At 40.4% G+C, this 60,948-nt stretch overlaps 2 long non-coding RNA genes across 6 annotated transcripts; one reads left to right on the top strand and one right to left on the bottom strand.

The window, feature by feature from the left end:
- Positions 1-5,150: 5,150 nt before the first annotated feature.
- LOC130681852 (uncharacterized) lies at positions 5,151-34,094 on the top strand. 4 transcript variants are annotated; one of them, XR_008995051.1, is made up of 3 exons: positions 5,151-5,232; positions 6,853-6,980; positions 25,540-25,910. It is a non-coding gene; the product is annotated as an uncharacterized LOC130681852 (long non-coding RNA). The 4 variants fall into 4 exon arrangements; XR_008995052.1 differs by lacking the exons at positions 5,151-5,232; positions 25,540-25,910 and adding exons at positions 5,358-5,691; positions 33,498-34,094; XR_008995050.1 differs by lacking the exons at positions 5,151-5,232; positions 25,540-25,910 and adding exons at positions 5,358-5,691; positions 29,981-30,292.
- Positions 34,095-50,208: 16,114 nt separating this feature from the next.
- On the bottom strand, positions 50,209-59,790 carry LOC118935975 (uncharacterized). Of its 2 annotated transcripts, none has more exons than XR_005034069.2 (3): positions 59,360-59,790; positions 57,455-57,519; positions 50,209-50,705 (listed from the first exon to the last, which is right to left on the bottom strand). It is a non-coding gene; the product is annotated as an uncharacterized LOC118935975 (long non-coding RNA). The 2 variants fall into 2 exon arrangements; XR_005034070.2 differs by having other exon boundaries at positions 59,684-59,790.
- Positions 59,791-60,948: the final 1,158 nt, after the last annotated feature.

Below are 60,948 nucleotides of genomic sequence, written 5' to 3'. Positions count from 1 at the left end.
ACATATGCACACACACAATTTGTAGCTTTGCAAGATAGAAAAGTTGTGCTTACAACTGGGTGAATCTAGGGAAATATTAATCACAGAGAAGAAAGCAATGCCACTGTCAGGAATCCAGTAACAACAAAAATTTTGAGGAATAGCTGATTATGAAAGTAAAAAAATGGGCAGAAACCCCTGTAGGTTAGATCAAAATCAAACTGTTTCATGTCCTTGTTGCAGAATACAGTCATGTTCGACGACGTGTACATCTCTGCTTCAACATCCTAGTGACTTAAATTTTGTTCTGTATATTTGAATAGTTTTGTGAATTATTTCACTTAAAAAAAAGCTGTAGAAGCTAAAAAGGTTTAACAGTTGACATGACGCTCTATAAAATGTGTTATTGTGTTTATTCCCATACAACCAACCTTCCCCTTGATTTGTTTGTTTCTGTTTTCATGCTATAAAATTTCTACAAGATGAAATGCCGAACATTTGAATGTGCTTGGTCTGTGAGGACTTGAAACCCCTGTTTAGGTGGTACATGTGGGCAGGCACAGTACTACATCCTGTCTCTGCCCCACGTCCACCTTGTTTATTTTTAACCAGCAAGTTAAATTTGTTTTCAGTTATTTGAAACTTGAAAAACAAGCAGAAACAAAAAATCAGATGCAGTGTATGAACTGTCAACTTAGGAGAGAATTCGGAATGTTTAGTTATATTATCTGTGTGATACTATAGCCACAAAGCATGCCAGGAAAAGCTAAAACCACCTGGCAGGGATGTTCTTCTTTCACTTTTATTGAGATGTAAGTGACACGTAGCACTGTATATAACACTAAGGTGTACACCGTGGTGACTTGACACACAGGTATTGCCGTGTAATTATCACAGTAAGTTTAGTTAACATCCATCATCTCACGGAGCTACAAGGAGAAAAACTTCCCTGTTGTGAGAACATTGAGGATTCAGTCTTATCAACTTTCAAATATACCATAGAGCACTATCGACTATACTCCTCATGCTGTGTACCACAACCCCAGGACTTCTATTATAACTAGAAGTTTGTATCTTTGGACCACGTTCCTCCAATCCTCTATCACCTACCCCTCATCTTTGGGAACCAGAAATCTTATTTTCCTATGCGTTTGTTTTAGATGTCACTTGTGAGACCCTACAGTATTTTTCTTTCTCTGACTTATGTCACTGAGCACAGTGCCTTTGTGGTTTATCCATGTTGGCAAAAGGGGCAGAATTTCCCTCTTTTTATGGCTGAATAATAGTCCATTGTGTGGACGGATCATGTTTTCTGCAAGAAACACGTGGGTGCATATGTCTCTTTGACATAGAGATGTTGCTTCCTTTGGATTTATACCCACGAGTAGAATTGCTGGATCATAGAGCAGTTCTGATTTTTAATTTTGGGGGGAAACTGCATACTGTTTTCCAACAAGAAATTACACCCTGGGTAATGGAGGTGTGAACAGTATAAAAGATCAGCATGCAAAAGAATTAGGACATTATGAGAAGGACATCTCTGGGTCAGAAAATGAGGCGAGTAAGTGCATCCTCAAGGGTTCCTGAAAATGTCAGGAAAACTAAATGCAAAACCTTTGGTGGAAGCAGTCGTTTCTGCTTTTAGGTTGCTTTGAAAATGACCTAAATGTCTCTATTTGGTGACCCAAGATGTTTAATTGTGTGTGTATTCTTCCCCCAGCCCAGGAAAAAAAAGTCATTGTGACACCCCTCATCTGTCCATAAATGTAACAAAATTAAAGCACACGTACTAGATAAACTTGGCAGAACTTGTAGCTGGAAAATGTCTTGCTTTGTTTTGTTAAAATTTTCACTGTCTCCAAAATTATTTTAGCTGCTGAGAAAAAGAATGTATAACTAATTAAAAACCAATTTCCAAAGGGTCTTTGAGCAACCGGTGTTGACAGCTGAGGAATCCAGTGATTTGTGTCTTCTAATCACATTTCTCACAAATCAGAATACAGTAGTTTCAGAGTGTAACAAATGACAAGTCTGTTATTACAGTTCACCTCGGCCATGGCTTTCTTTTCACTAGAATCAGCTGTTCACGTACTAATATCCTCACGAATGGAAACCAGGAGAGTTCATACTTTGAGAGATTAGGGAACCAGACATCTTTTTGGTGTGTGGGGCATCAATTAAAGCAGAGTAGCATCTAGGGTTGTAGTTCAAAAAAAGAAATAGAGGCAGTTTATGAACTTTAAAGGGGTTATGGAAGATTCAAAAGCAAATTTGTTACTCTAAGTGTCTAAATACAGTGAAGAACTCTGGAAAATCATCAGTCGAGCCTAAGAGAAAATAGTGTGGCATTAACTAAATCCACCTATTCCAACCAATCACATGTGCTTCAGATCTCTCCATGTTAAGGCAATATTAGAATTCCGTATTTCATATAATTCTCTATACCCATCATTTTCTTACTCTTCTACGTATTGATTTTTCTTTATTTTCCACTAGCACCTTTTATAATATAAACATGGTGACATATCTGCAATCAACATATAAATATCATTTCACTATGTTACATAATAACAACACATGAAGAGATAATACATGTAGAGAGCTGATACATAAAGTATAGGGACAATATTATTGTAAATATACATATAATCTAAATTCTGAGTTTTCCCAGCCTGTAAAACTTTATCTGAGCACCTATAATTTCTACTTTTTGTTTCTTTCTTCTTTTTATTTTACATGTCATTACCTTCTCAAATATCAAGACTTGGCATCTTCCAGGCCCCTATCCAAATGAACAGAGACTAGAATCTTTGAAGACGGGACTTTGTCCTAGTGTTTTCGGGCATCCTGTTAATCCATAAATTAGGAGGTGCTCAAAAAGGACTGTAAAGCATTCTCACATTTGTCAAGGCCAACGGACTCTGCAAAATAAGTCTCATTTGACTCCCCATTCCCTCCATGGTATTTACTGAGCACCACCTGAGGGTGTTAAATTAACGCATAATGCTGCAGGGAGCAGCAAAACAAATACTTTCCCTTTTCTGATGGGATTAGGTGGGGAACATTTTTTTTCTAGCTGAGCATGTGCATTCTTTCCAAGTACCAGCCATTACTTTCTATTGACACTTCATCTTTGGGTTCCATAATGTTAGACTTTATCTCTTTACACCTACACTATTGTCTGTCTCCTCAAACCTCTGTGCATCCATCCAGGTGCTGACCTCCAAGACCGCAGCACCCCAAAGTGACTTACATTTGCATTGTCTGAATGCAGAGTTCCATGAATATCAGCTCTTTTTAAGTCCAATGCCATATTACCCTTTACCTACTGGACCTTTTCCCTTGCCTTCTGGACTGGCATCTCAAAATCAACATATACAAAACTTCAGCATTAGCTTCCCCCCAAAATAAGATTCTGTTCTTTAACCCATTTCTTCTCTACCCAATGAGAAGCCATTGTAGACATTGTTTTCTCTTTGCTTAATGATGTTTGCTCAGTAATCGGGCAAATCTGCCAAGCCTCCCTTAAGAGTATCTAACACGCCTTACCTCTCCTTATGCTCACCCCACATAGTTCAAAGCTTCACTATACAAAAACTCAGTCAGCTAACACATTTCTGACTCTGTGGAACAATTTGTCTGAATCTTCTATAGGCTGCCACACACGTGCTCAGTCCTTTGCTGAACATGGACCATGTTTCTCAGTTCATCAAGGAATCCTTTGCCATAGTTAGCATAGGGTATTCTTCCTCATCTCACCTGAGACTCACCTATAGCACATGACCCTCTTCTCGCATGGCAGGCTCACCTGGAAAAAAAAGCAGTGCCTCGTGATGCCCGCCCCACACCCTCTAGCCAAGCTGTGCTTTGTTAATAGATGTTCACAGCACCTGGAATGTTCTTCCTGCATTTTCCTCTGATGGAATCACCCCCATCATTTAGAATCGTGCCATTCTTCATCACCTGTCCTGGCAAACATTCCCTCAAATGCCCAAGCAAGTGCTAAGGTCCTCCTTTCCCTGTCCTGTGATGAGATGTCCACTTTTGTTTTATACTCATGGCCACATGGTACTGCTTAGTCACTCTTCATCTCCTCTAATCCAATGTGCCGTGGCTGATCTGTGAGGGCACCGAGTTACTCCTGTGCACCTTCGGGGCCCAGCCTCTGCGGGATGTCTAGTCCTTAGGCCCCAGCCTGGGGCAGGATGTCTAGTCCTTGAAGCCCCAGCCTCTGCAGGATGTCTAATTCGTAGACCCCAGCCTGGGGCAGGATGTGCAGACCTTTGGGCCCCAGTCCCTGGCAGGATGTCTAGTCCAAGGAATACAGAACAACAGCATCAGTGAACCCCACCAGGGGCTTGGCATCTACATCTGTGATGGCCTTCAGCTTCCTGATTGCTGGGAATACCAGGGAATCGAGCGCAACCAGAGCTTTTGAAAAGCATTTGTATTATTTCTATGCAGGGGATTTCATAATAAGCACAATAATGCAGCAATAATCAGATATGCAAGAATTATGACCAGGCCCGACTACTCGGAAGCACCAGGCCCCTTTGCGTCTAGCGCCGCGCGCTCGGCACACGGAGGGACCCGCGTGCACATCCCGCTTTGGGGGGCCTCGGGAGGAGGGTCCCTGCGCAGGGCTCCTGGGCGCCTCTCCCTTCCCGGGTAGAGGGTTCCTGAGAGTGGTGAGCAAGGACAGTTTGCAGACGGAGGAAGCCCTGCATGCGCCCCTTTAAGGGCACGCTTCAAACTGGGGTAATATCCGCGTACACCCGCGACGGGCGCCCGGATGGGTCGCAGATCCGCGCGGTCAGCGCTCACGCGCGCTTCCCACCGACAGCGCCCATCGCGGGACCTCGCGCCCCGAGTGGCGTCTCGCGGGACCTCTGGCGACCTGGAGTCATCTCGCGGGATCTGGCGGGGGTCTCGCGGCGTCTGGGAGGCGGCGCCTGCGCAGTCGCTCGCTCGTCGCCGGCTCCTAGGGCGTGTCGGGCGAGCGGCCCCGTCGGAGTCGCCGAGGCGCGGCCTGGAGGCGCGAGCCTGGCCCGGGAGCCCCCTCTTCCCCTCCCCCGCCCGGGACCGAGGCCGCGTTCGCCCGCGCCTGCCTGCAGGGCCGCAGCTCCACCTGCCGCGCGCGCCGTTTCCCGCCCGCAGCCCCAGCCTCGGGGCTCCTGCTGGCTGGCTGAGCGCCCCGCAGACCCGCCCCTGGTCACAGCCCGCGAAGCCGCCCACACCCGTGCCCTTGGGATGGTATTGCACGTGCGCCGCCTGCCCTAGGGACAGTATTGCACACGCATCGTCTGCACTTGGGATAGTATTGCACGCTCATCCATGCCCTTGGGACTGTAGCACGCTCACCCCCTGCACTTGGGACAGTATTGCACACGCCCTACCTGCACCTAGGACAGTATTGCACATGCATCCCGTGCCTTTGGGACAGTATTGCATGCTCACCGCCTGCACTTGGGACGGTATTGCATACGCATCCTGTGCTCTTCAGGTAGAATTGCACACGCACCGCCTGCCCTTGGGACAGTATTGTACGTGCACCGCCTGCCCTTGGGATAGAAATGCACACGCATCGCCTGCCCTTGGGATAGAATTGCATGCGCACCGCCTGCCCTTGGAATAGTATTGCACATGGACGGCTTCAGACATGCTGTTATGATCTTACTGCAGTGATTCCTCTAAGCTCTGCCATCACAGAAGGTAAAGGGGAGCCAGGGACCCTAAACGAAAGCTCAGGCGAATGGTGTGGGGTGCAGGCAAGGAATTTCAAGGTCGGTCATGTTTTAGTTCCAGCTGAATTGGGAGCTTTATAAGGTTGCCACTGCCAAGGCCGTTTTAATCGCAGAGCAGTAAAGTCAGAGTTGGTAATGTTGCCCAGTAAAACCATTGATACGACAAAGGAGGGAATGTTCCTGTCGAGGCCAGCAGCATGACATTTCTGCTCGCAGCAAGGGCGGACGGCAGGAGAGGTACAGAGGACCTTTAGGATTTAACTCAGAAAGGCCTTCCTTATTCTCACCTACGCAGTTAAGGAAGCATAGAGTGAAAATAATGCGCAATCCAAAAAGGTGGTACATTTCCTCGTAAGGTTGGAACATTTAGGTATTGAAAACATAAAGCCTTACAGATAAATAGGGAGAAACACACATTTGCCTTACAGTCCTTTCTGACATCCAGACCAATAAACGTCCGAAAGGAAGAGGATTCTACCCCAAAGAGATGAGGGATGGATTGTGAGTCCAAACACAGGTCGTGAAATAATTTGTAAGGTAGGCAGACTTTGACAAAAATTGAAGCAGCAATGGCCCAACTCTGCCATTTCCTACATGGCTGAGAAATTAACACTGTCTGAGGAAATCAGGGAAGCCATTACCATCGGGTCCTTCTCCTAGAAGGCTGCAGGTGCCGGCTGGAGCAGGCTAAGGGAGAAGCAGGTATAGGCCTAAAGGAATTCAGTCGTGGCCTCCTCGGCTTTCGCCCGTGTCCCTTAATTTCTTTTAATTCTCTTTCAAAGGAGTGACTTAACTCTGGGTAAGGCTTTTCATTACCAAACTCAAATCAGTGCACAGTAGACATCATACCAGGCTTGGGATTTCCATCCCATGATGCCCAGTGACTCACCCACATAAAATCAAAGCACGGCGGGCCATGCCATGTCCAGGCCTTTGCTCATTTTTGGTGGTTCTGCAATCCACGTACCCCCTGAATCACACTCTGCTTATCCTGACGTCCCCCCGTCCCCCCGCAGTCATCTCTATCTTGTACCACACCCCTAATCCTTCACTCTGTCCTATCAACCCTTTCTGGGAACCAGCTGTGTGGATTTTCCTTCACTCAGCTGTGTCTCTTGTGTCCCATCAGGTGGCACCTGGGCCAGTGGACATTTGACCCTCGACCTCGGGCAGCTGGTCAAGGCTGACATTATCATGGGCACAGTCATCAGATTATTACGGTAGCTGGGTACACGTGGCACCGACAGATCACCCAGGGTAAGTGGACAGAAGGCTTACAGTGTGGTGCAAGGCACGCGGATGAAACATGCATACTGGTGCGTGGAGATTCGCTCCATAGGGCATCACGGAAATGAGCTACCAGCTCTGGGAATCTTGGGGCCGAGCTGTGGTTTTCAAAGTTATTTTAGCAGTATAGCCTGTCTGTGGGTAAGTGGGTGTGATTTGGGAGGGTGGCAGAAATTGGTGATGTCAGGGAGATGGACAGAGAGACTGGAGGGTGTGTGTGTACAGATGACAGATGGATCGTGTCTGCTTAAGGCTCACCAGCCGGATAGATAAACGCTCTGCTGTTCTTTGCCCAGATGTGACTTATTGACTGTGCTGGTCACCTTCTTAAGGCGCCTCTTTCATTTATGAAATGCGCCTAAGTGTTGGCTGTGAGTTGTGAATCTGAATTCAGACCAAGTGTATCTCTAGTTGTGATTCCAACTGGTGCACAGCTGTCTACAGTGCTTGCAGTGGTAGAAAATTGCCTCATGTTGCCATGTTTTGTCAGTAACGTGAAGTGGCTATTTAAGGTAGGTGACACGGAATGGGGCTCGTCTGCATGTGGGTTTCTGCGTCTGCCTGGAGGACTCTGGTATTTCCTGGCATTTGGGAATGAATGCAGTTGAGAAGGGGATACTCTGTCGCGGTGAACACAGTCCTGGGTTTGGATATGCGTGTGCTCGCAGGCACCCACTCCGTTAGGGGATGTGAGGTCCCCTGATCCACGGCTGCAGAGTGGGCCTCCTATGCCAAGGATGGTCTTGACACGCCTTGCATGTGGAGCAAGTTACCAGCTGCAGTAACCCTACCCCCACGGGGGGCCTTCCATAGGAAGGAAACGACATTCCACGTCCTGGAAGTGATCTTCGGGAAGCATAGGGAGTGATCTGAACAATTCTGTGACCATAATGACGATCCTGCCGGAACTTTTGAAATTAGACCAAAGAAATGACAGGGAAGAAACACATGCCTTTAGAAATTACATCAATCATTTAAAAAGAGGGGCTCAGACAGCCAATTAAACCAGTATTTAATAACTCCTCAGACCCCAAGCCAATGAAGCCCTTTATCAAAACTCATGGGAAAGATGCCACTATTGTAATGGCTGTGGACACGAGGTCACAGTGACCTGTTGGCTTCAGAAAGTGATCACAGGGGGACCTTTAATGGCGCTAAATTATCTGTATTCCTTTCTTTAATTGATTAGCATTTCCAATGGACAGCAGTACATCCCTTTGCAATATGTCCCTCTGCTTCCTTAAAACGAGTTTGCTGCCTTTGCATGAATGTGGCAAAAAGATTTCCACTGTATTTAGTCTGAAATATTTTTGAGAAAAAGAATGCTACATTGTTAGTAATTTTGAAGATAATTAATATATTAGAATTTAGGCTTTCTTTGAATTCAGTTGAGTACTTATTCTGGTTGGCTTATAGAAATTAATAAGGGCTTTTAGAGATCTTTAAAAATTCTGATTTCTAGAGAAGATATTTTATTCCTTATACTTTAAATGTTTTGGTTCCTTAAAAAATGTGTGTGTCTGTATAGTGATAGAAGATTCAAAACACAAACCTCCTGTGTATATGGTATGTTTCATTGTTTTCTGAGTGAACATGCGAGTCACAAAGAAAAGTTCTTTAAAGATGAGTTGAATTAATGGTCTTGGTTGATAGTTTATAGAAAACAACAAAAAATTATGCATCATTCTGCTCTTTTAAATTTTTAACAATATTTGATATATATTTCACAGAAAAAAATTAATTTCATGTAGTATGTTTAGCAAGATGCTTCTTGGAAAATTAGATATATTTAACAGTTGTTTTATAAATTGTTTTTGGCCTCCTCCCATCATAATGTCACATAACACTGCTGTGCCATTCTCATTCGTGCAAATTGCCAGTTTATTGTTTCCTGAAAACCAAAATCATTCAAAGTCCTATTTCCTATATTGGTTTGTCCTGATAATACACCAACAGCACAGACAATAGTCATTACGAATACAAAATAATAATAAATATAATTGTTCACAAAACCTAAGTTATGGCAGGCCCTGCCTAAATGGTAAGGGATTTGTTCTATCACCAAAGAAAAACTATGTAAAAACAAGCAAAGTCATGTGAAAATTTTTAAATGACAGTTTCAAATAGTAAATGAGTTAATCTCTTTATTCATTATAATTAGTCAAGAGATGCTTTTATTTTTCATTCCAATATCTTGAGATGTACAAATTTAAAAATCCATAGCTCAACAGTATGACTACTAAGCAAGTTAAAACAGACTCAATCTGTTGCTTCCACAAAGCAAATGAAATTAAAAGGGAAAAAAGGAGAAAAATGAAATAAAGAGCATAAGAATATGAATATGAATATGAATAAAGATTATCTCAAAGAGAAAGGAGTAGAAGGAAGAGATTAAAGACACAACTCAAAAGAAAAAAATACTGAACAGAAAAACAAACCCTTTAAAGGAAAAAAAAAGTGTGGCAAAACCAAACATTTCCCTTATTAAAATAAACATCTATGTGGTAGAAATAATCATTTATGGAGAAACTGTAAGACCAGCTTGTGCTCTCTGTGCAACGTTCAGACCTATTAAATAATCGAGATGTAGATTTAAGGAGAGAGTTATGTGTGTGGTGTGTAGCTTGTAGGATTTCTAGAGAGGAAAGCCAGCCATCTGTTTTGAGATGGGATTTGAAAAGCTGGAATTGAACTGTCCAGTGAGGCTGGTTTGCATAAGACTCTGGTAATACCAGCATCTATGAACAAACAAGTTTAAACTTTATGAGAATACTCGGATCTTCAGATTATCCCATCATCTGAAAAAGTAACTTTTTCTGGGAGCCAGGCTCCCTGTTAAATTCTGGTGAGTCATCTGCAGAACAGTCAATCCTGGTACATATCCTAGATTCCCAAGGTGGTCATGACATAATTTTTGCACTAACCAGATTACATTTCTGGGGAATATGTAGTGTCAGGAAAGAATGTCAGCATTACCTACTGGAATGTGTTCCCTTTGCTTTTTCTCGTAACTGATTAATTTCTTCTGAATTGGCTTTCCGAGTCTATGCTCAGAAGGCATTATTTTCGCAGCGATTCTTAACTTCTTAACTTCTTTACTTAATGAGCTCCTATTTGTTTGAAATTCTGGTTTGAAGCAAGGTTAGATGCCCATCTTCTTGCTCCATGAAGATGAAGATGTGATGTGCCTCACGAATATTTTGCAAGCTAATGAGGAACATCAAACAAATGGACAGATGTTTTGGGAAGGACTCAATTGCTCTAGAAACAAAATTTATCAATGTTTAAAATAGAGATCTTCGCCAATTATGTTCAAAATACACAGTTCAGAAGAATTTAATTCATACATTAAAAAAAAAAAGAAAATGCAACTTTACTTTTGTGGTGTGGGGTTTTGCTCATGGTGAGTTATTAGAAAAGCTGTTTGCATAAACCAGTGAGATAAGTTGCATGACATAAAATCAGCATTGCTGACATCTGCACAGAGAAACAGAATGAGAAAGAGAGACTGAGAGCATCTCTTGAATATTTATGAAGCTTGAAAGAGAAAGATCTGATTATTCTTTTCACTGACAAACAGACAGAAATATTAATATAGATAAAAGGTGACAGCCTGCAGATCTGCTCTCTTTTATACACTGGATAATTCTGTGAGGAAATTAACTCATATTTGTTGGGAAATTGAGTTAGATTATCTAATCAAGCTTTGATTCTTAAGACATAATATGACTTTAATACAATTTTCAAATGATGAATTAACTGGAAAATTGTAAAGTTACTTTTTTATTATTCAAACTTTGGCAGTACAACAGGTCACATATTCAGAGACTCTGCTAAATAAAATTCGTGATTCTTAAAATAACAATATCACACATTTGTTCATAAAAACGGAAGGTTTTGGGGTGACTGTAGATTTTTTATTGTTTGGTCCCATGGAGACTTAAATCTAGAGAGAAAGGGTTCTAGACATACCGATACTCTGGGTTGGCGATAGTTATATTGCTCTTTATTTACACAAAAGTATCTATTGTCCCTGGGAAATTGTGAATGGGCAGGTCATTGGTATAGAGTGGTAGTTGCCCTGGTGATAGGGGAAGCTTTCTGAGTGAGAAAGGGTCTCGGCACCAAGGGGCAAATGACCATCACACAGATGCACATGCACATACATGCACATGCCAGTTACATGCTTTAAATATTCAGCCTTTAAAGAGGGAAATCCCACCTTTGACAACAACATGGATGAACCCAGCCAACATTATCTTGAGTGAAATAAGCTGGTAACAGAAATAGAAATCCTCAGTAATCTGACCCACGTGCGGAATCTGTGATAGTCCAGCTCATATTTCAGTATTGTGTAATACTGTGTCTTATTTTTCTTAAAGTGTGTTATTCACTTGTTAGCTGTGTTATATACACACACACATGCATATATGCATATACACACATATATGCACATACATGCTACCCAAGAACATATACATACATGTTATATCTATATGGAATGCATATTGATTCATACATAGATATCATATATGCTTAGCTACACATTTGATTCTAATGCAAATTATCTTCTGAAAAATTAATGTAAATTTCTTATTTTTTTCTTTTATTGAAGTGTCTCTGATATACAATCTTACATCGATTTCAAATACACAGCACAGTGGTTCAACACTTACCCATATTATTAAATCCTCACCCCAACTAGTGCAGGTGCTCTCTTGGCCAAATAGGAGGATTTGGCTACAGAAGCACTGGCTATATTCTCTATGCTACATTACCATACCCGTGACCAATTTACAGTATGATTGAGGATTTTGTGCCCCTTTATCCCCCTCACACACCCCAACTCCTCCCCTGTGGTGACTGCCAGCCCCTTCTCAGTGTCTGTGAGTCTCCTGTTGTTTGTTTTCGTTCATTCTGTTTTTCTTTGTTTTTAGATTCCACACATAAGTGAAATCCCATGGTATTTGTGTTTCTCTGCCTGGCTTATTTCACTCAGAATGATACCCTCTCAGTCCATCCATGTTGTTGCAAATGGCAGGATTTCTTTCTTTTTATGGCTGAATAATATGCCATTGTGTACATGTACCACCTCTTCTTCATCCATTTATCTATTGATGGACACTGAGGTTGCTTCCACATCTTGGCTATTGTAAATAATGTGTTGATAAACATAGGGGTGCATGTATCTTTTCAAACCAGGGATTTTTAAACTGTTTCTTTTTAAAATGACACACATTTAAAATACTTGTTGCTGGTATAGAAATCCTTTACTTTGTAAGGCTGAACTCTTCTTACTAAATAAATACTCTGTTCCTAGGCTAATAAAAATATACCTCCAATGGTAAAATCCCTGGAAAATTGCTGAGAAATCAGGGGCAGAGAAGGTGGCAATAAGATCATAAGAAAACATTTTCCCCTTATGTGGGCAATGAATACAAGTTAAAATGTTTTGTCGCGGTATTGTAGGGAAATTAACAGATTGTGGTCATTTAACGACAAAAGAACAAGTTACTGGAGATGGAAGTTGGTTTTGTAAAGTCCGCAGAGTTCTAATAAAAAGCATGAAGGGTGGATCTGGAAGCCACTCACATGTGTTTTGTTTTCCCCATGAACACGTATCCACATTCTGAATTAATCTTTAGCTGGGTTACACATGATTGAATACAGAGCCACCAAGAACTAAGGTAACTTTTTATTCCTACTTAACTGTAACGTAGATGAGCGTAAAGATCACTTAATGATTCCTCCTTACGAGTACAAAACTGTCAGAAAGGGAGTAACTCATTGCTAAAGGGCAGTGGGGAGAGTGAATCCCTTTGGGAATGGAAGTAAATACATAAGCAGTTCAATTCCATGGACACCAGTCCTGTCATGCATATATTCATTTACAGCATTTAGAAGCCACATTCTGAGCACCTCCTTTTGGAAGCCACTTATGTAGATTTCTAGTTCACATAAAAAGACAAACAAACAAGGGATTGTTGTTTCTTTCTGTTTGTGTGACATGTGACTGAGAGTCTATACAGTCCCGAGGGAGAAGTGTTGTGTTTTATTTCTGCCTTTCCTGAATCATCTGTAGGATTTTTACCTTTAATGCAATAGCTAGGTGCCTAACTCTTGTCTGGTGAATATTACGTGTTTTTAAAAACATCCAATTATATTCACATTTCCAAATAATTTCACATCACTATATTAATATCCTGATGCTGAGCCCTTCATGTCTTCAACTGGACTTGAGGCATTTGTAAAGTTGTGGCATTTTGAATCATTTACACTGGAACTTTCTCTCAGTATGAAAATTATATTTTCCTTTCTGTCCTTCTTAAATAAGGCATTATAAAGATATAGCCAGAAAATATATCCTAATGTATTTGACAACTTGAACTTCAGTGCAAACCATTTTGCACTGAGACTGTATTTCAGTACTAAATAACAAAATTCATTTTTTCTGTCGTGTTTTTACTTGATAGTTTTCACATACTGCTTAACACAATGTCATTTACCAATTTATTAATTGTGTTTTTAAATGTTGTGAGTATAGTCTCCTGTTCTCATCTGAGTTCTTTCACACTACAGTCTCTGAGAAGGATTTTCCCCCAGAAACGACTGAACATTTTCCAAAAGGAAAGGCAGAAACCCTGCACTGATAAGTCATGTTCCCTATGTTTTGTCTTGTGTTCCCTTCAAAACCTTACCCACAAGCTTTTCAGGAAAGTGTCCAGCCATGCTAGCACCTAGAGACGTAGAAGGGAGGGATGCCTAATGTTCTGGAAGCTCATTATCATGCCTCTGCATGCCTGAATTCCAGCCCTCTGCCACGGTGTGTGACCTTTCCACAAAGAGGCTGTTCTCACTGGCGCTGATTTAATTGCACAGATGAACTTTAACTGCCGAAGGGTATTGTTCCAGACATTTGACGTGGGCATAGTTGCATCTCGTATCCTTTATTATAAAATATCTGATTAAACTTCAAAGCTGAGAGAATCTATTTGAGTTTTATGGTTTCCTCTGATACGATGCCAGAAGTTTCACCATCTTCTGCTTGCCCTGCTTTGCATTAGGATTTATACTATGGCAGCTAGTATCCTTTGATTTAGGAAGGTGTGCTTGCCACTTTAGACATATCCCTTTAGGTTTTGCTGAGCTATTGAAATCTAGTTGAAAAGATGGGAAAACTCCGTAAGAAGTGGGCTGTGACAGCCTGCAGTATGAAATAAGACACTTCAATGTTTTTCCTCGTTTTGAGGATCATTGGTGTATTGTCTTGGAGCCGATTGATGTTTGTATGTAGTTTAATTTTTTTTTCCTCTGGCAAAGGGAGAAACATCTAGAAAAAGAGGGCAGACAAGGGCTATCCTGAGAGATAAGTAAGAAATAGATTTCCATACATCTGTTCTTAGTACTGTTTATCATTACTGGTGACGCTTGGAGATTCCGAATACAGTTGTGTGACTGTAAGATGAGTGGAGCCATTTAAGTGCATACGCATTGGAGTCTGACATCATGAACCCGTCTTCTGAACACGCCCCCATAGCTGTCAGTGACATGCCGTAATGTAAAATTAAAGTCCATAGACTTTAAAGAGCTGCAGCTGTTATTGTGCGTGATGCCGTGGAGTGAGTAGAGGGTCTCCACCCTGAGCCCTGAAGATGCATGCCTTAGAATATGGCAGTTCAACAAAAAGGAAACATTGTCCCCACTGTGGAAGAAGGAGATAAGAAACCTTCAACTTTCTCTTCTCTTGATTTTGGAAGTGTGTTTCATTGTATATCCACAGCAGATGCGATCCTGAGATAGGATTTTGATTTCATGTTCTTGGAAGTTTCTCTTCTCCCATCTGCTTTGCAGAATGATTATACTTCTTTAGTCCATTTGGGGGATTGTTCATGTGTGTGTGTGTGTGTGCATGTGTGTGTGTGAGAGAGAGAGAGAGAGAGAGAGAGAGAGAGAAGGTATACCATGTTACAATCTGTTGAATCTATTGCCAAGATAAGGCAAAGCCATGTATATTTTCATGTTCACTAGAACCTTTCCTGCCAATACTTAAGAGACATCCTACATGTGTGAAGAATTTGGGGCAATACAGTCAGTAGGCTCACGTTTTACTGTTGAATGTAAAGTGGTGGGTGGCCTGTTTGTCAGAGAGATTTTCAAAAAGATGTTTCCACAGATGGAGAGTGATGGATAAACAAGCCCTGTAGAGTTGGAAATGGGAAGGAACCCAGAGATACTCATGTCCAGTTTTCAAGCAGAAAGCTGAAAGTGTAGACGTGATTTGCCCCCTTCTGGGTGCTGAGGCTGTTGCCTTACAAAGTGTGAGATTAAATTATAAATAATGGAGAAATGGTAACCTAACTGGCACGTGGGCGTCTAGGATGCAATGACCCTGTGTAGGTCAGAGAAAGGAGGCACAGAAATGGACCGAAGGCACAGAGGTACAGATTCTAGAAAGCCTCAGTGGACCTGAGTTTCAGCATAAGGCGCCTGCTGTTTCCTTTATCTGTTAGCTGTTAATGAGTTTTGCCTGGAAAATATAAAATACTTGAGATAAAGACAAGTTGATTAACTCATAGTGAGGAAGAATAGGTTAATAACATAATTATATCCTCTGTACTTAATTCAGGCGTCTATTGTGCATTTTCTTTCTTTTTGTAAAGTCATCTTAAATTTATGTGTCACCCTTCCCCTATTGTTTGGAAGTAATTAAAGGATCCTTCTCCTTAAGTAATTGAATGGGGAAAGAGGTTCCCAGGGAGAAAATTTCCTTGAATCGGGCGCCAAGTCTACAGATCAACCTGCAGAAAGGATGAGACGTCATGATCAAGGGCGTTTTGTTCAGAAATAGAAGGTGGGTCTAACATTTGTAAATCAATCAATGTGTGTGCAATTCCATTAACAGCACAGAAGTGAAAACCATGTAATAAACTTAGTAGATGCAGAAGACATATTTAAAAAATCTCAACAGAACTCACTGGGACAGTGAATAGGAAATTGTGGTGTATTCATGCAGTGGGGTATTAGTCACCCAAAAACCAAAGATCAGGTACTGATGTATGAACAGTGTGGGCAGCTTGCCCAGATGTTAGGCTGAGTGGAGGACACTAGACACAGAAGGGCACCTGTTTACATGCCGAACTTAAGTTTGTAGGACAAAGCTCCATAGCAAGCAGAAAACACGCATATGGTCATAGAAAACAGAACCAGGTTTCCCTGCTTGGAGGGACCCTAAGGGAATTCTTTCCAGAAATGGACATTGAGCGCCTTGACTGAAGTGATACATTCGCAGGGTTATCAAAATACCTAAGCACCCATGTACATATGGTCTGTGCATTTCCCCATGATTTTTTTTAAATTTCAGGGCATTATGAATAAGCAGATGTATATCCACGATTACAGGCACACTAGACATAAGAAGAAAATGAACCGAAACTACTGATCATAACCCCAAACCGCTCTCCTCAAACGTAAAGATCTTTGACATCCTCCAGTAAAATTCTCACCCTTTTCTTTCAACCAGAACGGTTTAATGCGAAAATGACATTTTTGACTATTTGCCTTCGAGCGCAATTATTCTTGAAGATGGGATACGTTTTTCCCTCCCCTTGAGGTGCTCTTCACACACTTGTATCATCTGCAGACTCTGGAAGTATGTATGGAGTGACATATGTCTTCTTAAAGGTGTGGCCCAGGATTTATGGGGAGGGAAGGAGGGAAGGCTCAATGCCTTCAATCTGTCTGGGGCAAGATTTGATTGTTCTGGGGTCACTGTCACTCGATAATGGTAATAGCGAGGCTCCCTGTCTCTTAGTTGGCCAGCACCCTTTATCATGCCCATGTCGGATGCCTCATCTCTGCCAGTGGGAACCATTTAATTAGCGTGCTCTGTCTGATACAAATCCTCTAACGAGTGAATCCCCTCTGGGACTGGAGGTTCTGGGAAATGAAGTTGGTTGTTACACAAACGTCTCATACACCGTGAGAAACAGAGCTGAGATGACAAAGAAGACGTCAGGATGGTATCTTGACTTAATTGTGACCAGCTTCCTTTAATGAGGAAGGTCACGTCTTCTGAATAAAGCTGTTACATTTGCATCGTCTCACCGTGTTCAACCCTCTGGCGTTCTTCTCTGTGTTGACATGACTCTCCTGCAATGACGTGTTCTCCGCTTCAATGTTCTTAAAGTAGTAAAATTATATTTTGTCGAAATACAGAGAAGATGGGCCAGGGTTAGATGTGTCTTCTTACTGTTTGGTGACACATCGGTGTGAATGCCTTGATGTCTCCTGTGCAATGTGGGACCACTACACAATGTCTCCTATGTAGTATACTGTGTCTACTGCCCAATAAAATAACTGGCTCAAAAAATTTCATGTATACCATCACTTGGATGAGTAGAGATAATGGTATTTGTTTAATGTGGAAGAAATCTGCCTTTCCTTCAGTCCCAACCTGTAAATTAGTAGAGAGAGAAAAAAACAACTACCTCTTTGACATGGTTTAAACATCTTAGTCTAATAATATAACTTAAATAGATTCTCTTATTATTGGTTAAACTTTTTTTGGGAAGAGCTCTAAAAACCCTCAGCCTTCTGTCCCTGATTCTGTCTCCAAAGTGTGGAGGAGGGATGTGTGTGCATTCATGGGGTATTAGATGCCATGGGAGCCCCTGGTGTCTGTGGCATTGCCCTTTGTCCATCGGGGACCGATTTGCTGTGCCTCTCTTCTGAATTCATGTCTCTAGGTGGTACTGTTCATGGTCCTTGCTGGCTGATGTGCAGTGACCCTGGGTACCGTTATGGTGGGAGACCCCAGCCTATTACGTTTACCCTCCATCATCTAACCTGGGACTTTTCTGACAGCTTCTATTCTGGGATCCTATGACCCTGCTTGGCCCTCGTGTGCTGGAAAATTCCTGTGGACCCCACATCATGCAGGTAGTAGCCTGAGGGTAAGGTTCCCCATCCACTGAAGACGTCTTTATTTTCCAACGAGTGCCTGGCTGAGACCTAGCTTTACCCTGCTTACGCATCTCCATGCCCTGCTCTGGAACCGTGTCTGCCCAGAACACAGGGTGTCTTTTTCTAGTTTACACCAAGTTCTTCCGAGTTGTCGGGTTTCCTCAAAGGGCAGCTGTGTGTTGTTAAGTGATGATTCGGTTCACATTATTTTCACAGTATTTGGAAATGTATATGACCTGCATGGATAGAAAGGGACATTACTCAGGTGCCTTGAAACATCTACTTTTCTATGTCGGCTGAACAGTCTATGTTGTTTATGAAATGCAGAAAGGTAGATAAACTATATCGCATCTCAGCATTCACCAAACTCTGTCTCAGATAACAGCCCCCAAGCAGAAGATGGCAGTTATTGTCACACGTAAAGGAATCTGTTAGAACCTCTCTTGCATTTGGCTTGACTCACTAAGGTTTGAAGTCAGATCAACATGCCATCTTCAGTTAAGGATAATAGGTGGTGGACGGGAGTGTGGACAGGAGCCTGTAATCGAGTTCAAGTAAAATTGAAATTTGTTATTTTTTATTTTCCTTTGGTCTTAGGCAAATATTTTTTAACCATAGTTTATACTTTTTTTTTGTATTTAAGAAAATCTGTTTATTATCCATATGAAAAGGTGTACCTAAACGGTGGTTCTCTTTCTTCCATATTTTAACTACATTACACACTACCCAAACACACATATGGTAGTAATATATTTTGAAACATTTTTGAGAAGTATTTGTTTTCCGTTTTCTACAATCATAACCTTGTTGACAGGCTTTAAATTCTGGAAGCAGGTCTCGAATTTGTAGTGAATGGAATACAGATGAAATGTCAGGTATTCAAGGACAAAGCTTGCCTATATATTTTTGTTTGCGGGAATAAAAAGAAAAAGACATTAGAAGCCGGCATTAATCAGAACTCTGAATAGTCCTGATACACTTTTCTCTGTTATTTTTAGTTGAAAGTATAATCAAAACTACCATCTCTACAGAAATGTACATATATATCAATTTTGATTAGCTTTTAGAATGAATTCTATTTAACTTGGTTGATATATTTTATTGACCTTGATGGAATCTAAACTAAAATGTTGTTTTCAAAGATAAAAAAAATAACTACAAAATATCTACTGTAGTGCTTAATTTGTGGCTTCACATAAGAGATTCAGCAAAGTCAAACTGCAGTTTAATAAAATATTGATAGAAACAATATTTTTGCTCCAAGTGGAGATTTTTATCCTATCCAGGAAAAATGTTTTCATTAAACTATTTCTCTCTGACTGAAAGAACTATGGTACTATTTTAAAATTACATTGTACATATACCATATATACTACAACTTGTCCAAAATAACATCTTCATAATCAGAAAAGAAACACATCTTGTGTTCTTTTTGTTTTGAGAAAATGTCAAACTGTTACATATACTCATATATCCATGCATATGTGTATATGTGTGTTCTTCTCTTTGATTCAGTTTCTTTGATTTAGTTTCATCTATCTGCTAATAGGAATAGCATTTCTTACACCTTTGTAATTGTAAAACAATTATTAATCTTCCCTTTGTTATACATGTAAGTTTAATTATTTTCACCAATTTTTACAATTGCTATAGAATCCTCAAATGGTGTAAACGGTGTGTGTCCATATCATTTAAAAGCAAAAATACACGTCCATAGAAAAACAACCGTCTTGTTCATACATTTCCAGTCCGACTGATTGGCTGTGGGTGGTTACATCAAATGACCTAAATGTGGTCTCCACACATCCTCATCTCTTAGTAAGGTTTTACCACGAATAAACAATGGTTTTTAAAAGAAGAAACAGATAAAAACTTTATTTGTTGTCATTTTATAAGTACGGCACGAATGAATTGATTGATTCACAAAATTATCGAGTACCTACTTTATGTCAGACCCAGGTCCACACACTAGATATACATCTCTTGGCATGAATCTCACCAAAGTTTTCTGCCAGCACATTTAAAAATTTTTCATGATGAGACACAGGCAGTAGGCTGTAAAAATAAGAAGTAAATTAAATAGTGAGTTAGAAAGTACTAAGCAAGGGTCCCTGTGGATGAGAAAGGCACAACAGAGTATGGACATAATGTGGCTGAACTGTACACTTAAAAGTTAGGAGGATAGTAAATTGAATGATACATGTATTTTACCACAATAAAAAAAAAGGAAAAGTGGGCTACATTGGAAAGAGCATTGCTTCAGGGTCCAATGTTAGATCAATGGCTTTTCTATTTCCCAACTATGCTTCAAAGCAAGACTTGAACAAACTGGTTGCACCTGACGTGAGAGAGGTCCGGAGCAAAGCTCCAGTACACACACAAACACATCCTGTGCCCGACAAGGTGGAATTTGCAAAGACTGGTGTCTGATGAACGATTGCTAACATGCAAAAGGGTCAAAAACTAACTATGACCAGTCATGTGGGGGGGAAAATGTGTGATAAGGGACAGACCAAGAAAAAAAGATAACAGAATTAATAGACAAAGACATTAAACAATTCCTTAGAAAAATATACTTAGAAATATACAGAAGTTTAACATGGTGGCCAAAAGTAACAGGATCAGAAAGAGGATCTAGAAAAATGTTAAAAAAAAAAAAAATCTTCTAGAGTCAAAAGATACACTATTTGAGATAAAGGCTGTGTTGGAAGGATGGACACATTAACAGCAGATGGGCACGGCAAAAGAAAAGGTTCGTGACATGAAAAAAACTATGTGAAATAAAACATCAATGTCACAGTGACTCATTAAAAAGAAAACTGATTACAACGGGACAACCTTAAGGAGAATAATCTGCATATAATGGAATTCCAGAGACAGTGGGAGGGAAACATGTACATAAATAATGCCATTTTTTCCCCCAAATTGAATGAAGCCTATAAACTCATAGCTCTAAAAAATGCCCAATGAATATGGCATGGGAGAACATTGAGGAAAATGAAAGCAGGGTGTATTTTAATCAAACTACTGTAAACCAGTATTAAAGGCACACTTTCAGAAGGAGCCAGTGTAAATACACATTACCTACAGAGATAAAAGGTAAGCGTGACCATACTTTTCTCGTTGGAGACAACAACACAAGCCAGGAAATCATGAAGTGCCGTCTTTCCAGAACTGAACATAACAGTCGTCCCAGAATTCTAAATTCAGTCGAAAATATCAGAAATGAAATTGAAACGGAGACTTGTTTAGACAAACACAAGCTGGAAAGTTTTAGCAGCAGATCAATAAGAAATGTAAAAGGATTCTTACCATGGCAGGACAGTTGTAATGAGGGGACATTGGGATCTACACAAAGGAATGAAGACTGTCAGAAATGATATGTGTGATAGTAGATATGAAGGGATGTGTTTTTCATAAAACTCTGGAAAAGATAGTTGATGAATTAAAGCAGCATAAAAACCATTCTATGGTTAGTTATTTTTATGTTTACACTGGGCATTGGTTAAGAAAGACAATATATGGGTCATGACCCAAGTTTCAATAAGTTGAAAAATGGTTTCAGTTGTACATGTTCCCCCAGTGACAATGGCATTAACCATCGATGACATGATGGTATCCAAACATCCAAATATTTGAAAACTAAGCAGTAGCTTCTAAATAATACATGTGTCAGTAAAGAAATCACAGAGAATTAGAGTGTTGAAGTGAATGAAAATATAAATAGGAAATCCTTAAAATTTTTAATCAAACGTTTAGCTCAACTGGACACAATGTAGTAACTTTAGAGAAGAAAGCCACGTTATTGCTCCGTTAAAAGGCCTTAAAAGGGTGACACGGAACCCAAGCACATTCATTAGGAAAATGAATCCAGAGTTTAGATTTAAATGAACAAATCTCCTGAAGGTTGCAGAGTTCACTCAAGAAGTGATAATAGCCATGTAGGGATTAATTAGATGTTGTTTTTAAAAGCCTTCCCACCAAGAGACCACGGGCCTCAGGTGGCTTCAGTGAGGAAGTCTCCTAAACATTTAAACAGATTAAAAAACAGAAATTCTACACAAACTGTTCCAAAAAGTGAAAGATTGAGGGTACATTTTAAATCTCATTTCCATGAGGTTAATGATACCCTGACACCAAAAACAGACCAAAGTAGTATAATTAGCAAAAAACACTACAGAAAAATTTCCCTCCTCATGCTCATTGCAAAGTTCTTTAAAAATGTTATCCGAATGAATCCGGTTCCATAGGCACATGCGTGATAGCATTGCGTGTGTGTCCAGTGAGACAGTATCTGCCTTTTTTTTGTAGTATTTTTATTTATTTTGGTATCGTTAATGTATAATAAGTATCTGCCCTTTAACTAGGGAGTTTTTATTCATTAACCTTAAGTGTCATTATTCACATAGTTAAATTTAAGTCTGCTTTCTGGAAGTGATATTGGACCACTTTTCATCCCAGAAAAGATGACAGCACGGGGATGCCATTTCTTTCCTCCTCTGATTATTGTTACAAAAATTGATGATACTTCCACGTGACATCATCATCATTGCTTTTAAAAGTATATGATCAATTAAAGACCTTATATTACAAGAAAAAGCTTTGTCCCGTGACCAGTTTCAGTGCCCTTTATTCCTTGGTGTCGATGAGAAGTCCCTCATGTATGACCTTCCTGGGCTTGAAGAATGTCCTTTAGCTTTTTTTGCAAGTGACAGTGAGGAAAGTTTTCAGCTTTTGTACGTCTGACATGGTCTTTCCTTCATCTTCTTCCCTTTCAGGTATTGAAATGTTGCTTTCTTGTATTTACATCTGTTTTGTTTTGTTTTGTTTTGTTTTGACATCTGAATTTCCGCTCAGCTTTTCATGTTTTAGAATTGGGTGCAGGAGTGCAATCGCTGGCTGGAGAATTTTTATGTTTGGTGCTGTAAAATTCTTGTCGGATAATTGCATCTCCGTGTGGGTGTCTGATGAGTGTCTTTTTCCTTCAGATTGTGAGTTTCCAGGTTACTGCTATGGCATGTTTTTTTTTTTTTTTTTACTGCGTCATGGACATTTTGGGTATTTTGAGCCTCTGGGTCCTATTTAAGAGGCAATCAGGCTGCTTAGAAAAGTTTGCAGATCCTGGCTGACTTCTGTGTTCAGGGAATCTGGCCTTTGTGTATACCATGCCCGTTTGCCTGCCCATTCTGTGCTGGTGGGACCCCCACGTTCTTGCAAGTGTCATGTCGCAATGACTTCTACTTCGTGGCTCATTCTGGACTTTATATATTGAAATATTTACGAAGACAGTTAGGTGCATGTGCCCAAATGGGTCACTAGCCTTAGAATGCTGCCCTTCACGAGAAGGCAACAGAGAAACTAATTGTATAGGAAATATCACACCTGATAATATAAAACGTGATGCTATCCATGCCCCAGAACTCAAGTTAAAGAGGCACCGCTCTGAATAAGGAACACTGAACTCTCCCGTGACCCTACTCTCTCTCTCTCTGTCACTCTGCTAGTCATTAATTTTCCCCAGCTCCACGTGGCCTGTCCCTCAGCTCCCCCTTCAACCCACCCTGAGGGCCACTTTCTTTCGTACTTGCAGAACTTCACACTCCGCCCACCCTATACACAGGGCAGCCCGTTCAAATAAAATGCTACTGTTTGTTAAAAATGTTCGCATAGACATGCTTCTGTTCATTCTCGTTCCTCCAGGTTGTCTGAGGTTCAGAAGGCGAGGTATTGGCTAAGTCCTTTCCCAGGTAGAGTCCTCATGACCCAGGGAATCCACCTTTGCCTCTGTAGAATTATCACGTATTTAGGGAAGGTGGCTGGTCAGACCCCATGTTCTCCAAACTATGAAATCTCTTACTTTTCTTCTCCTATAAAATTTCAGGCAATACCTGGGTATTAACAGCCTGGGCACAGCACTGACTTTGTGGGTACCCAGGAAAGAGAGGGCAGCGAATCACAGGTACATCCTGGTGATCATGAGAAAGAGGGGTTTATTACTGACTATTCTAGAAGAAATATCAACAGATCTGAGTCTAATTATTTGCACTATGTTTATAAATGCATCTTTCTTTCATCTTAGATTATGAAAGTGTAAAAGGGAGAGAAAAACATGGTAGAAAGCATGCAGGCAGTATTCAGATCATGTTGCTGAAATGTGGTTGAAGTTTTCCCCTTTAGAAGTAATTACTTTACAAAGAAAGCCTCAAGGGCCCTCTGTGTTTCCGTCATAAAGCAAAACACATTTAATAAAAGGAGCCTGAAGGAGGCTTTCGGAACCATAATAATGAGCTTTCAAATGGGGGGGTTAGAATTTTTTGACTCATTAAACCCTATTTTGGATTCTATCTATTCTGTAGTCAGTACTTCACAATTTTGTTTTCTGTGATGAATTGAAACAATGTTTTTTTTTTTAAATTCACAAAGCATAAATAACACTGTGATGTGTGTTATAAACATTGAGAATTTGGAAATTGAAGAATGTTTCAGAGTACAGAATTGACTCAATGGCTTGATGGTATCTCAGATGTTAATAGGAAATAAGGAAAAGAAATACCGTCAATTTTGGTTGGGTGGAAGACACAAAGAAGGCATTTAAGAAATTTTCTGCATTTCTTAATTCTGAAGAATCTCCTGAAATATTTTATAGGTAAATGGCTTATACTGAGTCATGGTTAATTGAGAACAGGTTATATGAATAACATCAGGAATTAATGAATATCAGTTAGGATTTCAGGAAGTGAAATGCAATTCATCGCGGGTATGAATTGAGTCCAGCTTTGCTGGAATAACCTTTAGTTCTCACAGTGACTTGTGAATACTCTTAGGACAAAACTGAATTTACTGCTAAGAAGGTGGGTGCAGGACGGAAGAACATGCCCAGCTTTCCTGGAGAAGGAAGGTTGCTGCTGCAAGCATGGGAGAACTGACGGCTTCTGTGTTCAGCCTGCGAGGCTGTGTTCACAGAGCATGAAAGCGGATTTCCAAGACGTGCAATGCAAACGAACGAGGGTGATGCATTCAGTGGAACAGGCGACGGGGTGTATTTATTTTCAGTCACGAGTGTGCGGAGATGCCCAAGTGTCAAGAATGACTCTGAGGGCAGGGCTGTAGTTATGAGGAAGTTACCTAGAAACATGCCCATGAAGAGGAGGGAATATCTACATTCCTGGCCACATAGTGCTTGCCATCAACATCCATCAATTCATACCCGTGATGAATTGCATTTCGGTACAGTTACATATAAATTAAATACATTTAAATTAAATGCAATCACATTTAAATACAGTATGATCCTCACATGCTTCCTGTGTCCCCCACCATATGTGAATGAATCCAAGCCGAGTCTATAGAGTGACTTGGCACCTCTCACCCAGACATCACCAAGAGTGCCCATCAATGCCAAAATAAAGGTAGAACAACAAAAAACAAACAAACTGGAAGTCCTAAACCCAGTGGGGAAGTCCACCGGAACCATCTAATCCCTCAGGGTGGTTCAAAATTGACATGTTGATCCACGATGGTGGGTCAAAACGTTTCCCCAAATAATGTGCTTTCTCTTTGCCGTCAGTCTTTCTCCGGACATGGTGTGAGGATAAAGATAAGAAGCAGAATGCGGTGGGTGGGTGACCCGGGGACTTCGGGTTCAGACATGAAGGGAAGTGAACCAGGTACATCTCTTCAGGGCAGAGCCCCTTACCAAGCCTGATGAGTGACTTACCCACCAGCCACTTGCTCCCCTCCCTGCAGCCTCAGAGGAAAAGCCAGATTTCCACTTTCAAAAAGCTCAGAGCAAGGTCAGACTGGAAGAATGAAAATATCTGTAGAATTCTTACCATGGTCTATTCCAACTTTAATGCAGCTCCAAGCCAGATGGCACACAGGGACTCCCACAAATTCTTCTCTGAACTTCTTGCTCCCAGAACATCCTAAAAGATCTGTGCGAGTGACAAAGAACGCCCTTTGAAATGGCCATCAGTCACTCAGATGGGACTTAATAACTTCTGTTTCAAGCATGAAAATGAAGAAGTTGATCATTGAATTTGCTCAAAATGCTCATTCAGGTGATCTGTTGGCAGAGTCCCTTTGAAACTCATGTCCTTGAAAGTCTAACTACAAATGTTGGAGTCTGAGAACTTTTGCACTGAGGTGATTTCAAATTTGAATCAGAAGCTGGTGTACAGAAGAGTTGATTCTTTTCCAGCCTTACGTCTTAATGTGGCTCATTCCGGCACTGACGGCTTGCAGTCTCCACTGAGTTTTCCAGTATTCCAGTGTGTGCTAACACTTGCTGTCAGACATTAAAATAAATCTTTACTCCTTAAAGATTTGGGAATTCACCCACTGAAGTCCTCATTCTAGCTGGTAATTTATGTGTTTATTTTACTCCTTGGAGTGTAATCCAGTGATTTTAAGCAGCTGATTGGATAAATGTTTGCAGTGGGCATATAGATAAAAAATATACTGTAATTGAATATTTTGAAAATTTGATCCATGCTTTGGGATATTTAGCCATGTGTTTTATTAATACCTAGTTTCTGCTCATCTTCTGTTTAATGTTTATGCTGGCTTGTAACAGTTGAAGCCCCCTTTTGGATTTGAAATGAAATGTAGACTTCTCTACCTGTGTTAGCGACTCCATTTCATAATTATTCACACCAGAGTACTTATATACTATTGAGTAAAATCCTTTGTAGCTACATCATGAGAAAAAAAAGGTACCGTTCAATTAATCAAGTGACTTTGTTAGCATTATGGATTACAAGGATATCAAATGGAGCCATGGTATTTCCCATTCAATAAATATTTTTAGATACAATCCTGTCTTAAAATATCTTTCAAGGAAAGATTCTTGTTTATCTGTGAGTCCGTGTTTCTCTATTGAACCCAATGTTGTAAAGCCAAATATTTTAAAATTCACATAGTATACAGACTTGGAAGTAGTTTCATGGCCCTGAATTACTTCTTTGAGTTGTACTGTGTTGCTTGTCCACTTGGCCTTTTAGGGTGGCCAGTCCACAAGAAGGTACAATTCTAATACAAATATGGCTGTGTTACAGATAGTTTGGGTATGTGTTTTATAACCCCAGTAAGACCACCCTCACACCTATCTTAAATAACGTGTTTTTAGGGCCACAGCAAAAGCTTTGGTTGCCTTAATGTTCATTATGTACAGCCGTCAGAGTTGTGCCAGAGTGTTTCACATATTGATTGGGCAATAAAAAGTCACAGGATTTTATTAGTTAATTAATTCAGGAGCAAATGTAGTAATTCTGTGGTACATTTGGTTTCCCTTGAAACAGATATAAGGGAATAAAACACCAATAAACTTTGATGATCTTGTATGTAGGTAATCATCAATATTCAAATTAATGAATAGCTCCACTTACTATTTAAAAATGAGCATGCAGATAATTGCCGGTGGTTGTGTACATGCGCACACATCTGCATCTATATAGAGAGGTATATATGCTTTTGCACCTACTGGTTATAGTGTGTATGTATTTGTAAAGGAAACACCAACAGTCAGGTACATGCAACACTATCTTTTAATCAAGGGCATTTAAGTATAATTAATCCAAATCTGTTCACTGTAATACAACGAAAGAAGTCCTCACACCTTTCCTTGGCGTAACCATGCTCAGAGCTGAAACAGTCCTTACCTTATATAAGTCCTTTTATTGCGGAGTTGACAAAGCCATAGCCTCTGTTTATTTTTTCCATATTCATATTTCTGATTTGCAGAGCCTCCTGGCTTACACTTCATGTTTATTGATAAACCTCACTATTTGATTTGTCCCTGATGATTGACACCTGTGAAAATAGAGGAGATAATCTCTTGATTGTTTGGTATGTGCTACTCATAAACTTTAGAAGCAAAGACATCACATTTGTAGTTAACCCATAACATGACACAGAGAGAGAGAGAGAGAGATCCCCAGCCAAAAACAATGGTCATCAGGCATATGCTTCATCCTTTCTAGTCAAGGATTTTCTAGCATCTAATTAAGTTGTTTCCTCCCTTAGTATATAACCTGACTTCACGCCACAAAATTCAGTAATGCCTGTGGATGTAAACCTGTAAAACAGCAGAAAACCCCCCTGTCATTTGTTGTGTGCCAATACTTTAAATCGATACCAAGACCGTGCCTTAGCGTTTGTCTACGTGAGGGAATAGCTTAAAGACCACTATTTGCAGTTTCTTTGACAGGTGAATGAATGTGCTCTTGGACATGTAGAGTTGCATTTCCATCACAAAGTGCATCCTTTATCATTCGCTGCCATTATACAATCTGACCTCACTGCCTAACTGCTCCGGCTGCTTCTCCTTTTCCAGAAACATTCTTTCTCCTCTTGATTGTAAAGTTTATTTTGACCTTGCCCTGTGGGATCTAGGCTCTGTGTCTCTCCCTTAATGGAGCCTCTGCAAGCTCCTAGCACAGGTATGCCCTCTTCCAAACATATAGTAAAGTGTAGGGTTGGAAACAGTGAACACATGTGGATCATTTCGGGGGACATGAGACTAGATGACCTTGTATGTCAGAACTTTGTCTTAGACTATTTTCCCATCTTGTTTTAGCCCAGATACTGGAACAAAGTTTGCCTAGTTACTTACCTTTGACTTACAAGTTCATGATGTCGGGGGTGACCTATAATGGAAGGTTGGCCCCCCTTCCAGTGTGTTCAATTTAGTATAAAAACATAAATGTAAATCACTATCTCCCTTCCCTGGATCATTGTTCATGTGAATCTTGTTTGACTGTCATTTGAACTCCCCTTGAAATCTGTATATGCATTATTTCCAAGAGTCTGTTTTTAGTCTTTAATTATCTGGATCAGTTTATATTTGTTATAACCCTTAGAAATAAAACAACAGTAAAAAAAGAACAGTGCAGAGGAAGAAAGAGACAAGTGGCCTTAATTTCAAACACATCCAGACAACCAAAAACTAGGGCAACTTTCATCCTTTGAAGAGTTTGTTCACAGAAAACCTTGGCTGAAGGCTCCTAGTGGACCTGAGGCATCATAGACCAAATCTCAGTATATGTTTAACTATCTTTTCTCACTTAAAAAAAAAAACCAGAAAAAGGAAACTAAAAAAAAATAATAAGTGGTAACTATTATTAAGTTACACAGAGCAGGATGCATGAACATTATCAGACAAAAAGTTTCCTTATTGCACTGCAACAATGGTTTGTCAAGCACCTGAGTGCAGAGAGGAAAGATGAATAAAAATATTTTGGAACCAACATTATAAGACATGGCCTTGAGATTTTTTCCTTTATGCATTATAGGAAACATTGCATTTATTACAGTGCACAGGACATTTACTGCACTTATTACTGGAAACTAAATATTCATGAATGCATAGAAATCAACATAACGTCTTGTTGATATTTTGTCAAAAGAACTACAACAGTAACAAAAATCAGCTCACATGATACATTTATCCCTAAAATAAAAACAGCTACCCTGCAAAAAGAAGCTGCTCACCTCAAGAGAAAGCCTGATATCTAAGATGCCTTTGAAATACGCTTTAAGTCTGCAAATCACCAAAGAAAACCTTTCTGCTTTCACCAAAAATAGGTCGTTGATCCAGGATTTCACAATCTTGACCCTCTTGATACTTGGAAATAGATAATTCTTTGGTGTGGGGTGTTCTGTGCACTTTAGGACGTCTGGCACCCTCCCTGGTCTGCCCACTCGGAGCTCCACCCTAGTAGTGACTATGAAGAATGTCCCCACGCATTGCCAAGGGACCTGGGCACAGGAGCAAAAATGCCCCCAGTTGAGAGCCATCGCATGACTCAAACCAGTCCATGTTTCAAAATTGTGTTTCAAAATCCATTTTCTTGGTGTGAGCAGAATACAACTGGGTCCCATTCCTTCTTTTGTCGTTACTCTGGATAGATGTATTTATTCCCTCTTCAGTGTTCCCTCCTTTTATCCCTTTCTCTCTCTCTCCCTCCATTTCTCCCTTCTCTCTACAAAGAGTTTTGTGCAATTTCCAGGGCTCACAGAACACCCACAGTCTACACCAGAATCTTAAATAGATGGGATTGAATTCTGAAAATACTGACATTAATACGAGTCAACTAAACGTTTGTTTTACTGTCTGCCAAAATAAGGACGTTCCCCCTGTTCTCCCAGAGTTGTTTTCATTTTCAGTAGCATTGAGTTTGAAAGAGCACGCTGGCTTACGACATGCGTCACCGACACCCCCAGACAGCTGTGCCTTCCCACTGCGTGGCTCAGAAAGGAGGTTCTCAACTTCCAAGTCATTCTGGACCCCGACTGCTTGGTATGCTGTGACTGAAGACAAGAAAGTGTGCCCTTCATATTTAATAATAATGACTTTGCTATACATTACATATGTTATATAATATATAGTATATAAATAAATGGATTTAATTATAATTTAATTTATATATAAACTAATATGCCATGTGAGAGGTGTTCTTAGGCATTACACCACCATGTCCATGCTGCTATCCAATTACCATCATCTTACACCTTTGGGACACTTGAGGGTCAGATTTCTACCTATTCTGCATCAGAAATGTAAACAAAAGCAAACACTTTTCACGTGACAGGCTGCTACACATTCCGCATTCTTCCTTTTGCACACAAGCTGCCTGTCCCTTTGGCCTGAGAATGGCAGTCGCGTGGACTGTTGATCTTGTCAGCTCTGTAAAGAAGGAAAATGCCTTAGGTGGTGTGCTCAGGAGCCTTGGGACCATTACCCGGAGTTTTCCTCAGGGTTTCCCCAAAGAAGAACCCAAGAAAGTTATAAGGCCAGGGAGAAGTGGTCACAGAGGACCCAAGTAGACAACTCAGAAGAGATCTGAAGAATGAGCCACAATTAATAAACGTAAATGCAAAACGTGTGTGTATCAGGGGAGGCTCCTCATGAGACAAAACAGCTGTGAGTTTTCCTGAATATAGGGGAGAAGAGGTGAGTCTTTAGTATGTTTTTACTGGTGTGAAAACCATACGACATGGCAGCCCAAACCTGCCCCCAAAGACAGCCACATCCTAATCTCTAGAGCTGCACATGTGTTATGTTCCAGGGATATGCAAAACTGGGTGGCAGATGGAATTAGGACAGCCAACTGACCCTGTGATGGAAACATGACCCTGGAGTATCCAGGGGTCTCCTATACTCAGAGGCACCCTTAAAAGTGGAAGATGGCTGTAAAAGGGAACATAGAGTGGCGTTGTATGAGAAAAACACGGTTGACCTCAGCTGGCTTTGGAGAGAGAGGAGGGCCCGTGAGCCCGTGGTGGACGGTGGCCTGTAGGGGCTGCAGAAGATGAGAATACAATTTCTCTGCAGGTGTCTCCTAAAGGAATGAGGCCCTGCCCTCTCCTTCGCTTTAGCCTGGTGACACCTGTGTCCTATTTCTGAGCTATGTCACCATATGATAAAAATCTGTGTTCTGTTAAGCTACTAAATTTGTGGTCATTCGTTATAGTACCAAAGAACATACGGAAACCAAGTCTGGGGACTAGTGGGCAGAAAAGGGTCGTGTTTGATGAACCCCATGTTCAATGATGTGGATGTTTTCTTAGGGACCCCAGGTGACATAGAAGAGCTTAACCAGTCGATTGTGTTCACTTCCTCACAGTGAGCTGACAGGAGACGTGGGGAAACCCCTAGCCAACTTTAGGAATAATGATGGCAGCCTGAACTGACAAGTGCCTGGTGATGGGCACGAATGGGCCAGCCTGAGAGGCCCTGCTAAGAGAAGCTGACAGGGGATTATGAAAGGTGAGAATGCTTGCCTTCCTGAAGACACAGGACGCAGTATTTCCACTTTCAGTGTCACTGAAGCGGACACGCAGGAAAGGTGACCTGTCACCTGGGGAAGAAAAAAGGTTAATGTGGATGCATGGATAGGATTTTTTTTTAAATTGAAGTACACTAACCATCAGGAAAATGCAGGTCAAAACCACCATGAGATGTCACCTCACCTCACACCTGTTAGAATGGCCACGTTCCAAAACACATAGGAAGGTGCTGGGTGGGCTTACGTTTGTCAAGGTGCAGATAGATATTCGCTGGACAGGTAGGGGCACGTGGTTCCAACTTTTAGGAAGAAAGTGTACCAGACACCCAGGTTTGGCTGACCTCCAGCAGACAAATGCCCATCAAAGCTGCAGGACTGGAATATTTTGCCCCGGGAAAGTGTATGCTGGGTCCAGAAGATGAAGTAGTGGAAGGTGAAAGCCCAGCATGCACTGATGTTGGCAGGGGCAGAGGAAGAGGAAAGCAGAGAGGGCACATTTCGAAGGATGCAGGAGGGAGGGACAGTCAGGGATGTGGCTGCTAAGGCATCCGAGCATTTGAAGCAACAGGCGACAGTGAGCATTGGAACATGCCGTAGAAAGCTCAGACACTAGAGTGCTTTTACGTTGAGACGCCATCAGTGACCTGCTTTAGAATACACGTGTTTGTTCCCAGAGGAATCAGGATTGCAGCCAACAGAAAAAAAACATGTTCAAGGTGCAGAGGAAAGGAGAATCCATACACTGCTCTTCAGTTACCTTGGCATTGACCCTCTGTCTGTCTGCAGCAGGTGTAATGAATATAGATCCTCTAGACTGAATATACTTTCTCAGTACAGTACCATTAGGAACTGTACAATTAAAACACCCTATTGGGTAGCAGATAATCAGAACAGTGCAAGATGAAAAGATGTTACTCAACGTGATGTCTGTATAGGCGCCCACTATGTGCCACCCCCCAGTTGGCGATAGCGCCACGTTAGTGTCTGTAGATTAGGTGCTTCACTATTACCCTTTAAAAATTATGACTGTTACCAATCAGAGAATATACAGGTATGTAGTTCCAGGCATGTACAAGGTGAAAGAAATCGTACCGGCACAGTAATGAAGTGATCTTTACAGAGTTCTCACGTCTAATTTTACTAGAGAAAGAACACTCAAGTTTCAGATATCCTGCATCTAATAAACTGATCACTTGTTTTGGCATGAACCTAATTTCCTGCCAGATCACTGCATTCCCCTTTGGGGAATTTGTTATTTTCTTTTACCAAGAAAAGTAGAAACAGTAACAAATAGTTTAACTGATTTGTTTGTTTCTTTCTCAAGACTGAAGAACTTAGTCTCAATGTGTTGTGTCTCTCACCCTGAGTGTCAGTAAATGAATTCTCTATACACACATAATATGTACTATATATAATTTTATATGCATAAAAACCTTTACTTCTTTTAAAATTTAATTTCCATTGCATTTTTGTCTGTAGCCTCTGCATGCTGTCTGCATGAACTATCTTTGCAAGATGGCACATTCACCCCTGAAAAAGGAGTACCCTTTACTTTTTAAAAATATGCCGTATAGGAACCCATACATCTTGTAAGAACGTTAGTCAAGAACTTAAAACAGGTCCATTGTACACTTGACTCTTTTAAACATCAGCATGGTGGAATTCACCTAAAATGGTGCTTAATTATTGATGTCCTTTCTTCTTCTCTTTTTTTCTCCTGGACCTTTGACAAATGCAGTGTGCACACAGTAATTGACTGGCTAATGGAACAGAATGGACCCTCTGAAGTTCCTCATTTGTGCAAATGCATCCTTCTCTTGTCTGCCAACATGACTGTCTTTATTTACTTTCACCTCGAGTCGATAGAAGCACATGGTCTGTGAGCAGAATGTAAATTCAGACTCATTTCAGAAAGGACACTGTGTTCATCATGGGAATAAAAGACACACCCTTTTCTTCAGAGTTGGACTGAGTCTCTAGAAATTAATTGGTCTCTGTGTTGCAGATGAAAAGTAGAGAGATGGTGACACTTTTGGGTTGGGACCTCCCCCTCTGGAACCCGCTGCTCTTTGTTCATTTCACAGGTATTTGCAGAGTGGCCACGGCGTGCGGCCACGGATTCAGACCAAAGGTAATGGAGAGAGGGATTTCCTCTCCATTTCTATAGTCTGATGGTTTTTAATTTCTGGGAACAGACATTCAAAATGATCAGATATGTAACATAAAAAAATCAACTGGAGTAGGTGACATACAGCGAAATAAGATGATGAGACTGCTAGGTGTTTTTTGAAGACATTTGGGGTGTCGCTTCTCCCCTGTGGAGACAGAAAGCAATCCTACAGTCAGATGCCCCACAGAGAAGCAGCCTTAGTGTGTTCCGGGAGCTGGAGCCGCCGGTGACGACAACATGCCACGCTGGGGAGAGGGAATGAAGTTAAGAAGGAGCGGTAGGCAGGCTCATCACACAGATCCGTGCTTGTACGCAGATATAAGGGACTTGGGTTTTTTAGTGTAAATGATAGAAAGCCAGTGGTTAGTATTAAGCTTTGGGGTGTGATGATCTTAAACGTCCCTCAAAGGGAAGATGACAGGACACTCCCCCCACCACCAACATACAGGTTCAGCTGCAAGGAACTGTGCCTGCAGTTAACAGATGAGCTAGAAATACCCACCTCCCCTTCCCAGCAACTTCTGAAACTATGGGGAAGAGCATTTCTCCTTGGAGCATGGGTCGGGGCTCAGTAAACGGGAAGAGAGATCACAAGAAATCCTAACCTCAAATGCACAAGGCAGTGAGCAGCCCGCCTTGTTTAAATATATGCTTGAATGTGGGTTAAAGTAGTTAAGTCCCTAGCGATTATTCTGAGACTCCTCTGGGGCTGGAGGGTGTCAGTAATCTGCGTTTATCACGGGTTTCAGAGTTTGGTCCAGTAAATTAACATGGAGTCTGAGTCTGTGGTCAAACTCATAAAGACGTGAATTCAGTGCAGTTCAAATTCAATTCAAAAAGACGTGAAGGAAAAGCCAATGGAAAAAAAAAAAAAAGATATTTCAAATGTGGAATTTGCCAATGGGTCCTATGCACAATATAATTATGGAAGTGAAAAAATGATGAGAAGGGAAATACTTAAATATTTGAATATCAGAAGAAATTAGCCCGCTTTGCTAATACAGAGGGCTGGCAGCTCTAGTGAGGTTAAAGACTATGGCAGAGTGGGAGGATTGAAAATGTCCTTACCCGAGGCTATAGCAGAAGGAAGAAGAAATGGAACAGGGCATGGGGCTCACTCTCAAAAGCATCAATGAAGAGTTTTGCAGAACGGGTTAAAGATACAGACCTTAGTTCAAAATGTTGAACAAATCCAAGCATGATAAGTATAAACAGAGACCACAGGTTATACATTCAGCATGCCAAGGCAAAGAACACATCTTAAAAGGAGGAAAAGGTGTATGTGTAAAGAAAACAAAAACAAAGTGATTGGTTAATTTGGTGAAATTAAAAAAAAGGTCAATGAAGTTTAAAAATTAAACTTTCATGAATTGAGTTGCAGTGTTCCAAATGAAATAAATATACTGTATTTTGATGCAAATCATTGGACAAATGACATGTTTTGCACCGTGATACTACGAACACCCCATGTTTCCAAAAATTGTGTATGATATTTTGAGGGTCATTCTGTCCAAAGGTGTGATTGGGTGCCTAGCTTGCAAGTACTGGTTGACCTGGAGAGTTTAAACCACTTTGGTCTCTGACACTTAGTATATTGTTGAGGTGACACGAGGCAAGGGATGGATTGGGACATCAGTCAAATAAGGGATGCTGTCTAAAACTCCCTCTCAGGACTGGAGACCAGCATTTAGGAACTTAGTGGCATAAATAACCATAGAACATTGATTCAACCATTTTCCCTCCAAAGACATCATCTCACAAAACTAATTTAGCAATATCCTGGGAAGGCTATTCAAAACATTTTCACGTTAGAATGAATAAACAACTTGGCAAGACTGGTATCTAAATCATTTCATGATTCCAGTACCTTGATGGTATCATTCTACCTTTCTGAGAGTCATTTATGTTCAAAAGTACACTTTTCAATACTTCTATTGGTGAAATTGTCTGTATGTGTTTATTATTCAGTTCCTGTGGGGTAGACACTAGTGAGGGTTCATACCTATTATTTTCTTTTAATAAGCTCTCATAGTTTCCTTGCACGACCGTCTAATGTGCTGAGTATCTAATTATAATTAATTGATTCATGCTTTATTCAATACTTTTGGGAAGTCAGGGGTGAATATAAAACTGCTTTTGTGTGTGTTGTGTGTGTGTATGTTTGTACTAGTAGGAGTCATGGTAAAAGGGTAACTTCAGTGTATTCTGCTCTCTCTACCCCAGTGGACTAGGCTAAAAGGAAATTCAGTTCAAATTGTCAGGTTATTACCATAAACACATTTCCTAAAGTTCCCATGTCTACTTCTTTTCTCTCATCTATCAGTATTAGTTATTTGATAAGCTTTCCCTGAGTGTTTACAGCCCATGAAACATAATAGAGTTCAACAACTAAAAAAGGCTGTTCCTGAACCTAAAATGCAACCTTGTGATAATAAAGACCGTACATTGAATACATGAATGATGAGAGAGAAAAAAGCCTGTGGCAATCAAAACAAACTCTGTTTTAAATGAGATTTTTGCAGCCAGCTAGGGCTAATGGATGTAGTCTTTTCTCCCAGATCCATTATAAACTGCGTCTTTTAAAACATTATAGATACCAACTAGAGCCAAGCAGGAGGTCATTCCATCCAGAATGAGAAGAGGTCTTTGCGTCTAGAACACAGGCAGCATCACACAGTCACAAAAAATTCCTCTTTGATTCCCAAAGTCTGATGCAAAAATTGCCTACATAATTCACTTGGTAGTTTTCTAGCATTTACTAATAGAAAAAAAAAATCTGTATTGTTGACTTCTGTTGCTTATGGAGTAATTATTGTCAAAAATACTCCATCTGTTGATGTCCATTTTCACGAATGAAACTGAGCCACTGTTGACAGAATCTGTTTTAAATCTTTCTGGGCCTCACAGCATCGTGCTGTATGCATAGCAAACATCAGCACCTTACCGAACTTTATTTAACTTTTTATCAGAATGAAGACCTATGTCCTAAATCATATTTTGAAATGTTAGCAGTAACTGACTTCCTTTAATTTCCAGTGAAGCACTTAATTAGTATTTATTTTTTAAGATAGATGAAAAGATGTCTGAGGATTGGATGAGAGAAAAAGGAGTTTTCTATAGTCATGAAGATGAAAGCTTGCTGTGTTTGAAGAAAAGCATGTTTAAAGGTTTATTGTGATTCTGTTTAAAAAGAGTGTGAATAATGTTTAGTACGTGAAATGTGTGGGAACACGTTCAATGTTTAAATCCAACATTAGAATGAGTAAGTGCACCTCTCTGCATATTTTAGAAATTGGGGAAATTTCAAAAACATCTTCACTTCATTCTAGAAGATTAGTGAGGATGGCATACAGTCTAAGAATGTTTGTAGAAATGTCCTTCCTTTATATGTTAATATTTGAAATTTAAAAAAGACCTTTTGAAGTATCAATAGTTTTGATAGAATGTATGTGTTTATTTTTATTTTCCAATTCTGTGTCTCCATATCCAAATCACATCCATGATGTCATTTTTTTTCTTGGTTTTCCTCCTAAAGTCTGCAATATATTCTAAGTGAATTTAATACTTTTTAAGTCATCTTCACTTGTGGCCAATTTGAAAAATACACATGCTAGTGATTTCTTCTAATAACCCACAAAACTCATTGTTCTGCCAGACATGTATGTGATTTGAATATGCTGATGAGCTGTGGACACATTTAATGATGTATGATAATATTTCAGTCTTAGCTATGCAGTGTTTTTTTTATATCAGATCTGCATCCATCTGCAGAATATTTGCCTACATCAGCAATGGTCAGCCAGTCAACATTTAATGCAGTTTACACTTTCTCTATTTTTTTCTCTACTTGAACATTTAATATATGTAATGACTATTCAGAGAATCAACAGAATTAGCCAAACTTCAATTACAGTGACTATTTTCCACTTGTAAGAATTATTAAAATTTTTGTTCCGTGAATACTAATTTTAAAGTATAGAGAAAACATTCAACAGATAACCACAAACGTAAAATAATAAGGTTAGCTTTCTTTCTATTGCCATATTACCTAAATATCAAAAAGCATACAAATCAAGCGACTAACTGGATGGGTTGACATAAAGAGAACACACCCATATAATAGCCATCCAGTTCAATAAGTAGAATATTGACAGTACTCCAGAAATGTCTTCCCTATACCGCTGTCACTACTGACTGCATCCTCCCCAAAATCATCTTCAGTTAATGCTGCCTCTTCGTAGACCTTATACAAAGGGAACCATACGCTTTGCTTTGCTTTTTGTTGCATCTTTTACTCAAAATTTGTCAGCTGTGCAAACTGTTGCAACTGTGCATGATTTGTTTGATGTTGTTTTGTTTCATTTTTGCCTCAAGAGCCTACAATTTATTCATTCTATTAATACCATCGCTGTGTATTTGCATTGTATCTAGTTTGGAGCCATTATAAATAATGCTACTCTGTACTCAAATGCCGTGACTTTTATCTGTTGGAAACTTTATACATCTGATGCTATTTCGAATGATAATTTCGGGTGATTTAATTGGTTGTCCCTACTCTTGAAGGATGCTCCTGGGCAGTCCTACTCATTTATTGTTTTGTAGAGTCTCTGGCTTGTTGATTATCGTAAGTGTGTATCATCTAGTAATATTTTTTTTAAGAAACTTCAGATCTATAGACTAATTTCCCCTGCCATTTTGCAGGAAGTACATGCTCAAATATAATATTGAATATATGTGGAATTACCTTTTTCTGAGTGCTTGCATTCTGAGGAATATTTACAAGTTATCCTTTGTGAAATAAAGGAAGCCCCTCATTTTGCTAGTTTGATAAAATGCTTCTGTAAACTAGTCAGAGACTAAAGTTCCTTTGGGGACATTAATTGTTTTTTTAATGGGGGATTTTTAAGCATTTACAAAAGTTGGGAGAATAGTATAATAGACCGGAATATACTTATCACTTGCCTTCAATTATTATTGACTTAGGACCAGCCTGTTTCACCTTCACAACCCTTTACTGTTTCCACCCAGGCAGTGTCATGTATTTTAGCTAGCTATTAAAGGTCATTAATAAAGAGACTTTAAGGACTAACATATCTTCTTGCCTGTGTTGGGCTGTTTCATAGGTGAAATACTTTGTCTATGTGATATAAACATGCTCATTTTATTGTTAAATTTTCTTAAATCCGTGAGCTCCTGTTTCACAGTCAGTGCTGTTTCAGAGCTATTGATCACTTGTGCTTCATTTTTCCTTCCATGGCTGACCTCTGCAGTGTTGTCCATGATGCTGCCTTCTCCCTTGGCCAGCGTTTGACATTTTATTTACTATGTGGATTTTATCTGCCATTTCATTGCAAACCACATTTTCTTTGCTGCGCTTTCTGCCTTCCTTCTTTCTACTATATTTGCATTTAGCACGAGTTTTCTTTTAATTATTTTTGTCTTTTCTTTTCCCCTTTAAATATCTGTGCTAGTCGTCTCTCACATCATTTCCTATATGATATTGTGGATGTCCTTTCCAGCTTCCGTGTTTTTTTCCTTTTGAGCACCTGAATTGTTTAGAAGGGTGTATTTTATGATCCAAGCATGTGCCATGTTTTGCACTGACTTGGTGTTACCAATTTCTGATTTTACTACAGTGTTGTCATACCAGTTTTATAGTATTATTTTGTTGGTATGTGTTAGGGTTTACTGGTTAGTGAAGGGTATTTGTAAGTGTTCTAATACACAGTGTTCTATAAAATTCCATCAGTGCAATTGTTTTAATATATATTTTCTTAATACTTTTCTGCTTGTTGAACCATTTCAGCAAAATATATACTTAAGTCTAACACTGGTTTGGGATTTTCCTGTTTATTTACTTCCTTTTGCTGCACTGTGTGTGTGTGTGTGAGTGCATGCATAGTCAGGATTCTGGTGATTTTTTTTTCTTTTTTTACAAATTTCTGGGAGTTTTCTTGTTTGCCAGCTCTGCCCTTCTTTAATAGGCTTTGCAACGCACATCTGGTGAAATGGCAGCCCTCAGGCACTGACACCTCCTAAAAGGAGGTTACAGTTTCATTATTTACAATAATACGACTTCTCTGTCCAGAAGGCTTGCTGCATAATATCATAAATAACATGCAGAGCAGTACGTCTTCACAGAGTAATCGATGCTAGTTGGATGCAGATCTTGCATGCTGCATTGTGTCCATACGGCCAGAGACAGTTACCAAGGCCAATAAGCTTTAAATGCCTAAAGAAGATGAAGTATGAGACTAGGGATTCAGGGAGATTAAAGTTGTCACTGTTTCTGTCCACAGAAGAGAATGCACACTCACATAGACACATTTACTTGTCCTAAATAAGGTCTCAATTGTGAATACAGACATATTGTACCATACCGTACACACACACACACACACACACACCTGTGCAAACACAGCCACAGAATTTCATATCACACAGTAATTTACAGGAAGATTTGCAAATGCTTAAATATTTAATATCTTAACGTGTCTCTGCTTAAATGAACACAACTTAGACCTAAATTGACTATAGACGCTAAGCACTGCTAAAAATCATCTGAGCTGCTCTGGCTGAGGATCATGGGCTCTGTTGCACATGAAACCCGCCCGTGGGGAAATGGCTGGAGGCCCCTCCCCAGGGGGAACCGCCTCTCCAGGACAGAGGTTCTCCCTTCCTGATGGCTGCACCCTGCCCTTCACACCTGTATTTTTTCTCCCTGTGCCACTTTGTCCTTTGTGCGCTGCCTAGGATCCGAAACAGCCTCACTGTTTTATAATTCAACAGCAACGGCTACTCAGGTCCTGAATTAACATGTGCCAGTTGGAAATTTGGCTGCAGAAACTCAAAGAAGAAAGAGAGAGAAATCCATGAGTGTAGTTGGAGATTTTTAACAAACCTCTTTCAGTAGCTGATAAACAGACGCACAAGCAGTAGAAGATTATAAAGACATAAATACCACTAAGCAAATTAGCCAAATAGACTTAATTGTCATTTGTAAAGCCTTGCTTCCACAATTTTAGAATACACCTGCTTAGAAGGACGCATGAACGTTTCACCAAAACATAGCCCTGTATATGCTGGGGTATAAAGCAAATTTCAGTAACTTTCAAAGGAATAAAATCAAGCAGAGTTATTTCCTGTAAGGACACACACACAATCAGACTACTAGGAAATCCTAAATATTTGGAATAGAGAAAAAAAACTCGCGTTAACTCATACACATCAAAACATAAACACAATGGGAACTTGAAGGTATTTTTAGCTGAAAAAAATAATGAAAATGCCACAGAGCAAATTTTGTTTCAGAAGGAGTGGGTAAAACAGTGCCGAACGGAATAGTTTTAAATGCTATTAGTTATGTGAGAGTGGGGTTTGGAAGAGGAATAAACAGCGAATCTGTGGTATACACATGGCACTCACTGGTGTGAGACTTTATGAGATCAGAAGGTGATTGAAAGCCAGAGAGATGTTGCAGGATTGTAGCACAGAACCTGCTACAATTAAGAGGTCAGGTAACAAAGAGGGAAGTGACAGAGACAGAAATAGCAGCTGGGGTGAGAGAGAAAAGCCTGTATGCCCACACCCAACACCAGGAAACACCAAACTCAGTGTTGTCCTGAAGGCCAGTGACAAAGAGAGGCGAACTGTTTCCCGAGACAGACTGAGAACTGAAAATCGGATGCAACGCCGTGCGGTTATCAGTGACCTTTACACAAATAACTTCCAGAGAACGGGCGCAGCAAAATCCTGCCTGGAGTATCTGCAGGGGAGGCTGCGCTGGTAGAAGAATCCGAGGCGTATGAGCAGAGCCCCTGTTCTGGGGGGATTTCACGCGGCAGCTAGGTATACTGGGCATCTCCTTGGGGGGAAGGGCGTGAAGAGCATTTTTGTAAAGATGGGAAGTATGGCGAGTGTTTTTGAGGATGGGAAGGCTCCACTGGGGAATCGGTCCGGCGGTTGTATTCTAGGGAACATACAACGGATGACGCGAGCCCAGATGGAGGGACTGTGTTTGGAGGAGGGGTAGGATTCCAGGGGAGCAAACTGCGAAATGTGTGTCTGAGGGAACTGAGGGATCGCAAGCAAGCGCACCTACCTGTCCTGCACAAGTCCAGGAGGGGTAGATGGGTGGCCTGGAGATGCCGCAGAAGTGAATGCTGTTTAGAAATGATGGGGAACTTGCTGTGTGTGGCCAGCTGGAACTCTTATGGCTAAAGATCAGGAGGAGGAAGTTGTCGCACCGGGCTAATGAGAGATTGGTGCTCATTGCAAATAAAAACGTGTAGGAAATTAGGTTGGGGATGGAAATAAGTGGAGGCAAGATTTCAAAGAACTGAGGGGTAAGTGTGTCGAAAGGATAGGGACCTGCAGGTGAGTGTGAAGAAGGAGTTTGGTGTTAGAATCAGAGACCATGGCAGGAAATGAAGGCACACCTGATCTCCAGGGAGGGTTGTGGAGCATGAAGTGCCGAGAAGGTCCCCAGCGTTGGGTGGGGCGGTGGAAGAATTTTACAAGTCGAAGAGAGGAAGGAAATGGGTCGAACTGGAGGCCTATGGCACATTCTAGGGACTGGCATGCAGGCAATGTGCAGGACCCGTCTGGGAGGCAGGGCAGATTCACATGGGCCGTGGAGATCCCGGCCACACGTGGCCATCAAAGAACGCAGTAAACTACACTCAGAGAAAAATTACCAACAGCCCCAGTTTGAATTCATTCAACTCCTGCCACAGCGGGGGTCGTACAGTCCTAACAGTTCACATGTCCCTGCACGATATTGCTCAGTACCTTGTTCTGGCTTTCTTCTGAAACAGCCCATATTCCTGATTGATTACAGAGCCCCCAAACTGGGTTTTGTACACAAGAATTGCCTGATTTTTGTTTTCTTAGCATACATCATCTTTTTAAGCACATTTTTATTTTAGGATTCACAGGCTTTAATAAAAGAAGTCCACACCGTTTTATTATGTTTCAGATACCATCCAGTTTTCTTTCCAGTTTTGGTATATACCACCTGACAAAACAAAGGCCCAAAGGAAGGTCTCCTGTAGGCAGAGATGACGGTGCGCAGACCGCCGTGGAAAGCGCAGCTCCCTGTCCGTATATGTGCAGAAAGAAAGGCCGGCCCCCACCCTACATGGGTGTGGTACGATTTCCTGATCTTTCCACTAAGCTGACAATCCAGAGAATAGAAACTTACTCGATTTGGAGATGTTTGAGCAGAAAAAAGAGCATTTTGTGGGACCAAACCGGTCTGAAACATCCTTGGAAATGTTGCACAAATGGGAATTGTCACCTGCTGCCCCCAGGAGCTGCTGAGTTTTGCTGGGAACAGGTTCCCAAAAGTGCCAGGGGGGAGCAGTCTGTATCTCATCCCCTGGGGCCACACTTATCAGCACCACGGCGTCCACACCTTCCCAGCCGCCCGTGTGTAAGGCACTCTGATGGGCGTGCAAACAGGTTCTGGAATTCTGAAGTCAAGAGTTCATGGTGATGTAAATCAGAGAGGGAATGATTCTGTTTATAGTATGATTACCATTTTTACTAGCAATAAAGAAGGCAAATAAAAGCACAGTTGGTCATGATGAAAATTAAAATTTAAAGTGTTATGTCCTGATAGGACATATGCATGCATACAGACATGGCATATATATGTATATACACTCACACACATATACACCCGTGCATGACTGTATGTATATGATTACATTTATGTTAACATTTACATTTACAGATATATTTAGAGATATAATTCAATTTACTTATAATTCATGATTTATACATCTTACGATTTACATTGATATTTAGCAAATTTTCTACCTCCTCAGAAGAGCAGATGATGTTAAAACAGAAAAAAATGATAGAATAAAAGCAAATTCCCATGGAAGAACTCAGCTGTTAGACTTCCCCGACCACGCTCAGGTTTCTCATTGTCTGAGAATCCTTTCACACTGATGTCATTATTGGCAGGGCTTCACTATACTCCCATGCATTAGGCAGAAGGCAAAAATGAGGAAATAAAGATCTCCCACGGATTAGTTCTTTTGATTCTTGTAGCATACACTTGGGTAAAGCTTTTCGATTTTTGCTAAGTCAGGTCTATACTGAAATCTCACATGTGTGTTTTAGTTTTTGGATTTTTCTTAACACGGTTACTCTACATTTTGACTCCATTTTAAATTAAGTGTGGTCTCCAGCTCAACTCGTGCTACTGTTACAATATTCTTTTACAACTGCCTCTGAAATAACGTGGTTAAGTATTGTTTTTCCCAGCACTTAGCATAAGCAACTATTAACGATTCAGGGCACGTAACAGAGGGACTCAAAGAATATGCTCAAACAGATGTCTAACTCCAAACTGGTAACTTATACAAGCATAGTTCTAGCTAAGAGCCACACAGAAGTCAGAGATAAGTAATAATCTAGCTAAAGAAATTCCGTAATGCTGGATATATGCGCGCACGCAAGCTTCATGGCCCTCACGCTTCTCCTTCCTGTGTCTTCTTTTAAGGCAGTAAGTTGTGAGACTGACTTTTCCACTTTCCAACTGAACTACACGGTTTTATTACTATCCCTGCGACACGATAAATTACCAAATATTATCAACATAATGTGACCAGTTTTGTGCCATGAATCTTTATGATAGAATTTTCCTCTCTGAAAATGCCCCAATTGGACCGAGAAATATATGGTTGGGTTTCTAATAGGATCAAGGCAAAAATATAAAAGCAAATGCACCTAATATCAACTATACACATAAATACAAATATTTCTAATAATATATAATACTGCTTCTCTGTTTTCATTTCATTGAGATAATTGATAAGTAAATCGAAAGGTGACTTGCACCTTAAGGGGAAGTCAAATTATCTTCTTACGACAAGTGTCGACTTTTCAAACTGGCTTATTACCATCTTCAGTAATCAAGGCACAGACCACTGCATTACATACTGGCAGTTTCGCTTTACTAGGTTTTCCGAGACGCTGTTAGGACTTTCTCACGTATTGCTTTTTAGTAAGTGCTTTGATGGCAGTTAATCCTCACGACACTTGTGATTTGATGTAAGACATGCATGCAGAATAATACCTGAGTGTGGAGAGTGATCGGGAAATAGGTCCTTTGCAGCGTCTTCCCAAACCATTATGCTGCACCGTCCACTGCACTTGGTTGACTGTAGATAGAGAAACAATTCGCCAGTGACTCTGACTCTTAATGGCAGAAATACTGTGTTCACCCTATACAAAGTGAGAAGCGGAAAATACGTCTATTGAAATTTCACTAAGCCACAAATTATTAACGATAAAAATATCAACAGGTAATATCCCGTGGCTTCTTACAGGATTCTGGGCATCGGTAGGAGCTTTCTCCAACCATTCTTGTCTGTTTCTCCTACTAACCCTGTATGTTAGATATCTCTGTTTTCCCATTTCACAGCTGAGGAAATCTAGACTTTGCATGTTCAAAAAACTGTATTCATTATTAAACAGATAGTGACTTCTGGGACAAGAGTGGAAAGTGACAGTAAAAACCAGGGTTTAAGAATAAATGGTTTTACATTGAGCTACTTTCCATTTGTAAAGAAAAGCACCCACTTTTTATTTAATATACCCATCACACAAGGCTTATTTTGATGATTAAACAGGGTAATAATTATACAGACCTTAGAACAATCATTAGACCTTGATAATCACCATCCTATTTTCTCTTATTAACATCAAGATTTTTTCCATAGCAAAGAGGACTCGCCCATCTCATAGAAAGTTTATAGTTTACAATAATCTTTGGTCTAAAGCACGTGCATTTAAAAATAGCAACAAAATTGATTTTGTTGTCTGTTGGAACAGATTGCTTCTACAAATTGTTTCTAAGGAGAATGAATCGGTCAGCTTAATTAGTAAGAGATAATATTTTCATCAACTTCCTGGAAGCTAATCCCATCTGAGATTTTGTTACAGGCTGACGACTTTATTATATGTGTCTCATAAGATACAAAAAACAGAGGAAGTCAGTCAGTCAGCTATGTAATTTTGAAATGATTTTATTATAAGAGACATTGAAAATTTGATATGTTGTTTAAAAACAAACAGTAAATATAATTGGATAGCATGCCAAAAGGAGATTCCTTCTCTTCCTTACTGCATTATTTTCTTCTGCCCTCAGTAACAATTTAATGTTTTTTTATGTCTTCTATACTATTGCTTAAAAAACCTGATTAAACCTTTCTCCAATGAATTTCTTCTAGATTTTCCCATAAACTCGCACAGAAAATCTGTGACTGAAAAAGAATCAGACTGTCACATTGTAAAAAAAAAAAAAAAATAGGTAACATGTCGTTAATCTAGTTACATAGTCACATACATAGTTCAGAGGTCGCTGGGATTGTGGGAAATACCATCAGCTATGCAGCTTGTCAACAGTCACTGCTGAGTATTTTACAGCCATCTACGGCCACGTTTGGAGCCACTTTCTTGTGTTTGCTGATGTCACCATGATGTGAGTTGAGCCTCCGCCTACAACTCAGGTCCGTCTGTTTTTACTCTTCCATTTTGTCAAACACACCTTTTGACATCACTTCTTCCTAAATGAACCAAAGCTACACTACATGCCTCTCCTTGTTGCACACGTCTTCCGTCACCATACACGCTTGCCCTCTGCCCATGTCCTTCCTTTTATTCATTTACATTTTTAAATTAATGTGGAAAAGATCTCGGCCATGTAAAATATGAACAACAATATAAAAATGCCCCTCTGACCAGCAACTAGATAATGAGATCCTTCATTATAAATTTTCAAAGTATATTTTTAAGACATCAAATGTACATCTACTAACTTGCCTACATACATGTTTTTCAACCTTCTCAGAGGTCACCACTTACTAGGTGTCGCTATATATTCATCTGTGTGCATTTTTATATACTGACTAAACACACGTGCCCTTGTGATGATAAAATTCTGGTGCGCATCACTTTGCCATACTTTGCCATTTGCATTTTTCACCCATCCACACAGCTACATATGGGTCTCGTTCTGTGCTCTTTACTATTGTAAAGCATTACATGGTACCAACAGCAAACAATTTGCCCAATATGTCACTAAGACATTTCTTATTTCTTTTGCAATATTAAAAAAATAATAATAACAAGGAATACTTTGCGGAGCACCCACCTTGTGCAGGAATGTGACTTTACCTAGTGATTATATAATTGGCCCTTGAACAACATGGGTTTGTATGTTGTTTTCTTCAATAAAAAAAACTTGCATGACTTTTTTTTTTTTTTCAATAGAATACATAAATAATCTATTGGAAAAGTGTTTGGAGATTTGTGCCAATTTGAGAAAAACATTTTTGTCACTTAAGATAATCTAGCCATAGATTCCCAGGATCAGGATAGTTAGAATCAATCCTGACACACAGGTTTAACCCTGTAATTTATAAGACCTAAGCAAGTTGGCATAAGATTTTCCAGGCTCCACGATCTCACATGAAAAAGGAGATAATGACATGAGTTCGCATCTATGGTTGTGAGGATTAAATTAATTCCTGTGCATGAAGATTGGTGGCACAGTGTACACGGTCCATGAAAGTTGACCCCTGCCTCTTGTTTCCTCTGTGTAAACCTTTGCTGAGGCCCTAAAAACCACCCTGGTGAGAAGCCCAAATCATCTTTTATTATTTCTCTTTTTGGGTATGAACTGACATAAAATATGATACTATTTTTGGGCGCACAGCAAAGTGGCTCAGTATTTGTGTATATTGCTAAGTGGTCACCCTGATAAGTCTAGTTAATGTGCATCATTCATAGTTACAATGTTTTTTTTTAAAAATTCCTCGTGATGTGGACTTTCAAATGTACTCTTAGCAAGTTTGGAATACACAACACGGTGTTATTCACCAGAGTGGCCATGTGGTTGCTTGTGTTCCCTGGACTTACTTATCTCCAAGGTAATGTTCTGAATCAGGGTTTGTGTCTGAGAGCCTAGTTGCCGTGAGGACATGTAATAAAATTGTAGAGCTTGTGCTCTCTCGGGCAGTTCAGCGTGAAGCATGTAGAGAATTTAGCCTTTGCACCTCAGTGGAGGCCAGTGCTGGCTTAACCATCTTCTTACTTACGATTTGTTCACATCCTTGGCCTCCCTTCAGCAACAACATTTATCATGTGCAGGAAGCAATACTCACAGGATTGTTGCTTTGGTTAACAAAAAAAAAGCCTACTTCAGACAAAGAGTCATGACTGGCTAATTTCCTAAGGGCTTTCCAAAGTAAATTTTATTTCCAACAATTTCATCGTGGGCTCTGTGCAAATCATAGGCCGATCTGTGCACAATAACATAGAAGATATGCTGAGTTAAAGCCTTTAAACATTTTTAAAAAACTTTTTGTTGTAGTGGTAGCATACACTCATGACGATCCTCTTAGAAATGTGTGATCAGGTAATCGGGAAGAAAGAAAATTCCTTTTCCCTCATCTCCCCATCCTACGTTCCCATGTAAACCATTTCAGTTATTATTATGTTTGTGTGCTTTGGGATATTTTCCAGGATGGTAGCCATGCCATCAACTCCTTGATGCTTGATTATATAAGCACCCCTGATTTCTCTGGAGTTTTTGAGTGTGTCAGGCATACAAAGGAATCTTTGCTAAGTCCTAGAATACCAGGGCCCAGCGTCATCTTCTATTTCCTCCAAGTCTAAGCCTCCATGTGTAGGATAGGACTATCTGGGTTGGCTACCATCTCTTGAAACCAGACCTCCAAACTCTTCTTAATCTCATTTTTTCTAAAGGAAATTGCTCACTCTCCCCGTGCCATTCACTAAACATAATTGTGCCAATGAGTTTAGCCTTCGGGACTTCAGAAACCTTGACTGCAGCATAAAGATTCTAGAATCTTGAAAACAAGACAGGAAACATACTGGCGAAACATGAAAGGAGAAATAAATAGCTCAACAAATTATGCTGCCACTGGAAGAGATTGACTTTGGGTTCTGAGCCAGGGACCTGTTACCACATTAAGGAAACGAGGAAGCCCTAATGCGTTCCTTAGAAGGCTTGCTGTTCTACATTTCGGTATTTTATTATTTAATCCAAATAGACACATGTCTAATGTTCTCCTGGGATCCAAATTTGCCAGCTACCAGTATTGCTGGGTGGTTCTAATTTTGTGTACATGTAGTTTCCTAAAGGCTTTACCCTTTCTTTGATACACTTCTGACTGGAATTACATGTATCTATTCAGTCTCTGAGTTGCAACCTGATTTGTTGATATGGTATAGAATTTTAATAGCCTTGGGTTATGTGAAATCTTACCTTGTTACCATGATTCTCTCCAGGTGCTGGAACTACTATATTTCATGATTTTATTTGCCAGATTTATTCGATGTTTGAGTGATGGTGGGAGTGAATGCAATATTTCTCTTTTTGTAATTCAAGTATTGATAAGATTTTCATTCATCTGGCCCAGTAAGTTTCAAAAGGAGGCAAAGGACCCCTTCCATTAAAACCACAGTTGAAAAATGCTCTTTGCATTTCAGCAGGACCTGGTGTTCTGTGGATGAGGCTATGGGATTGCACCTCATTCAATTTTAATGATTGGTAATGTCTAAACAACACCTTACTAGAGATTACTCTATGCTAAAATACTATTGGTTATTTTTTTCACTATTGCATAGAATCTGTTGAACACCTGTTGAAAAAAAAACATAGCAACTTCAAAATCTCTAATCACACCCCCAAGTTACATAAAGGTGCAGTATAAGTACATTCAGTTTTATAAGTGAGGTTTAAAAGTTGTTTATTTTCATGGACATAGTTTCTTCAGTTATAAGTGACTTATTTTGCTCATTCTCTTGGTTTGCTAGAGTATTTTTCACAAAGCATTTTTCCTATTGGCTTCTGTTTGTGTTTTGATTAGATGACTTTTAAAGGTATGGTGGCCACGATGCATATGACCAAGCTGTTTATATATATGAATATGCAATATATATAACCATATATAAATGATTTATGTTTTTTTGTTCTTAAATATATATAAAATACAAAAATACAAATATATAAGCATTTATACAGTTATGATTATACACTTACATCTGTAATAAGTAGTTTATATATACATGTTATCATGTGTATACATACACAAATACCTATATATCGCTGAGATAGTTACTGCTTAATGTCGATTGAGATCATATATAGAATTTGTAAGTTGTATATGAATAACAATTATATAAACACATGTATCAATATGATATCTTCAGCGTTTCATGTTGATTGAGACCAAGCTTTCATTTTTTTCGGGAAAACTGGATCATCTTGTATCTGGACTTTGGGAAATTCCCTTGCTTTCTTTCCAATAGTGAACATTACTGGTGTCCCACAATTGTTTCATCACAAAAACGAATCCTGCCCTGCTAATCTCCTTTTCTTCTCTCCCACCCCCTATGTTCTGGCTCTAAAGAACTGTTGAAAATTATTTCCATCTATGGATTTTTACTTGAACATACCTGATATTTTACTTTTTCTGATCATGATGTGTTTTTCTATGGTAATGTTACCTTCATCTGTATTATTCCCAGTGCAGAGAGGGTGTCCATCTCATTGACTGGTCTAGTTATCAGTCGTACTTGACTGTTCTGAGGTTCTCCCAGGGTACAAACCTCTGTTTCCCTTCTTAGAGGGGATTTGTTGGGCAATGTCTAATGTCCTGAGATCCAGGGCTTCATATGTTTTGTCTCCTGTTGTTGATGGAGTTGCTTCAGGCAGAGGGGTGGGTCAGGCCCCTGGAACACCAAAGGACCGAGGGGTTGATTGTCAGACGCAAGTGATAAAGCAGTTAAAATATCCTGTAAGTCCTTCATCCCCAAATGCTCTAGGAAGGTAAGGGACGGACAGAGACTTGACATGGACAAAACTCTGTCCAGCAGCTCAGAGCGCCTTCCTGGGGAAGAAGGTGGGCTGTTTCATGGGGGGAGGGACGGGTTTGTGAGGGCAGAAGGAACTTCACAGGGTGGGGAGGCGGGGTGGGAAGTGTGGCTGATGCAGCAAGGAGAGAGCGTGTCTTCCCCTGACATCAGTGTGTTCCTGGGGGGAAGGAGGCCCCAGAGAGGGCTGAGATGCTGGCTCACATCGAGACCGGCCGGAGGTCACGGCTGTGGGAAGGAGGGTGTCTTAACTGAAGTTTCACCAGCATTTTGTTTCCATAGAGGAGCGAGGAACACACACTCGGTTAATTATTTATGAGGCACTGGATGGGAACTTGGAGGGTGTGTATCTGGCCTTGTTGTAGGGAGAGGAGGGGATTCCTGAGTCTTACCTAAGTCCTAGGAGATGTTTCTGTGCATTGACCCCTTTCCTAGAACACAAAAACGTGGGGAATTTCTAAATCCCTGCTGTGTTCTAGGATCACGAGGCTGGTGTGAAATCAAACACTGTCCATTTCTAGAGTTGGCTATGAAGTATTTTGATACAGTATTTGCACATTAGACATTCAAGGAATAAGGATTTTTAAATTTTATGGGATGGGGTAAACTTGCATAGTTACTCGCAACTTTTTTTTTTACCCCATTTAAGATAAAAGCAATAAAAACCAAGCTTTTATGGAAGGCCACTTCTTTGCCCCAATTTCTCCTTTTCCACCAGCACTTTGCTGGAATTAATCTTAACTGTCAAGATGACAGTGGCCCAAGGCTTCTTGCTACTGCTTTATAACATAAGCCTATTTACAGTCCATAGCTTTCCACATGGAGGTCACTACACCAGGGCAAACATCTTGGAAATGCCAGATAATTGTAGTCACCTGGGTCTAGCTCCCTCTTTTCAAAACAAGATGTGACAATTAAACAGCATTTGGTATCCCCCATAGATTCAAGCCCACCAGAGCCATCACCAGAGGTCAGTGAATCAGTGGTCACCTACTTTAATGTGTCCGTGAGGCTGTAGCATGTCCTCTTTATTTTTAAGGATGTTTTCCTACGTAATTCTTCTATTGTGCAAATAAATCTCCAATAAAAACATAGGAAGAAGGGACTCTCATTAATATACCGGGAAGCACTTTCTGTGATTCTCAGCATGGATAGAACAAGTCTCGGCAGTTGAGGTTGTTAGAGGTTGGGTTTATTCTCCTCTATCCTTGCCCCGCCACAGCAAAGAATTGAAAGGCAGCATTGTAACAGTGAAGCAGGGTGGAAGTTTTATTTGAACGCACTCCAGGGGAGGAGCGGGCCAGAGTCAAGGTAGACAAGGCCCTGAACTTCTAGGCAGGAGGCCCTTGTACTGCATTGTGCCTAGGAGGCGCCTCTTTGACGGACAAGGTGGGGTCGTTTGATCGACGGATCCACCTGTATAGCCTCCCCCTCGGTGAGCATGGCCCTTCCCGCCGTGAGGTGGGGTTTTGCGGGTTCTTAGTCCTGTTGGTGTGTTCCCACACTGGGATCTGGCAGCAGGGGAACTTACCTCCCTGCAAAGCCTTCGTTCCCTTCACGTGGGACCCCCACCTGGGCAGAGTCTGGCTGGGTTTTCCCTTGAACCTTACCCGGGGGTCTTTCTCTTTGAACCTCATCTTCCCTTTCCCAGCTGCTCCTGTCTCTTTCTACCTAGTAAGTTTTGAAGGGAGGTGTCGAAAACATAGAACTTTTTTAAGGCCAAGAATCAAATTCTTACCAAGGCAGTCCTTGAAGTGGCTGGGATGTATGTGAAATCAATTGTTCAGTATTTAAAAATATGACCGAGTCACAGTTCTTAAATACGGGTTTTTTAAATGTGTTTTTTTCAGCTTGCACCGGTTCATGTCTGTCAAGATGCTGGCATCATTTTATTGATCTGAAATATACTACTTTAGAAAAATGAATTATTTAGGCAATGTGTTTTGATTTTCTGTTCCCATGAAAATAGGTTTTCTCTGAGTTTTTCCACCATGTCCTAGAATTACAATCATTTTATCTTTAAAGAGAAACAATCTTTATATCCTGAAATAATGGATGGATAACCAAGGCATACAATAGTTTGCCTCATTCTTCTTTCAGAAAATGAGTAAAATTACTGAAAATTGGCCTGTAATAGATAGTCCAGACTTTGACAGAAAAAGTCAACTCTGTTTCCTGTATAAATTCAGCATAGGACGGTGTTAAAGAACCTTCCGTAAAGCATTGGGTTGCATTTCTATAAGTATCATCACCATTTGAAAATGAAATGGTAAAAAAAAAAAGTAATGTTAATACTTGGATGGGACAGTGCAAATAAAATTATGTAAGCTAAATTAGTAGGCTTGGCAGGCACTGTGCAATGGCTGTCCAAAATACACTCCCCGCCCACATTTTTGTCTTTACAAAAGAAATACAGTAAAATATCTTCCCCCAAGTCACACAGCCATGTCCCCACGTTACCTCTAAAGAGGTGTAGTTGGTCAGGCAGAAAAATAGACATGAGCAGAGATGGACAGAGACTGGGGTCCCCCAAAACTGACCCAGGGGGTTAATCAGATGAAGCTAGAGCCAGAAATGACTCAGACAGTTGATCAGATGAAGCCACAGGGGCCAAGAGGGACTCAGGAAATGTCCGAGGTCTCCCCAGATAGCAAACATCAGAAGCACAGGCACAGTGCAGCCCATATCCTGTTTGACCAATCAGAACAAGCCTGGGGGGCCAACCGCTGTTGGTCAAGGACGTCTCTGCCCTGCCAAAAAGAAGCTCCACAGTAGGCAGCCGGGGCCTGGGGGCATTAGGTTGGGGCCGCTTTGTTACAGTGTAATAAACCTATTTGCTTTTTTGACATTGGTTTCAGTCTAACTTCCCTGGGACTCCTTATTAGTTGGAAGTATTGGAGTGGGTGTTTCTTGAATATTCTCTTCTTCCCTTTCACCTGGAAATCTCCAAATCTGAAAATTTAGGTCTACTCAGATATCTGTGTAAGTATAGACAGACAGACAGTATGTAGATAGATGACAGGTAGATAGCTATATAGATAGATGGTGTATGGATGGAAAGATAGATGAGATTCATGGACACATGCTGGAGGGAATGGATAACAAAATACGTAATTGATAGATATGAAAGATGGATGATACTTAGGATAGATGCTAGATATATATATATACTTTTCTCTCTCCATGTATACATACATACACATACAAAGACCATAGATAGACTCACATCTGTCTATACCATCACATTTTTTTTCTTGTCACTTTTGGGTAAATAAAGTTGACTCAAAGGTTGTATCATTTCGACTGTTTTTGAGGCTCTACGTCATTCCTTTCTGTCATGCACTTGCAAGGAACTTCTATCCCCGCCCATCCCCCACCGCCATTTCTTCAAAGGTTCTGTTCCTCATCTTGGCTGTCTGCACACCTCTGAGCCTGAAGTACTCAGAAAGCCTGGGAGCAAAGTGGCCTCCCCGTGGGCCTTCACGGCAGCCGATTCTGCAGGTGAATGTGCCTGCCTGCTGCCTTGTGAAGGTGCTTTCCACCTTGTGTCCGGGAACCCGGTATCTACCCCAGCAACTGTAACAGCGAAGAGGAGAAACAATAGGCCTGTCCTGCCAGACCCCTGGGGAAGCATCTCCTGGATGATGGCGGTGCGCAGGCCTGGTTGGGATTGCTTTTTTTCACAGCATGGAATTGCAATTTGCATTTACATCCAAAACAATTGTTTTTGGCATTTTCCTAATAATGTTGCCTAAGGGTTCCTGTTAATTCTGCAAGCCTTTTGTTTGCAAGGCCATCTTCTTCCCCCACTCAGCATGCAGAAAGCAGAAAGCTGACCCCACGCAAGGCAGAGATGGGAAGTGCTGGGCTTTTCCTGTCCACGAAGTACAGGCGGAAGGGGGCCCTGCTCCAGGAGCTTTGTCGGGCAATCCAATGACGGAAAAAGAGCACCGTCCACCTTCACATGTTAACGTTGTAAGATTTGTTCATCCCTTCTTCCAAAGTCTGCATAGTCCCCTCTGTTCTCTGCTATGCTAAGTGTGTATTTAAGGGACGTAAGTGCAGATAGTGTTGGTAGATTTTTCTCAGAACTAGGCTGCAGTGTTTTCTCTTCCCCTTCAGGGAAAAATAAGTGGGCTTTCTGTAATTCTCCCCACTGAACTTGCAGCGTTAATTCTTTTAGTACATTTCAGTCCCAATCTCAGTCTCAAGTGATTCTCAGCATCATTTAATAGTTTGAAGTGTTTTGCATGCTACGTGTGCTGCCCTGATGGTATTCTCTGTCGTGTCATCATTCCTATTTCTGCATGAACCTTCCAGAATTTATAGGCTTTTTTTGGTGTTCGTATGATGTCCAGAAAATTTAAATGGATAGGTTGAAGCGTGAGAATTATTCATCCTCCCTTTTAATTTCATTTACCTAAACGGGACTCCGTTACTCCTTTTCATCCTTAAAGCTTCTCCTGGAAATGCCTTTGCCATCCTGATTAGACATCGAAAAATTATAAATTCCGTTCAGGGAAAGACAATTCACTGCCAACATTTTAATACATCGATATGAGGTCCTCAAATGTGAGGCATCGATGCTACGGCTCCCTGCCCATCACAGCCTGCCCTCCTTGCTAATTCAGAGCACATCACACAGACAAGGTGACTTTGAGAGTCCGGTGACTCTGTCCTTACACCGGAAACCCATGTGTTACCTTCTACCTTCAGGACAGTAACTAAGTATTCAATTCTGTACTTTGGGAGTCCCATAGATTTTTACTACTAATGGAAATACATCAATTTTTATTCATGATCTGACGTTCATGTTGCTTAAATATTAAAGGACTTTGTATATATCCAAAGTGAAATTCATCGTTCATATCAGCTTGCAAAGAACGTTTATACTTTTGTTTTAATCTTAAAATTACTGACCATGCAGTGTGGTTTTTAATCAACTGAGTAATTGGTAAAACTGAGACCCACTGGATTTACCTTTGCTAAGTTTACAAATCTCAGAAGTGACACTAATTAAGGTCTGCAGAATGTATCCTACGGTTTCCCAATGGGCTAATTATTTCACAATCTTAATGTTTCCCATTTGTTTTTACTGTTAAAAATTACAGGGGGATTGAAAATGACAACACGTTTAAACCATTTAAACATTTGACATAAGGAAACAAATTGCTGTTATGACTACAAAATGAACCTCAATCACCAAATTACATTAGGAAAATTTACATAGGCCTATAAACATAAAGCGAATATTTGTATTTATATATGTATATGAGGATTCTTACATAAACAAAAGCTTCATGTAAAATTTGACTCACTTCCTCCCCAAATCAATTTCAACAAACCACATTCATCTGTGCATTGCCGCTCTTACATGAATGGGCAAATGCGTTGTCTGCTAATTCTGTAATTTACAGCTAGATCTTTAAAATACTTTTTCCCTACATCCCAGTGCCTCCAGAGCCTTTCTCATCAGTAGCATTTTTGTTTCTTTCATTAAATGGCATGGTTTCCCCTAAGTGAGCAGTGAGTCATAAGAATTAATGCGAATTAACAGGAGCTTCAGCATGAGGAAAAAAAAAAAAGCCATACTCATCTACAGGAAAATGGGATGTCCTTGAGAGGCAAAGAGAGAAATCGTTTCTTGAGTTTGTAAATGCCCATTTTTTTCTCCATGTCAAGCTGTTAGGGCAATTTCTTAACCTTTGTATATCTCTGGCGGATGAAAATAAGATACAGTATTAACTATCTGGGGTACATTAGTAACATACAATTATGGGGTCTCCTCAACTGGTAAGACCCAGAGTCTAGTGCCCTCAAATGGCTGTCACACACAGAAATGTCTTCTGTTGAACTCAGGGCAGAAATATTTTCTGGGGTCTGTATTCTGTGCCTAAAACTGCCATAACCACTGAAAAATATGCCACTCTCTTCTATCTGTCCATCTGTTGGTCTCTCCATCCTGCATTGTTAAATGTTTTGCTTCAAAATGGGTTTTATTATAGAATGTATGCATAGATTCAGTAAGGGTAAAAATAATCACGAATACATTTGGATTTTTAAAATACATGAAGCCCAGAGAAACTGAAGGGAAAACCTTAGACACGGTGTGTTCTGAGACCAGTGCTTAGAGTGGCCCTGACATTGGTTATCAGACCCCAGCTGTGTGTTGTGAGGTTTTGCACTGCTAGGTTGAGACACACAGAGCCAAATTCAGGATCACCAGGAAGAGAACGGTTGAATGGTTTAGCCACACCAGTCTCGCACATCAGCACAGATAGAAAATTAACATACCGACATGAAAAATTTGACTTACAAAATATAATCGGTGTCATGACCAGTTGCGGTTCATTTTAGGGGAACCACTATCCCCCTCATGCTGGAATATTTAAAAAATATAATTCACCTACATTCGTGGATGAAAGCATCAATTCAGAGGAACATTTATCAGTAAATGGCAAAATATATATATATCAATGAAATTCTGCAAATGTTCATGAATAGGAAATTGCAATTCAAAGGAGCTTCCTTACCAAGGGAGGAGACAGCAGGAAATCCTTACAATATTTAATTTACTTACAATAAATAATGTAAGGTAACATACTTACAATATTTAAGATGGGAAACATCTCCTGAAGTCTTCTGTCACCAACTGTATTCTGTATTGTGCTGCCTAGAAAAGGAAAGAAATAGGTTTATGAATTGCAGGAAAATTGTCATTATATATCAATGATGTGAGAGCCCAGAAAATCCACATGAATCTACAGGGAGGCGGTCAGATGACTGTGAGGGTTTAATTGTGCTGTGAGATACAGTATCCACTCAGAAAGGTCAGTTGCCCTCCCTGGAACAGGAGTAATCCTTTGGAAAATATGGAGAAGCATACGATTTATAGTGGCAATAACTAAACATGATTTCCTTGCATAAGAATAAATAAAGGTGGTGATTCTCTCCTGATTAAGCCACTGATTGAATAAAATTCAAATAAAAATGTCTAAAGGACATTTCACAGAAATTGATAAGCTGATTTAGAATTTATGTAGAAAAACAATGGCCTGAGATAAGCCAAGAGCCCTTCCTTTATTTGAAAAGACTAAAGTGGGCAATGTGTTCTATGCGATGCTTTGTTAATAAACCTGTGTTAATTAGAAGAACATGTGTGGACAGTGAGCAGCTAAATAGTTCAATGGAAACGAGTAAACCCATCTAGATATACGGGACCAGCATATCTTTCTCCTCTCATTTGTACATTTCCAGTTAATTAGGCCTGTACAAACATATGCACAAATTATGCTTGTAATCTTGTGAAAAAAAAGGAACCAATGAAAAATAATTACAGGTTTGTTAAGAACTTAGGGCCAAATATCAAAACGCGTAAACCTTGAGGAGACAGTATTTGAGAACAGCTATAATGCAGGTTTGTGAAATGCATGAAAAACCAAAACGAAAATGTACCTTGACAGATGGTAGCTCCACTTACCATGCTGAGCATTTAGTAATGTATATAATTTTCAAATCGCTGTGTTGTATACCTGAAACCAATATTACATGTCAACTGTATTAAAAAAAAAGCAACTAAAATATAAAAAGTTTGATTAAATTCAGTTGCACTGAAATAAAAAATTCTGTCTATCCACTGTTTAAATAAAGAGTGACAAATAAAGCATCCAATATGGAGAATATATTTTCAATATATTTTACCAGCAAATGAAAAATGTTAACAATACCCACGCACACATACACAAACACCCCTCGGTTTAAAAATGGGCAAAATCATAAATAAGTAGTTCAGAGATAATCATTTACAACTCAAAGATATGAAAGGTCTTTAAGTTCATTCATAAAAAAGAAACATAAATTTAAATAGCAATGAGACTTCACGCCTTAGCCATAAAGTTGGCCAAAACACTGTATTTGAAATATACTGAGTGAAGTTAAGGCTGTACATTTGTGTAAACTCTTACCCACATCTGGCCAGATTAAAAATTGTGGTTGTGCCTTCAGTGAGTAACTCATGGACCAAGACTTCTCCTTGAAGGCATATGTCATAGATACTCAGGATCAGAGAGACCCTGAGGCCCCTGGGGGGATGTGTGTAGCAACTTTTTGAAGACCAAAGTCCCAGAACATATACTTGCTTATTAAAAGCAGAAGGGATAGATAATCCGTGTCATATTAATACGAAGAAGTGGGGTATGGCAGTGAAGAATACTAACTGTGTAGTAACTGGGGTCATGTCTGAAAACATAATGTTCGAGGAAAGAAGCAAAGAAGGAAATGTACAACGTGGTTCTCTTGCTCAATGTTCCAAATCGGGCAAAGCTTCAGAATCTCTCTCTACTGATAGAAATGAGCTCTCCATCCAGGAGAGAGGTGTCCTCTGATGAGGAAGCCAGATAATTTGGTTGAAAAGAGGAAATGAGTGGCATGAATCCACTTAGCCCGTTTCTTTACTCACGGGTGTGCGGTGTGAGCAATTGCACAGGCACCCTCTTGTCAGACGGCTCACATACTTGGTTCCCGGTGCTGCTGCCTCTGTCTTGAAATTCTGAAAACTGAAGCTTTCAACTTGGTTTCAGAAGTGCAGTTCAGCCGGGAGATGAAACTTCTTCATGCTCAGAGGAGCTGTGTACTGCCTGCATTCCTGACAGTTGCTGGCTGCTTCCCTAGATGCACCAGTCATGGTGCCCTAGGAGCACGGAAGGCAGATGGACTCACAGGGGCCACGAATGGCCATCCGGTGTGGCGGTGCTTTCTCCTGGAACTACAAGTTGCTTCTAAGAAACCCAGATGTCACAGAACCCTGTCCTATCTTGTGTCCTTCTCGTGTTACTTACGGCAGGACTGCTCATGCTGCAGAAAGATGACACAGAAGTAAAGGGGGAGAACAAGGCAGCTGAAATTCCTTTCGGCTTCTTTGCTCCTTCCTCAGCAGCGAGCTGAAGGTAGAGCATGTTGGGAGCATATATGCATATTGGTAAGTAAAGAAAAATTCCTTGACGTGGCCTCCTGCCGTGCTTCCACTGCTCTCGGAAGAATGACACATTTATTTAGGCACGAGCTACAAAATCCATAATTTACAGGGTAAATCCTCTGATGCTGGAATGTCAACATAGCATTGCCCAGTATAAAAGCTAAAAATCATGACGATGACTAAGTATTTTAATTAGAATATTAAATAGCAAATTCAGAAAACGATGGCGAACTTTTCCTGAAAGGGTCACCTTTTCGGCGCTGTGAGTTATGAAGGCCGTGTTACAATAACTCACGTCCCCCTGTCGCACAGAGGCAGCCACGCAGCATACGTAAATGAGTTGGTAGGACTGTGTTTCAACAGAACTATTTACAAAATCAGACAGTTGCTGGGATCTGGTCCAAGTGACCCACGGATATGCCAAGGTAAAGAATCCACTATCATTCAGACAACAGAAGGGAACTCCTAAAACCTTAGGGTGTGTCTTAAGCATTCTTCAAAGCTCCATTTTTTTTCTAACCTAAGCATTTGCATGATGTTCAACATCATTGTAGATACCTGTTTGCCAGGATTTTGAATATTTAGGAGTTATAAATGAATAGGTGGGCTCACGTTGCTCTCATCTGGATCATTCAGTCTGCATATGGCTTGCAGGACAGAACAGAGAAAAACACCAACACTTGCTTGCATTTCTGATCCCTGTGGGTTATACTCTCCAAGAGCTGTTATCCTTAAAAACAGACTTCAGAATGCCACCCACAGTTATTGCCCATGGCCTGACATTCTCAAGCCCTCCAGCTGCAGAGTCTGGTCTTTTCCTACATTTGTCACTTTGGTTCATTAGAAATATTACAGTGGTGTATGAATACTTGATGCAAAGACTAGGATTTGGGATAATAAATCTCTGCACCAGCACAGCACTGTCTCTTTGCTACGGGCAAGAGTAAAACATGGATGTGTATAACTCGATCTGTGGGGGCATCAGTTTTTTTTTTCTTCCTCCTTTAAGAGTTCAGACCTGATGAAATGTCAATGCAGGAATTATGTTCTGACCTCCTGCAGGATTTACATTTCTTCTCATAGAACCTGCCAGTTCCTTCTTTCCTAAAGGTTTCTTGCTCTCCAAGG

Source organism: Manis pentadactyla, chromosome X (genome assembly GCF_030020395.1).
Source record: "Manis pentadactyla isolate mManPen7 chromosome X, mManPen7.hap1, whole genome shotgun sequence".
Classification (NCBI taxonomy): domain Eukaryota; kingdom Metazoa; phylum Chordata; class Mammalia; order Pholidota; family Manidae; genus Manis; species Manis pentadactyla.
This window is presented reverse-complemented; position numbering and strand designations above follow the sequence as displayed.